The 68,257-nt window shown below is 37.2% G+C and overlaps 1 long non-coding RNA gene across 1 annotated transcript; it reads right to left on the bottom strand.

The window, feature by feature from the left end:
* Positions 1 to 7,739: 7,739 nt before the first annotated feature.
* On the bottom strand, positions 7,740 to 36,376 carry LOC118498550. The gene is made up of 3 exons (XR_004901040.1): positions 36,365 to 36,376; positions 21,316 to 21,322; positions 7,740 to 7,888 (listed from the first exon to the last, which is right to left on the bottom strand). It is a non-coding gene; the product is annotated as an uncharacterized LOC118498550 (long non-coding RNA).
* Positions 36,377 to 68,257: the final 31,881 nt, after the last annotated feature.

Raw genomic sequence — 68,257 nt, 5'->3', positions numbered from 1 at the left:
TGTTCTGTACACACTTCATAGCATTACTCCATGTATTTTTTTTTTCAGTAGAAGTTGAAATGTCTGGCGTCTCCAATAATACATACTGTTTTAACACTTCTGTACTAATGTTGCTCTTAAATGACACTTTTGTAGAAATTTTCAGAAAGAAAGAGCTTCTAGTACCAAGTTTGTGCTAGAATTGCATTAACATAGGCCTAACTCAGTGAATTCCTTAAGTAGAAAGAAACTCTAAGCTGGAAAATGCTGCAAACTATTCTTTCATGTCAAAAGTATGGAGAAGTGAATACATCATTGTACTGAGTAGTACAGACTGGCAGGAGACGGTTTTGTGAATGTGAAACTGAGTATGAATCTAACCATCCATTTTCTGTAAAAAGTGTATTTCTCTCAGAATGAACAGTAATGAACTCTTTCATCGCTAGTAATTCACACTGAAATGTGACTCCCTTGAACAAAACAGGTTGAATTAAACATGTTCCACAGAGTTTATAACATTACTCTATGTATTACTTTTTGTAGATGTTGAAATGTCTGGCATCTCCAGTAATATATACTGTTTTAACACTTCTGTAATAATATTGCTCTGAAATTCCACTTTTGTAGTAATTTTCACAAGGATATAGCTTCTCATATTAATTGGGTATGAATTTTGTGAACAGATGCCTAACTCATTGAATATCTCAAATAGAAAAACTCTAAGGTACAAAATGCTGTAAACTATCCTTTCATGTAAAAAGTATAGGTAAGTTAAGATGTACATGCACTGTGTAGTTAAGACTGGAACTGGGTTTTGTGACTATGAAACTCAGTATGAATCTAACCATCCAATTTCGGAAAAAAAAAGTGCATTTCTCTCAGAATGAACAGCAATGTACTCTTTCAACTCTAGTAAATCACGCTGAAATATGACTCTCTTGAACAAAACAAGTTTAATTATACATGTTGCAATGAATTTGCAACAATACTCAATGTATTTCCATCAGTAGAAGTTGAAATGTATGGTGTTTCCTGCAATACATACTGTTTTAACACTTCTGTAATTAAGTTATTCTGAAATCCCACTTTTGTAGTAATTTCCATGAAGAAATACCTTCTAAGGTCAACTTTCTATTTCATTTGTGGGAACGGCCTCCTACCTCATTGTCTTCTTTAAGTAAAAAATAAAATCTAAGGGAAAAATGCTGCAAAGTATTTTTTCATGTAAAAAGTATAGGGAAGTTAAGACATCTGTGTGTGGTGTAGTACAGACTAGCAGAAGACGGTTTTGTAAATATGAAACTGAGTTTGAATCTAACTGTCTATTCTCTTAGAAAAGTGCATTTCTCTGATATGAAGAGTAATTAACTCCTTCAATGGTAATAAACAACACTGTTATATGACTCTCTTAAAGAAAACAAGTTTAATTTAACATCTTGTATGGAGTTTATAACATTACTAAATATATTTCCTTCATTAGAAGTTGAAATGTATGGTGTCCACAGTAATACACACAGTTTTAACACTTCTGTAGTAATGTTCCTCTGATATGCCACTTTAATAGTAAGTTTCATACAGAAATACCTTCTAAGATCAACTTTATATTAGAATTTCGAGAACAGAGGCCAAACTCATTGAATTCCTTAAGTAGAAAGAAACTCTAAGCTGGAAAATGCTGCAAACTATTCTTTCATGTCAAAAGTATGGAGAAGTGAATACATCATTGTACTGAGTAGTACAGACTGGCAGGAGATGGTTTTGTGAATGTGAAACTGAGTATGAATCTAACCATCCATTTTCTGTAAAAAGTGCATTTCTCTCAGAGTGAACAGTAGTGAACTCTTTGAACACTACTAATGATGCTGAAATGCAACTCTAACAAAACAAGTTTAATTTAACATCTTATACAGATTTTATAACATTACTCTTGTATTTATTTCAGTAGAAGTTGAAATGCATTGTGTCTCCAGTAATACATACTATTTTAGCACTTCTGCAGTAATGTTGCTCTGAAATGCCACTTTTATTGTAATTTTTATAAAGCAATACCTTCTAAGATCAACTTTCTGTGTCAGTTGTGAGAACAGTGGCCTAACTCATTGAATTCCTTAAGTTGAAAGAAACTCTAAGGTACAAAATGCTGCAAACTACTCTCTCATGTAAAATGTATAAGGATGTTAAGACATTCTTGTATGTGTATTATGTAACTTGGATACAATGGGTTTGTGAATGTGAAAGTGAGTATGAATCCAACCTTCCATTTTCTGTAAAGGCTGCTTGTTTCTCAAAAAGAACAGTAATCAACTCTTTCAATGCTACTAATTCACCCTGAAATGCAACTCTCTTGAACAAAACTGGTTCAATTAAACCTTTTGTACACTGTATAACATTATCCCATGTATTTCTTTCAGTAGAAGTAAATGTATGGTGTCTCCAATAACACATACTCTTTAACACTTCTGTATTAATGTTGCTCTGAAATGCCACTTCTTCAGTAATTTTCATACAGAAATACCTTCTAAGATCAACTTTCTGTTACAATTGAGTGATCAGAGGCCTAACTCATTGTCTTCATTAAGTAGAAAGAACCTCTAAGGTACAAAATGCTGCAAAGTATTCTTTCATATAAAAAGCATACGGGAGTTAAGACATCTGTGTACATTGCAGTATAGATTGTCAGGAGACAGTTGTTTTAATATGAAAATGAGTATGAATGTACTTGTCCATTTTCTTTAAAAAGTGCATTTCTCTCAGAAAGAACAGTAATGAACTTTCTCAGCACTCCTAAATCACACTGAAATGAAACTCTCTTAAACAAAACAGGTTTAATTTAATATCTTTTTTATTTTATTTTAATTATTGTTCAAGTACAATTTTTTATTTTTTACTTCCATCTCAGACCACCCAACCAGCCCTCCTCACCTCCCTCCCATTTCCACCCTCCCCTAGATTTTGTCCGTATGTCCTTTATACTTGTTTCTGTAAGCTCTTTTCTTTTCCTCTGAATTTCCTTTGAAATTTCCTCCCCTCTCACCTCTGAACACTGTCAGCCTGATATCCATTTCATTGTCTTTGGTTATATTTTGCCTTTTTCTTTGTTTTGTCATTTGAGTTCCTAATAAAGGTGAGATCATATGGCATTTGTCTTTCTCTGCTTGGCTTATTTCCCTTAGCATACTGCTTTCCAGTTGCATCCATGCTATTGCAAAGGGTAAGAGCTCCTTCTTTTTTTGTGCTGCATAGAATTCCATTGTGTAAATGTACCATAGTTTTTTGATCCATTCATTTACTGAGGGGCACCTAGGTTGCTTTCAACACTTGGCTATTATAAATTGTGCTGCTATCAACTTTGGGGCACATAGGTTCTTTTGTATTGGTGTTGCAGGGTTCTTAGGATATAATCCCAGCAATGGAATTGCTGGGTCAAATGGCAGATCCGTTTTTAGTTTTCTGAGAAAATTCCATACTGTTTTCCATAGTAGTTGTACCAGTCTGCAGTCCCACCAACAGTGCACTAGGGTTCTCTTTTTTCTACAACCTCTCCAACATTTGTTGTTTGTTGCTTTGTTTATGATGGCCATTCTGACTGGTGTGAAGTGGTATCTCATTTTGGTTTTAATTTGCATCTCTCTGATAGCTAGCAATATTGAGCATCTTTCATGTGTCTCTGGATCCTCTGTATGTCCTCCTTGAAGAAGTGTCTGTTCAAGTCCCTTGCCCATTTTTTAAATTGGGTTGCTTGTCTTCTTAGAGTGGAGTCCTGTAAGTTCTTTGTATATTTTGGAGATTAAACCCTTGTCTGAGGTATCATTGGCAAATGTGTTTTCCCATACAGTTGGTTTACTTTTTATTTTAATACTGTTTTATTTTAGCCATGCAGGAGGTTTTTATTTTTATGAGATCCCATTTGTTTATTCTTTTCTTTATGTCCCTTGCTCTGGGGGACATATCAGTAAAAATGTTGCTGTGAGAAATATCTCAGATTTTCCTGCCTATGTTCTTCTCTTGGACTTAAATTTTGTCACTCTTTATATTTAAATATTTTATCCACCTTGAATTTATTTTTTTTGTATAATGTAAGTCTGTGCTCAAGTTTCATTTTTTTTGCTCATAGCTATCCAGTTCTCCTAACACCATTTGTTGAAGAGGCTATTGTTACTCCATTTTATATTGTCGCTCCCTTTGTCAAATATTAATTGACTGTAGAGGCTTGGGTTTTTTCCTGGGCTCTCTGTATAGTTCCATTGGTCAAAGTGCCTGTTTTTATGCTAATACCAGACTATTTGGATTATAGTGGCCTTTAAATAGAGTTTTTTATTCGGTATTGTGATTCCTCCTCTTTGGTCTTCTTTCTCAAAATTGCCACAGTTAATTGATGTCATTTATAGTTCCATATAAATTTTTGAAGTATTTGTTCTATGTCTGTGAAATATGCCATTGGTACTTTAATAGGTATCACATTGAATCTGTAAATTGCTCTGGGTAATATGGACATTTTGATGATGTTAATTCTTCCGATCCATGAACACTTTGTGTATTTCCATTTGTTGGTATTCCTTCATTTCTTTCTTCAGTGTTGTGTAGTTTTCTGTATTCAGGTATTTTATCTCCTTGGTTAGATTTATTTGAAGGTATTTTATTTTTCCTTTTTTATATTGAATGAAATTTTTTCTTGATTTCTGCTTCTGCTGTTTCATTGTTGGTATACAAAAATGTCTTTGATTTTGACTTTGTATCCTGCTATTTTGCCAGATTCATTTATTAATTGAGCAGGTTTTTTGTGGAGTGTATAGGATTTTCTATGCACACTGTCATGTCATCTGCAAACAATGACAGTTTTGTTTCCTCCTTTCCAATTTGGATGCCTTTTATTTCTTTTTCTTGTCTGATTACTGTGGCTAAAACTTCCAATCATACATTGAATAGAAGTGGTGAAAGTGGACACCCTTGTCTTGTTCCTGATCTTAGTGGGAAAGACTTTAGTTTTTACCCATTGAGTATGATGTTGGCTGTAGGTCTCTCATATAAGGCCTTTATTATGTTGAGGAATGCTCCCTTGATTCTCACTTTGCTGAGTGTTTTTATCATAAATGCGTGCTGTACCTTATCAAATGCTTTTGCCGCATCTATTGACATGATCTTGTGATTTTTGTCTTTGCTTTTGTTTATGTGATGTATTACATTTACTTATTTGTGAATATCAAAGCATTCTTCCATCCCTGGGATGAATCCCACTGGGATCATGGTGTATGATCTTTTTAATGTATTGTTGGGTGCAGTTTTCCAATATTTTGTTGGGGATTTTAGTGTCTATATTCATCAGCGATATTGGCCTGAAGTTTTCTTTCTTTGTTGTGTCTTCATCTGGTTTTGGGATTAGGATAATGTTGGCTTCATAAAAAGAATTTGGTAGTCTTCCATCATTTTGGATTTTTTGGAATAGCCTGTGAAGGAGAGGGGTTAGCTCTTCCTTAAATGTTTTGTAGAATTCTTCTGTGAAACCATCCAGTCCAGGGCTTTTGTGTGTTGGGGGTTGTTTTGATTACTGCTTCAATTTCATTTGCTGTTATTGGTTTGTTTAGGCCTTCTCCTTCTTCTTCATTGAGTTTTGGAAGATTATATTTTTTTTTAGAAATTTGTCCAGTTCACCTAGATTTTCAAATTTCTTGGCATACAGTTCTATGCAGTAATTTTTTACAATCCTTTGTATTTCTGTTGTATCAGTTGTAATCTCTCCTCTTTCATTTCTGATTGTGTTTATTTGGGTCTTCTCTCTTTTTTCTTGATAAGTCTGTTTAAAGGCTTGTCATTTTTTTTTCCTTTCAAAGAATCAGCTCCTGGATCCATTGATCCTTAGAATTGTACTTTTAGTTTGTATGTGCATTTAATTCTGCTCCGATCTTGATTATTTCCTCCCTTCTACTTGCTCTTGGCCTTCTTTGTTGTTGACCTTCGAGTTCTTGTAGACATAGGGTTAGGTTGTTTGTTTGAAATGTTTCTATCTTTTTTAGGTAGAAAAAAAGACCTGTATTGCTATGGACTTTTCTCTCAGAACTGCCTTCACTGTGTCCCATAAGTCTGGGGTTGTTGTGGGTTCCTATTGATTTGTTTCCAGAAACCTTTTGATTTCTTCCCTGATTTCAATCTTGACCCATTCATTGCTTAATAGCATGCTATTTAATCTCCATGATTTTGCGAGGGGGGGGGTTCCCCTTCAGGATGGTTTCTAGTTTCAGTCCCTTGCGATCCAAAAAAATGTTTGGTATGATTTCAATTTCATTGAATTTGTTGAGGCTTGTTTTGTGTCCAGTTGTGCAGTCTATCTTTGAAAATGTTCCATGTGCATTTGAAAATAATGTGTACTTAGCTTCTTTAGGATGAAGGGCTCTCACTCGCTCTCACTCTCTCTCTCAACTGATATATATATTATTTGGGTGCTCCTCTGTTGGGTGCATATATATTAACAATGTTTATGTCTCTTGGTGGATTCTTCCCTTTAAATGACCTTCTGGGTCTCTCTTTATGGCCCTTTTTTGGAAGTCTGTTTTGTCTGATATGAGTAGTGCTACCCCGGTTTTCTTTTTCTGTCCATTTTCTTGGAAAATTTGTTTCCAGCCCTTCACCTTCAGTCTGTGTAGGTTTTTCATCCTGAGGTGTGTCTCTTGTAGGCAGTATATGTGTGAGTCATGCTTTCTTATCCATTTGGCTATTCTATGTCTTTTGATTAGAGCACTTAATCTATTTATATGTAAGGTTATTGTTGATAGGTACTTATTCATTGCCATTTATGTACCTGTGTTCTTCTCTCTCTCTCTTTTCCTTTCTTTCCTTAAAGCAGTCCCTTTAGCATCTCTTGCAGAGCTGGTTTGGTGGGGGTGTATTCTTTTAGACTTATTTTGTCTGGGAAGCTTCTTATTTGGCCTTCTATCTTGATTGAGAGCCTTGCTGGGTAAAGTAGCCTTGGTTGCAGACCTCTGGCTCTCATCACTTGGAATATTTCTTGCCATTCTCTTCTGGCTTGGAGTTTCCATTGAGAAGTCAGCTGCTAACCTTATTGAGGCTCCCTTGTATGTTACTTCCTGTTTCTCCCTTGCTGCCTTTAAGATTCTCTCTTTTTCTTGAAATTTTGCCATTTTAATTATGATGTGTCTTGAGTTGGGCCTCTTTGTGTTCCTCATGATTGGCACTCTCTGTGCTTCCTGGATTTGTGTGACTTTTTCTCTCATCAAATTATGGAAGTTTTCTATCATTACTTTTTCAAATAGGTTTTCTATCCCTTGTTCTTCTTCTTCTCCTTCTGGTATCCCTATTATACAAATATTATTACATTTCACATTTTGTTGAACTTCTTTTAATCCCTCTTCATTCTTCCTGAGCCTCTTTCCCTTTGTTTGCTCCTTCTGGGTGGTTTTTTTTTTTTTTTTACTTTGTTCTCCAATTTGCTGATCCAGTCTTCTGTTTCATTGATCCTGGTTTTTATTCCTTCTACTGTGTTCTTCAGTTCAGAAATTGTATTCTTCATTTCCTCTTGGCCTTTGTTAATAGTTTCTATTTCCTTTTTCATGTTGATATAGTTTGCAGTGAGTTTATTGTAGCATCCCTGTAGTTTCTTGTAGCTCATTGTGAGCTTGTTGAGCTTCCTAATAATCATTGCTTTAACTGAGTATCTGATAGTTGAGTTGCTTTTATTTAATTTAGCATTTTTTCTGAGGCTTCCTCCTTTCCCTTCATTTGGGGTTTGTTTCTTTGTCTTCCCATTGTTCGTGAGACTCTTCTTGTTAGCCTCTGCTTCTTAAGTTGATGTGTTCTGTCTCACTGGGTTTATGGTGTGAACTTCTGTGGTAGAATACCTGTGAGATTCAGTGGTGCAGTCTCCATTGGGTCTCCTGGTGTTCATAGCTTCCACCGACTCTTTTTTGTGATCAGTTGGCTGGGTAAGGTAAAATGATTTAAGACAGCAAGAAAGTATTCTATGATATTTATAGTAGCAGCCAGTAGAGAAGATATAGGAGATCCTTTGGTGATGTATAATGTTAACTGTGCTCTTCCACCCAGCTAGCCACTTTTTAGAAAGGATGGAATGAAGATAAGACTCTTGCTGGAGAGGGAAAGATTGTGAGTTCGATATAGAAAGCTGTGAGGTTGAGGGAGGTCAGATTCTATGGTAGGGTGAGGGTAAAGAATAATAAATAGGTGTAGTGTGTGAGAGAATAGAGTTAACCACTACAGTAATAGAGTTCAGAAAACGGTGAAGTTTGCTAAGATCAGGGAGGGATGTTGTGTAGTATTTACAATTGTATGGAATAGGTATTATTTACAGTAATATGAGAACAGTCATATGACAGAATCTATGAGATCTAGATAAGAAGAATAGGGTGTATAGAACTTTGAGTAGTGTACTAATGGAATGCAAATGAAGGACAGTAAATTAGCAATACACTATGAATGAGATAACAGAGGAAACCTGTCAAACAATTGAATATAAGCAGTCAAGAAAAGCAGAGTATACAGAAAGGAGAATACCAAAATACTATAAAATAAAAAAATGTAAGAATAATGAAATACAAATATGCAATAACTTGTAGGTTTAAGAAAAAAAGAAGGAAAAAAGGAGAAGATGGAAGGAAGAAGAGATAAATGTGGAAAGAACGTAAGGGGGAATGACACTAGAAAGAAAGAAAGAGAAGCATAAAGAATTGAGAGATATAAAAATAATAAGAATTAAAAAAATAAAAAGTTGCTTAAAAAAGACAAAATCAAACAATCAAACAAACCATCAAAAAAACCTTCTGTTGGTTTCAAACTGGCCAAACCAGTTTTTCTGGTCTTGCTGGCTTCATCAGGCTGAGGAGCAATTGGTATTGCTTTTCTCCCTTGCTGTTCAGCACTCAGACAGCGTCTCCCATACTCTCCCCAGGGCTAGCCACACATCCTCCCCAGAGCCAATCTGGTGCCTCTCTGTAGGGGCCTGGGTGTGGGATCTAGACCCTCCTACGCACGCTCTCCTGAGCTCAAGGCTGTGTGCTCCAGGGACCTGCGTGTCATGTGTGCCTTCCCTGTGTTCAAAGCTGTGGGCTTTGGGGCTCCTGAGGTGTGCACACTTCCCCCCGAGTTGTCAGCCATGGACACCAGGGATGCTGCAGAGCACCCGTGCCTTTTCTGTGTTCATAGCTGTGGGCTCTGGGTCTTCCACAAAACCACACTCTCTCCAGTATGGGCGAGAGGCAGACCATGCTTGGTTGCACAGGCTGGGTTGTACACTTTTCCCAGGGGTATGTGTGGGTGCTCACAGCCCCTGTGTGGTTGCCTCTCAGTCCTCACTCTTCTCTCTGTGCCTTCCAGCAACCAGGCCTCCCCAAGAGTTGCTCAATCCTTGTTTGGCCAGGGAGGTAGCCATTGACCCAGTTCTCTTCCAAGTGCCCCAAGGCAGACCCCAGAGTGCCAGGCCTGGGGCTGCGTGCAACTTCCCTGGTCCCTGTGCTGATCCCTGGGCCCTTATTATCCTGAAGCACTCTCTTTACTGTCTAGTTTCCCAATGTCCACTACAATTTGTGATCTCCTATCTTCATATATGGTGGGGTACTCTTGGCTGTTTGCTCTGTTCCTCTATAGATCTGCTAGGTTTTTCTCCTGTGTGTAAGGAGAAGTGGAATCTTCTCCCTCCTACCACACTGCCATCTTCCCTTTCTTTTCATCTATATTCTCAGTGGTCAGGAGGCTTTTCCTTGGCCCCCTTTTAAGTATGTGTAGTAAAGGATTTTTAAATAGCTTCAAGGGTGAGGTTAAATTGGGGGGAAGAGTTTTCAGGAACAACCATAAAGGACACATGGACAAAAACAATGGGGGTGGAAGCAGGGGAGGGAGATGGGGATGGCTGGGGTGGATGGTGTGGTGGGGGGTAAATGCAGACAACTTTACTTGAACAACAATAACATAATTTAAAAAAACAGATCAGCAGGATATAGAACAGCATGAAGAAATTGTTATGATGTGTCCTTAAGTAGAAAAATAAAACAGGCTATATAAGAAAGTTAAAAAAAAAACCCTTAAAGGAGGTCTTTATTAAGTTAATATCTGAGGCTTGTTTATTCCAATTTTACAATATCATCTTGGGGTTTGATAATGCTTCTCTGTATTTAGTTTTTTTTTTTTTTTTTTTTTTTTTTTTTAATCAATGATGTCAGCCCACTAAATCTTCCAAAATCTGCAGGGAAACAGTCTCAATAATAGAGAAAGTGTTTCTGAGTTCTTCCTCCCCTTATATTACCAGTCACATTTCATCTACTTTTTTAAAAGTGTCTTTGAAATCACATATCCTTTTAGAAAAGAAGAGGGCTTTCTGTGAAGCCAGCTCCCACTTAGCAACAGATGACATGCACACACTTAGAAAGAAAAGCTACAAGATCTGTGCTCTCTGTGTTTCTCTTATATGATCAATGATGCTATACTTGGTTTCCCCTCACTTAACTAGGAAGTAGTTACTTTCTAACTACTAATTACCCAGAGACAGAATCCTTGTGTCACTCTGACTTACAGCTATTAAAATATGGTATAATTGTACCTAGTCTAATTGGCTTCAGTGGCAGAGCCTCATTAACCTGGAATAGCCATTCTTAAAGCAGCCTGTGATCTAGCTTATTAAATTTTAGTTTCAGTAATAAGGAGAGTTATGACCTTTGCTGTTATTGTCTTAATACATTTATGTGGACATATCACCTAGTATATCGAAACAGTGTCATTGAAATGCAGACAGGCCAAAATTATATACTCAGAGTGGCTAAGAATTAAGTTTTAATTGTGATGCAAATGAAGGACATTGCCCATACTTAGAGGGTTCTGAGAAGTTCTGTGAGGCAAAAGCATCCTGCTGGGAGAGCTACCTTCATAATCATGCACCCTGCCTCTGCCACAACAGTGACAGTTCTTGGCTGTGGAGCCAAGTGAAGGGGCATGGAAAGATTCTTCAGTATAATGACTGGAACAATGAAGCCATGGAATTTATCTGTTTTTTAGGTTCTCATCACAGATTAGATATAAACCATACAGATAAATATGAACAAGATACTTTTCCACTCTGGGCCCAGTTCACCTATAGGTAAAGTAAGAATATTAACTTAGGTACTATCTAAGATCTTTTCAAAGTAAAGATTTCAAAAACAGTCAAACGGGGGTCATTTTAAAAATACCTGAATAGAAATAAATTGTATCACATCATTTCTCCTTTTCACTCAGAGACAAGACCAATAATGGCTGCCTCACCAATCCTGTGTCTAAAAAAGGCAGCACAAGAAATTTTTAAGAAAAAAACACTTTTGTATGCAAAGAGCTTCAGGATGGGCTAGAATATAAGAAAGTTCTTAAACTGACAATTTAATTTTGTTTGTAATGGTCAGTCCTTCGTGTTAACTTGGCTAGGCTATACTACTCAGATATTTAATCAAACACTAATCTAGATATTGCTGTGAAAACATTTTGTAAATATGGGTAAAATCTACAATTAATTGACTTTAAATAAAGGAGATCACCTTTGATAGTGTGTATGGGCCTCCCCAAATCAACTGAAAGGCCTTAAGCGCAAAACTGAAGTTTCTCTGAGGAAGAAGCAATTCTTACTGTAGATTGCACTCTCAGCTCCTGCCCAAGATTTTCCAGCCTGAGGCCTGCCCTATATATTTCTGACTTGCTTAACGAAACGCTACAAAAAGATATGTTGAGGCAATAATCTCTAATTCCAGAATATGTGAATGTGACTTTATTTGGAAATAGGGAATTTGCAGATGTAATTAAATTAAGATGAGATCATATTAAGATCATCAGATTATCCTGAGATAGGATGGACCCTAAATACAAAGACTAGTATTCTTTTAAGTAAATGGAGATTTGAATACACAGAAGAAACACAGGGAAGATAGAGGGAATAAAGTCAAGTAATGTCAAAGATTATCAGCAAGCAGTAGATGCCAGAAGAGCCAAAGAAGGGTTATTCCCCCAGAGCCCTCAGAGAAAGAGCATAGCCTTGTTGACATCTTGATTTTAAATTTCTAGCCTCCAAAACTGTGAGATTTTTTGTTTTTAGGTCCATCGAATTTGTGATAACTCATTAAAACAAACCTAGGAAACAGATACTCCTACTTAACTTACTAATTATGTTTTCTGACTAATTCAATACTATTTTGGTAAAAATATGTCTTTGTAAATGAAATTATAAGACTCTTTTCACACGGGAACTACTTCTGACAAATGTTTACCGAAAAAAAAAATGTATGGAACAGAGCAGAGAGTCCAGAAATAAACCCAAGTGTCTACAGTCAATTAATATTTGACAAAGGGGACAGCAACATAAAATGGAGTGAAAACAGTCTCTTCAACAAATGGTGTTGGGAGAACTGGACAGCTACGTGCAAAAAAAATGAAACTCAAGCAACAAGTTACACCATACACCAAAATAAATTCAAGGTGGATAAAATATTTAAATATAAGTCATGTCATTATTAAAGTCCTAGAGAAGAACATAGGCAGGAAAATCTGAGATATTTCTCACAGCAACATTTTTACTGATATGTCCCCCAGAGCAAGGGACATAAAGAAAAGGATAAACAAATGGGATCTCATAAAAATAAAAACCTCCTGCATGGCTAAAATAAAACAGTATTAAAATAAAAAGTAAACCAACTGTATGGGAAAACACATTTGCCAATGATACCTCAGACAAGGGTTTAATCTCCAAAATATACAAAGAACTTACAGGACTCCACTCTAAGAAGACAAGCAACCCAATTTAAAAAATGGGCAAGGGACTTGAACAGACACTTCTTCAAGGAGGACATACAGAGGATCCAGAGACACATGAAAGATGCTCAATATTGCTAGCTATCAGAGAGATGCAAATTAAAACCAAAATGAGATACCACTTCACACCAGTCAGAATGGCCATCATAAACAAAGCAACAAACAACAAATGTTGGAGAGGTTGTAGAAAAAAGAGAACCCTAGTGCACTGTTGGTGGGACTGCAGACTGGTACAACTACTATGGAAAACAGTATGGAATTTTCTCAGAAAACTAAAAACGGATCTGCCATTTGACCCAGCAATTCCATTGCTGGGATTATATCCTAAGAACCCTGCAACACCAATACAAAAGAACCTATGTGCCCCAAAGTTGATAGCAGCACAATTTATAATAGCCAAGTGTTGAAAGCAACCTAGGTGCCCCTCAGTAAATGAATGGATCAAAAAACTATGGTACATTTACACAATGGAATTCTATGCAGCACAAAAAAAGAAGGAGCTCTTACCCTTTGCAATAGCATGGATGCAACTGGAAAGCAGTATGCTAAGGGAAATAAGCCAAGCAGAGAAAGACAAATACCATATGATCTCACCTTTATTAGGAACTTAAACGACAAACCAAAGAAACAAGAAAAATATAACCAAAGACACTGAAATAGAGAACAGACTGACAGTGTTCAGAGGGTAGAGGAGAGGGAATTTCAGGGAAATTTCAGGGGAAAGGGGAAGGATTTACAGGAACAAGTATAAAGGACAGATGGATAAAAAAACTATGGGTGGGTGGAAATGGGAGGGAGGAGGGGATGCCTGGGTGGGTGGGCTGGGATGGGAGTAAAAGATAGAAAATTGTACTGCAACAACAACTAAAATAAAAATTTAAAAAAAATAAAAAAGAGGTATAGTCAGACGGACGTAGAAAACACTTGGTACAAATTAACTTTGACTTTTTTTATTGCAGATCTGCTCAGACCCTTCAATATTATAACAATGTCAAGCATTTTTAATAGGGATCTACTGAATACAGCATTTTCCAAAATTATGTAGGCTTGGAAATTCTGTTTAGGTACACACATTGATATTTCCCACAATTAATGATTCTTGAAAAATGCTATGGGAAATGCTACTTTAGAATCAAATTAAATTACTTTCTATGACATTGTATTTTTAAAGATACAATCTATTGATGATCAACATAAAGAAATGCAGAGCTCAAAGTATGAGTAAAACAAGTTTACCTACAGAACATCAGAGACAACTATGTGATATAATTGTTCTTGAAGTTTTATGAAATCAGTGAGAAACTGATAAAACCCATTGGCAATATATATTAGTTAGGATAGACCAGAATGGTAAAGCCTATGCTGTGGGTATAAACCTAAATTCTCAGTGGCCTTACTCAGCAAAGGCTTGTAACTCTTGTCACAGTAACAAGCCATGACTGAAGATCTATAGCCCTTGCAACTTGGAATGATGCCATATACAAAACCATAACTTCCAGCCATATAGATTGAGAAAGAATGAATGTGAATAATGCACACAGACTGTGCCTTAGTCCACATTCTATTGGTCACATTATAATGGCCAAGATACAAGATATAATCTCAATTCATTGCAGAGTCACTCCTTCCATTTTAGTGGGAACTAGGAGGCAAAATATACAAGTACACATGTAAGAAAGTGGTAGATTTGGTAGTGGGAAATCAAAGTACTTCTTGTTTAGTTGTTTTTATTCCCATATTTATTTCACACTCCCAACTTAGCCTGGTGTCAGCATAGCATTTGTCCATTTGGACTGTCAAAGAATAGCCCCAAAAAGCACTTAAATATCATATATAAACACTGAGCACAACAAACTAGTTTCTTGATTTCTTCTCATACTGTTTTAGCAACTTGGTTATTTAGAAAAAGTAGTATAAAACTATCTCAAAGGCAAGGTTTGGATTTATATGCCATCTCTTTTCTATTATAAAATCAGCTTTAATAGGTATATCAAGACATCAATTTCAAGATCTACTCAATTTTTCAATAAAATAAATAATTTCACAAATGATTTACTCTTTTTTTCTATAAAATAAAATATTTAACACAATAGACTGATGGTGCCTAAGCAATGACTACTGTTAACTAATTTAGGAATTCAATGTATGTGATTTGCAGTTAATGAAAGATACAATTTTAAAGCAAGTAATTCCTAGGTATAAATTAAGTACCTTCCCAAACTTCAGTTGGAAACTATTTAATAACAGCTTTCCTTTGAGACTTGACTGTAAAATTCACTCAGGCTATTGTGCTGTGGATATACTCTGGGCTATATCACTACAGTGTGATTTGAATAGCAGTTATATAACCAAGTTTGCATGCTAAGTTATGTAGAACCACAAAAGTTTCAGGAAGGGGCACAGAGTTGGGTAGAGAAAGGGTAGGAATCTTATTACACTCCTCCTTCTACCAACAAACACATGAGTTCCTCTTTTATTTTTTAATATATTAGAATCCTGAGTAAGACTTCAGTAGAAAATTAGGCACTAATGCTTAAAAAAGGAAATAAGAAGCTCAGTTCTGACTTTTCACTACCTGCCTATACCTTATAAGAGTTATGGCACTCACAAAGATGTAAAGTACAGCCCGGGCAGTAACTATGTATGGTGAGAAATATATCAGCATGATCACTTTATACATTATATAACTGTCTAATCACAGGGTTGATAGGGTTGTACATCTGAAACTAATATACTATTGTATGTCAATTATAATTAGAAAATAAGAAATTTAAGTAAAAACATGCACTCATAGCAAATGAAGGCTGAAAGATGTCACAGCAGGAAATCCAAAGCAACTTTATCAATGGTTCTAATGTTCCAAGTCCAAGTAAAAAATAGAAGTTTATAAAGAAATAGAAATAAATAAAAGAGAGAGAGAAAGAGTGGTGGCACTGTTTTGGTCTTTGAGCACTTACCTTTCTCTTTCTCTCCTATACCTTCTCTTATACTCTGTGGGGTATTCTAATTTTGAATCTTTAAATCTTTTGGCATGTTTCCTTCATGGCTATTTCTGAAGAAATATAAATTAAGGTAGGAAATATACTACCTTTCCCTATAAGAAGGCCCTCCAATCATGTGACTGTATTTTTATAATCAATGTTTCCCTAACAACTTTAATAACCCCATAAATGGAGAGAAGTAGAACTAATATTTACAAAGTGTCTAGCCTGTGATTTTACATAGTATTTATTTTTACCCTCTCTTTTACACTTTCTTATTTACATGCACCACCTTACTCCCTGTAATAATAGGTGTACTAAAGGAGCTTTGCTTTTTAAAACATTTTTTTTTAGATTTTATTTATTTATTTTTAGAGAGGGAAGGGAGGGAGAAGGCGAGAGAGAGAGAGAGAAAAACATCAATGTGCAGTTGCTGGGGGTCATGGCCTGCAACCCAGGCATGTGTCCTGACTGGGAATCAAGCCTGCAGCACTTTGGTTCGTAGCCTGTGCTCAATCCACTGAGCTACGCCAGCCAGGGCTAGGAGCTCTGCTTTTTTCTTTGCTTCTTAGAATGTGGAAAATAATTGTGTCACTAACCAAATTATTTCACCAAAATTCTAAGGTGTTTCCCTCACATACCTTCTCTGTTGCTTGTGCAACAACAAGGCTGAACTCATGTCTCCCTAAACATAGCTAAGCCAATTACAAAAATATTCTGCAATTCAGAATGTCATAGACCACATAAAAATGTGGTTTATAATTATTTCTTGAGAATAGTCTCTTAGGAGGCATACAGCATTTCTTGTTACATAATAATTTTCCTCTCTAAAAGAACATTTAGTTTGAATACTTTTAAATATTATGATTTGTTTACAACTTTTTCTGACAACTGTATTCTTGTTCATGAAAATGTCAGTTTTACAGGAGAAAATGAAAGATAATAAAAGTTGTTTTTTAAATACAGCTTTTAGAGAACCTTATTTTTCATTTCTTAGAAAGAAACACAATTTTTATCAGGCAAAAGAAATGCTACAAATAATTTTTAGAGAAGTCATTTCAAGGATAAAACTTGAAAATACAATTATAAACACCTGAGGTTAAAGTTCCCTGCTAGAACCATGATAATCCAAAATGCAATTGAAATAATTGTTTTATAAAGACAGAAATCTGAAAGTATGGAAGGTTAAGATAGACCATAACCATAGAATGTGATATGTCCATATAAAAAGCGAAAGTCATGAAGTGAATTCCTACACTTTGAAGATGGAATTAGGTAGAAACTTAGCATTAGACAGCATGTACCAGGGACAGAATACCAGGCTGTCTGTGTTTCATAAGAATATGTAGATGATTGGGATCATCTAGAGGCAGCATATGTGGATAAATTCCCAGGTACCCACTTCCTTCTATACATATATTGGCCATGTAAATTGCCTCAGTTCATGCAATCAATTATCCCTTCTGATTGACATATGCCTGGCTGCCATGTGCAAATAGTCTTTTCACCCTGTACATAAGGAGGATGATAGTGGGTAAATTAAAAACTAGCTTCTCATATAGGCAATGATATAATATTAGAAACATAATGACCCTAGGTCAGCCATATAGGCAAAGAGTAACAAATGGACCAATTGTAGGAGTATAATGAGGAAACCGTGTGAATGATCTCAGAGGTCAATGTCTATGTGCACGCCATTCACATTGCTCAATGCCTTCATAAGTGAGTACATTTCTTTTCTAACTAATTGTATGTATATTATCTTGGCACACACATTCCCAAATAGTATACTAATTCTTTCTAAGATGTCAGTAATTACCTAGAGCAAGATGTAAACTGTTGATGAGAAAATGAACTGCTTTAATAATATATGCTCTATCTTGGCAATTCCCTTTGCTTGTCAACAGCTATACTATACCTCAATGGTAAACTGAGAACTCTAGACTGAAGTACTGATAAAAAAAAATCAATACATGTTGTTCTCAGCATTGAGTACAAAGCAATACATAATATTTGATGAAGATCTTACTCTCCATTTCACTACCAGTTGCCTCTGTATTTTCAGGAGTCTTGATTTCATGCAAAGAAAACTTTATAAAGTCTTTAAATTCACTGCTGAGCACTCAGAGACAATACAATGGTGACAATATCCTTGGGAATTATGAACCTCAGAAAAAGATTAGATTCAAATGGCTTACAAATCAACAAGCTATTGTTAAAGGTCATTATTCTTCCATGAGACAAATATATCAAAGGACAGTTCTTAAGATGAGTCTTCAACTGTGATGGTATATAAATACCATCCACTATACAGAGAATTTGCTAAGCCTCCTCCTACTTACAGGTTCTCTCTCTAGAAAAGAGTTCTCACTTTGGGAGAGTTGCTCATTTGATTTGGAGCTCGGTTATAGTAAATGGAGGCTGTATTGATTTTTATCTATTCATGGCCACAATGGCAGCATTTTATTTCTCAATATGTCATACAAATACATCATCTTCAAGGTGCAGAGGTTCCTTAAAATATATGTTATCTCATAGAAAGATTTACATACAATAAAAAATAACACATTCTGCCCCTGGCTGGTGTAGCTCAGTGGATTGAGCACAGGCTGCGAACCAAAGTGTCCCAGGTTCGATTCCCAGTCAGGGCACATGCCTGGGTTCCAGGCCATCCCCCCCCCAGCAACTGCACATTGATGTTTCTCTCTCTCTCTCTTTCTCCCTCCCTTCCCTCTCTAAAAATAAATAAATAAAATAAAAAAATTAAAAATAACACATTCTGAGTGTGGGTTGAGGAAAATGAGCATAATGCAGAAAGGGCCATTTAGTTCAGTCAGTTATTTGGCCACAACTTGAAATCACTGGCCCAGGCAAATAACTTACAATAGCATCTTGGTCAGAACAGGAACCAAGTGGGTTTAACTCATCTTCACCCACTGACAAACCCTAATAAGAAGCTGTCATTGTGTCATTTTTAAAGTAACACAAAAAAGCTTGTACTAAAGGAGGAATTTTAATTTTTAAAGTCTACTAAAATCCTTCTTATATCCTGAGTGGAAAAAAAGTATGGAACACGCCATGTCAGTGAGGAAGAGAAGGAGCCTTAGACTCATTAAGGCTCACTCTTAGGAAAAACATAGTCTGTGGGACCATAATCAGAGGGAAGGAATTGGGGACTGGCATAGGTGAGAGTCTAATATACAGTTTGGGAAAAAAAAATACATGATCCATAGATACAGGAAATAAACTGAAGGTTGCCAGAAGGGAAGTATAGAACAGTGAAAAAGATGAAGGGGAATAGAGGTATCAATTTCTTGTTATAAAATAAATAAGTCACAGAGATACAGTATAAACATGGAGCATATAGTCTAGAATATAAAAACAGCATGGTGACAGATGGTTGCTATACTTGTAGTGGTGATTGCATCATAAGTTATATAAATGTTGAATCACTATGTGGTACACCTAAAACTAATATGGTACGTTACCTATAATTTAATAAAATATTATCCCTATTTAATAAAAAAGCATGATGAAGAAAGAAACAAATCCATAACCACAGTTGGATATTGACTCCAGTGTGACTTATCAAACATGAAGACAAAAATGTAAAAAAAAATGTAATTATATAGAAGACTTGAACAGCCAATATGACATAATTGAGATTTATTGAACAGTAAATCCCCAAAATCCAATATGCATTCTAAGACATAAAATAAGGTCTATGATATTTTAGAGGATTGAGATAATCTCATATATATTCTCTGATACAATGAAATTAAATTATAAATCATTATTAACATTTTTAGAAATATGCAAACATTTGGAAAGTAAATAACATACTTCTGAATAACCATAGAACAGAGAAAAATCACAAGGGAAATTACAAAACATATAGACCAAAACAATAATAAGGTTGCAGCATATTAGAGTTTGTAGGATGCAGCCAAAGCAATAATTAAAGGAAAATTTAAATATGCAAAGGAATAAATATTATACAAAGGAATAAAATTTCAATTTCAGTGATCTAAGTTTCCACCATGGATAGCACAAATGAAGATAAAATTAATCCCAAAGTAAGTAGAAGGAAAGAAATTACAAAGTTAAGGAAAAATATTAAGCAAAAATGTGTAAAAAAATAAAAATAGATTTTAAAATAGAAGAAAGCAAAAAAAATAAAATTTTTTGAAAAGATCCACTTAAAAATAATAAACACCTAGCAAGGTTAATCCAGGACAAAAAAAGGGAGAACAAAAACCACAATTAGGAATGAAAGTGTAGAAAGTATTATAGATTACACAGATATTAAAATGAAAATAAAGAAATACTATAAACAACTTCATGGCACTAGATTCCAACAACTTAAATTAAAATGACAACATTCCTTTGTGAATACAACTTACCAAAACATAGTAAAGACTAAATAAAAATCTATATAGCAAGACAAGAAGATAGCAGCTTAGTAGGTGGAAGCTGAGCTCACTTGCTTGTGCCCCCAGCATGAACTTTAAGCTGACTTTCTCACAGGTGACCTGAACAATCAACAGAATCTCAGCTGATATGAATTTTTGAATCCAAGGAGCACAGAAGATGTTTTGCATCATCTGGTAAGATATTTTATAAATTAAAGAGGAAATATCCTGCACAAGGAGCCTGCAGCACAGGAGAGACCAGACAGTAAATGAAACTTAGAGGCTCCCTCCCCTCACAGAGAGGGGGTATTATGTCTCACATAGGGAACCACCTACCCTAATCAAGAGAGACTTGGGAGGATATACAGAGTCTGGGAGACTTGGTTGCACACATACACAGTGAGCAGCATGGCCATGGCTGCTGCACCAACTGGGAGAGTTCCAGAGAGAAATTCTCTCTTCTAAAACTGTAGGAGGCACTGGTAGGCAATGGCTACTCCTGACTGAGACAGATTTTTTGCTTTGGGAGGCAGTGGAGTGCTCAGAGAACTAGTTAGTGACTGCGCTGCAGTGTGGGTGTCAGAGACTTAAAAAGAGGAACTGAAGGGTGGTCAGGCAGGGACACCCACATGCATTTAGCTTCCCTGTGAACCAAGAAACCAGATTGAAAGTGCTGTTCATTCCCACTGAACCAGTTGGGGAGGAAGGTAAGAAAGCTTCATGGTAAAGGGATTGTAGGGCTCTCATGGGATGACTGGTGAATGGGGGGCTGTACAGAATTGAGAGTTTAGGTCTGAGTCTCTTATGAGAGCAGTGGGCTGGGAGCTAGGTAAGCAAGAGCTGAACACCTGAAATAATTTGCACCCAGGAGTGTCCTCTCACACCACAGTGTACAAACCTCTGGGGAGAGGAAAGTGTGTCCAACACCCACCCATAAGACTGCAAACCCTTCAGAACAGTAAGGCCAGTCTGAAGACCCCCCTGCCAGGTACATATCCACAGGGGAAAAGAAAAGAATCTCCAGAAGGGCCCTTTCTGAACTTTTAGAAGACACAATAAGATATGTGGGTACATTGAACTCAATATGGCTGAATCCAGTACAGCAGAGAAATTGGAAATTGGTATAACAGTGGGTATTCAGAGCCCTGCTCAACCTCAGCTCTTATACAGAGCTACCATCTACTGCAAACAGGAATTAACTGACCCTTTTACAAGGATTGCCCCTCTTGTGAAATGGACAGTTAATTCATCAGAAATTATACATTACTGAAAATAATCTGGGATGGGCCAAGACATGTGGTGCAAAGTTGGGAGAACACACCCACCATCTTCCTTGAAGACTGAACAACGCTTCCCAAAGGAGACCCAGGGACCAAACCCCCCAGGTTGCACTACAATCCCCCTATAGAGGCAGGTGGAGGTGATGCATGTAATGTTGTTGGAAGATAGATAAACCACTCCTGAGCCTTTGTGGATAAAAAGCCAGCAGGGCAGAAAAGCAAAGACTAGCCAAGCCTAAGGGATACAGCCACAAACTGTGGATCGCTTGTAGCTTTGAACAGGCTGCCCAAAGCTACACTGGGACACGACACCATCTAACATTGCCAGAGATGGATCCAGAAAGAGAAGACAATAGTTAAACATTCAGTTATGAAGAGATGAATTACACCTCATTGTTTGTCATTACTTGCATTATTTTTCTCCTGCATAGCTTTTTAACAATTTTTCTTCAAGTTTGTTTCTATTATTCATTATTGTTATTTTAGTTTTATTTCAAATTTCATATTTTACTCTTCCCATCTCTTACTCTAATTTACCTTTTTTGTTCCCTTTCTTGTATTCATTTTAAATTTTATTTTATCCCTTTTCATGCCTTGTTTCTATTCTTCACTCTTATTATTTCTCCTCCCTCCATTTAATCAAAGCATTTTTTCTTTCCATTGGTTATCTCATATTCTTTTTTTCCTTTCTTACACTATCTTTCTTCTTTCCACATTTATTAATCTTTGCTTGTTTGTCATCGATACTGTGGATGTTGCATTTCTTCAATTTTATACCCAGATGTTCACCATTATTATATTTCAAATAACTTATTTTGCTCTTCTGCTGTTTTACTGCACCTTGCCTCCTTCCTGCACTTTCTTTCTTTTATTTTTATTCAGGTATAGTTGTCTGTATTTTCCCACCACCAATGTTAACTACCACTCAAAACCCACTGCCTCCCATGCTTGCTCTTATCCCCTTTGGCTTTGTCCATATGTCCCTTACACATGATCCTTGATGACCCTTCCTCCTTTCCCCCTGTTACCCCCTCCACCCTCCTCTCTGGTTATCTTCAATCTATTCTTTATTTCAGCGTCCCTGATTATATTTTGCTTGCTTGTTTCTTTTGTTGATTAGGATCCACTTATAGGTGAGATCATATGGTATTTGGCTTTCACCACCTGGCTAACATCACTTAGCATAATGATCTCCAAATCCATCCATGCTGTCCTGAAGGATAAGAACTCCTATTTCTTTCTCTGTTTTTTTTTTGTTTGTTTCCATTTCATCTCCACCATACCCCCAACCCCAGCCATCTCCACTTCCCACCTTTGATCCTACCTCTTTTGGTTTTGTCCATGTGTCCTTTATAGATGTTCCTGAAAACCCTTCCCCCTTTCCCCTCATTATCCTCTCCAAACTCCCCTCTGGTTACTGTCAGTTTGTTCTCAATTTCAATGTCTCTGGTTATATTTTGCTTGCTTGTTTGTTTTCTTGATTAGTTTCCACTTATAGGTGAGATCATGTGGTATTTGTCTTTCATGACCTGGGTTATTTCACTTAGCATAATCCTCCCCAGTTCCATCCATGCTGTCGCAAAGGGTGGAACTCGTACTTTATTTCTGCTGCACATTATTCCATTGTGTAAATGTACCATAGTTTTCTGATTCATTAATTTACTGAAGGGCACTTAGGTTGCTTCCAACACTTAGGTACTGTACTTGCACTGCCATGAACATTGGGGAACATAGGTTCTTTTGAATTGGTATTTCAGGATTCTTAGAGTATAAACCCAGCAGTAGAATTCCTGGGTCAAAATGCAGTTCACTTTTTAGTTTTCTGAGAAAATCCCACACTTTTCCCACAGTGGTGTCAGCAGTCTGCATTCCCACCAACAGTGAACTAGGGTTCCCTTTTCTTCACAACCTTTCCAGAACTTGATGTTTGTTGATTCAGTTGTGATGGTCATTCTTAGCAGTGTGAAGTGGTAACTAATTATGGTTTTAATTTGCATCTATCTGATAGTTACTGATACTGAGTATCATTTTATATGTGTCTGGGCCTTCTGTATGTCCTCCTTGGAAAACTGACTGTTCAGTTCCTTTGCCTATTTTTTAATTGCATTGTTTGTCTTCCTGGGGTGGAGTAGTTTGATTTGTTATAGATTTTGGAAAACAAATCCTTGTCCAAGGTATCATTGTCAAATATGTTTTCCCATACGGTTGGTTACCTTTTCATTTTGTGGATGTTTCATTTAGCCATGCAGATTTTCATTTTGATGAAGTCCCATTTGTTTATTATTCCCTTTATGTCCTTTGCTCCAGGGGACCTATCTGTGAAAATATTGCTGCATGGAATATGTGAGATTTTCCTGCTTATGTTCTCCTCTAGGAATTTCATGGTGTTACCAATTATATTTAATTATTATATTCATCTTGAGTTCATTTCAGTGTATGGTGTAAGTTGGTAATCAAGTTTTATTTTTTGGCATGTAGCTGTCCAGCTCTCCCAACACCATTTGTTGAAGAGGCTATTTTCACTCCATTTTATGCTTCTGCCCCTCTGTCAAATATTAATTGACCTTAGAGATTTGGGTTTATTTCTGGGCCCTCTGTTTGTTCCACTGGTGTATGTGTCTGTTCTTATGCGAGTACCAGGCTGTTTTGATTTCTGTGGCTTTATGTTATGTTTGATATCAGGTATTGTGTTCCATCCTACTTTGTTCTTCTTTCTCAAAATAGTTACAGCTATTCAGAGTTGTTTATGGTTCTATAAAATTTTTTAGAATGTTTCCTCTGTGCCTAAAAAATATGTCACTGATATTTTAATGGGGATTGCAATGAAACTACAAATGCTTTGGGTAGTATGGGCATTTCCCCAATGTCTCCCAAGTCTCTATGGTCATTCTAGTTTCAGGCCCTTGTGATCTGAGAAAATACTTTATATGATTTCAACTTTCTTGAATTTGTTAAAAATTGTTTTATACACTATCATGTGGTCTATCTTTGAAAATGTTCCATGTGTATTTGAAAAGAGTGCATTTTTCTTCTTTGACATGAAATGTTTATATATATAAATCAGGTAAGTCCATTTGATCTACAGCATTGTTCAAGGCTGCAATATCCTTCATGATATTTTGTTTGGATGATCTATAGATTTTTGACAATGGGGTGTTAAAATCCCAGAATATTAGTGTGTTGTTGTCTATATCTTTCTTGAAGTTTTCCAAGATTTTCTCTATATATTTGGGTGCTCCTGTATGGTGTGAATATATGTTTATAATGTTTATGTCTTCTTGTTAAATTCTTTCCTTGAGTGTTATGAAGTGTTGTTATTCAGTGTCTCTTTTTTGTCCTTTCTTTTGAAGTCTCTTTTGTCTGATAAAGGTATGGCTACCCCATATTTTTCCCCTGACCTTTTGTTTAGAACATTTTTTTTTCCAACCCTTTGCTTTCAATCTACATAGCTCTTTTTTTTTTTTTTTTGAGGTGTGTCACTTGCAGGCACCATATATGCAGGTCAGGTTCTTATCCATTCAGCTACCTGTATCTTTTGATTGGAGTATTTAATCTATTAACATTTAAGGTTATTATTTATAGGTATTTATTCATTTTCCCCCTTTGTACCTATGTTCCTCTCTCTCTCTCTCCTTTTTAAAGCAGTCCCTTTAACATATCTTGCAATGCTGGCTTGGCGCAGGTGTATTCTTTCAGTCTACTTTTGTCTGAGAATCTCCTTATTTCATCTTGCATTTTAATTAAGAACCTTGCTGTGTACAATAGTATTTTTCAGGCCTTACTTTTCATTACTTGGGATATTTCTTGCAATTGCCTTCCTGCTTCTAGTGTTTCTTTTGATAAATCAGGTGATAGCCTTATCAGAGTTCCCTTGTATGTTACTTCTTGCTTCTTCATTCCTGCTTTTAAGATTCTCTCTTTGTCTTTAAAACTTGACATTTTAATTATGATGTATCTTGGAGTAGGTCTGTTTGGGTCCATCTTCACTGAGACTCTCTGTGCTTCCTAAAATAGCACGGGTTTTTCCCTCTCCAATTTTGTGGAGTTTTCTGTCATTATTTTTTCATACAGGGTTTCTATCCCTTGATCCTTTCCTTCTCCTTCTGATATTCCTATGATTTAAATGTTGTTGTGTTACATGTTGTTTTGCAGTTCTCTTTTGCTATATTCATAATTTTTAGTGTGTTTTCCATGTAACTGCTCTACCTGGGTGCTTCTATCTACCTTGTCTTCCAGCTTAATAATTCCTTCCTCTGCTTTGTCCAGCCTGACTATAATTCCTTCTAGTGTATTCTTTATTTCCAGTTTTGTATTCTTCATATCTACCTGGTTCTTGTTTATAGTTTTTTTTTTCACAGTGTTATAGTTACTAATGTGTTCCTTGTAGTTGTCTGTGACTTCCTTGAGTATGCTTTTCACTATTGTTTTTAATTGTATATCTGTTAGTTTGCTTGCTTCCATTTCACTGAACTTTCATTGAGAGTCTTCCATTCCTTTTGATTGCGGGTTCTTTTTTTTTTGTCTCCCCATTTGAGGTGACTCTTTTTATTTGTTTCTTTGACACCTAATACTCTGCTTTTCCAGCTTTCTTTGTAAGGTGACCTACTGTGGTAGGAGTTCTATGGGACTCAGTGGTACAGTCTCTTTGATAACTTTGTCTGGATGCTCTAGTGTTGCCCTTTCTTCTATTTGTGTGGGCTCTATTGTTGTATTTGAGCTTTATCAGTTGTATTTGGTGTCTCTTATGTTGGTGGGGTCTCTCCTCCAGCAGGTGTACTGGTATTCACAATCCCACTTTGTCTTGTATGCAATCAGGAGCAAGGTAAACGAGAAATGCAGTAAGATAATGGGAGAGTATTTATTGGGATTTGAAGTTTTCAATAAGAGAGAACACTGCATGTTGCTTTGGAGAAGTACTGAAATAACTGTGACAAGTCACCCAAGTAGCCACTTTTTATAAAAAGTGAAAAAGAGCTGAGACTCTTATTAGAAGGAAAAAAGAATGTGAGCTGACTTTAATAACAGAGTACTTATGTGAGGTTAGATTGTGAGGTGTAGTGAGAGTAAGGGATAGAAAATTGGTGTAGTGTGTGGGAGAATAAAGTTAACCACAACAGTAATGAGACTTGGGGAGGTGGCGAAATGCAGTAAGATCGGAAGGGTTCTGTGTGGTATTTGGAATAATAATAATGGTTTATGATTGTATATGATAACAAATATACAGTCATCCATTTTTTAATGTTCTCTGCAACTTTTGTTTCCCAAACTTTATATCAGCTGAGATTCTGTTGGCTGTTCACTCTGTTCTTTGGAAGATAGTTACATGCCCCAGTTGAGTGCTTGAGCAATTGGGTCCAGATATCACCTACCTGACCACCTTCTTCCAACTCCCTTTCTTGTCGCAAACCATCCTGCCTGTTTCCAGAAGCTGTTACACCCTATGGCTAAGGCTAAGTAAAAGACCATAAGACCATAAACCACTAAGGAGACAAAACTTATCTTCTCACCAGGGACACTACCTCTGGCCCTTTAACTTCACCCTACTTGGTTCTGGACTGATGACCAGTTAGCCAATGGCAGGTAAGATTCCTCAAGGGAGGGATGACCTAAAATAGGCATGGTCATAAAGGAGCCAATAGGGAAGGACTTAGGGGACTATAGAAAGGGGTGATGGGCCCTCCCCCTCAGCTTTCACATACCCTGAGTCCTCATTGTACCTATAAGAACTCTCCTAATCTCTTGGCTGCCTTATCCCCCCCCCACCTGACTTAATCCTGAAACAATGCCATAGGGTAATGCAGCCCTGGGCAGGAATGGGTGGTTCCCCAGTGCAATCAGGCCTAAGAAAGAATGCATAAAATCTTGAAATCATCACATGGCTGAATGAATAATTATATGCCAAGAAATTGGACAACATGAGTAAAATGAATACATTTCTATAAACATACAATCTTCCAAAATTGAATCAAGCAGCATAAATTTTGAATAGACAAGAACTAGCAAAATTGAAGCAGTAGTCAAAAATCTCCTAGCTCAAAACATCTCTGGACTAGATGACTTCACAGGTTAATTCTACCAAACATTCAAAGAACTAACATCTATCCTTCTCAAACTATACCAAAAAATTCAAGAAAAAAGAAGATTCCCTAACTCTCTTTATGAGGCCATTATTATTTTAATCCTCAAACCTGGTAAAGACACAACAAAGAAAGAAAATTACAGATAAATTTCTCTTATAAACTTAGATGCTAAATTCCTCAACAAAATACAGTCAATATGGATCCAGCAATACATTAAATAGATCATATACCATGGTAAGGTGGGATTCATCCCTGGGATGCAGGATGGTACAATGATTGCAAACTAATAAATGTAATACACGACATAATCAAAATGAAAAAGAGAAATAACAGAGAATTTGATAAAATCCAATATCCACTTATGATTAAAAAACTCAGCAGAATTGGAATAGAGGGAACATACCTCAACATAATAAAGGCAACACACGAGAAACCTACATCCAACATCATACTCAATGGGCAAAAACTAAAAACCTTTCCCATAAGATCAGGCACAAGATGAAGGTTTTCACTTTCACCACATTTATTCAACCTAGTACAGGAAGTTCTAGCACAGTGGTAAGTCAAGAAAAATAAATTAAGTGCATCCCAACTGGTAAAAAAAGAAGTAAAACAGTCATTATTTGCAGATGGCATTATAGCGTACATAAAAACCTTATAGTCTCCACCACAAAACTATTTGACCTAATAAGTGAATTTGGCAAAATAATGAGATAAAATGTCAATATTCAGATACCAATGGCCTTTCTGTACAGCAAAAATAAAATATCAAAAAAAAAACTAAAATTGATTTGGAAGAAAGTAAAAATTCGGTTATAAACAAAAAAAAGAGAAACTAAAAAAAATCGCATTTAGTTTAGTGCCAAGAAAATATAGTTCCTAAGAATAAATTTAACCAAAAAGGTAAAAAAAAAACCCCTGTGCTCAGCAAACTATAGAACACTGAAGATAGAAATTGAGGAAAATACAAATAAGTGGAAGCATATAGCATGTTCATGAATTGGAAGAATTAATGTCATGAAAATGGCTATACCACCCAAAGCAATCTATAGATTCAATACAATTCCTAATAAAACACCAAGACCATAGTTCATAGATATAGAACAAATATTCCTAATATCAATATGGAATAAAAAATACCACAAATAACCTTAGCAACCTTGAGAAAGAAAAACGAAGTTGGAGGGATCATAATACTTACTCTAAAACTATACTATGAGCCCACTGTAATCATAACAGTTCTTATTGTACTGGCATAAGAACAGACACATAGATCAGTGGAATAGAATAGAGAGCCCAGAAATAAACCCATGTCTCTATGGTCAGTATTTGACAAAGTGAGAATGAGCACACAAAGGCATAAAACTAGTCTCTTCAGTAAATGGTGTTAGGAAGACTGGACTGATACATGCATAAAAATGAAACTTGAACACCAACTAACACCAAATACCAGAATAAACTCAAAATTAATAAAAGACAAATATAAATCAAGATAAAAGTTGTAGGGGAAACTTTAGGAAGTAAAATTTCAGATATCCCACATTGTAATACCTTTGCTGATACATCTTAGGGCAAGGGAAATAAAGGGGGAAAAACAAAAGGGACTACATCAGATTAATCTGCAGATTAAAACTTCTGCATGGCTAAAGAAACCATCATCAAAATGAAAAGAGAACTAAATGTATGGGAAAATATATTTGTCAATAATGCATTAGACAAGGATTTAATTTCCAAAATATATGAAGAACTCATATATACAAACACTAGGAAAACAAACAATCCAATTTAAAAAGGACAAAGGACATGAATAGACACTTTCCCAAGGACATACAGTTGGCCCCTAGACATATGAAAAATGCACAACATCACCAACCACTAGAGAAATACAAATTAAAACCACAATGAGATATAGATATCACCTCACACCTTTCAGAATGGCTATCATTTACAAAACAGCAAAAAAAAAAAAGTGCTGGTAAGAAAGTGGAGAAAAGGGAACCTTATTGCACTGTTTGTGGGAATGCAGACTGGTGCAATCACTGTGTAAAACAGTATGGGATTTCCTGAAAAAAATAAAAATAGAATGGCCTTTTGACTCAGAGATTCCACTGCTCTGAATACACCAGAAGAATCTCAAAACACGAATTCAAAAGTACCTCCCTTTTAATTGGAACCTAATCAACAAAACAAGCAAGCAAGAAAAATTCAACCAGAAACACTGAATTAAACAATCTGACAGTAACCAGAGAGGAAAGGGTGGCGGGATAATAAGAAATAATAAGGGGGCATCAAGGAACATGTATGAAGGACTCATGGACAAAGCCAAAGGGAGTGGGTTTGAGGGCAGGAAGAAGGGATGGGAATGGCATGGGGTGTGGTGGGATAAAAATGGAGACAACTGTACTTGAAAAATAAAAAATGGTTAAAAAATTAACCTATTTTTCACCCCAATATTCATAGCAGTAGTATTTACAATAGCCAAGTGATAGAAACAGACTAAGTGCCCATCAGTAAATGAGTGGATCAAAAAACTATTGTATATTTACACAATGGAATATTATGCAGCAGAAAAAAAAGAAGGAATTCCTACCTTTGGTGACATCATGGATAGAACTGGAGAATATTATGCTAAATGAAATAAGCTAGTCAGTGAAAGACAAATACCATATGACCTCACTCACAAGAGGAATCTAATGAACAAACTACACTAATGAGTAAAATATAACCAGAGTGATGGAAACATGGAACAGAGTGAAAGCTGCCAGAGGGGAGGTGGAGGGAAAGGATTATTCTCAGAACATGTTATTGGTTCATATGACATATGTAATAACATGACCATGAACAATGGTGTGGGCATGGATTGTGGGTATGATGGATGGGCTGGGTGTAGGAATGCAAACAGGGATAAATTGGGACAACTGTAATAGAATATACAAGAAAAAAACAAAGTATCTGTTTAAAAAACAGTATGGTACATATGGCCAAGATGTAGTAACAGAGACTAAATCTACCTGGCCAGTTAAAAAATACAAATAAATAAAAAACAAAATACATAAAATAATGTCTAACAAGATGATGATTATCAATCACTGAAAGACAGTGATCTCTTAGAGACAGAAAAACAAGTGGTGTGAGTCCTATGATTGCCTCAACTTACTGACTTAAGAAATTCTCCAGGCCACAGTTAGGCAGAATGAACATGTACAGTACCTAAAGGGACCTCTGAGTTAAGGCACTACAACTGAGAGTGCAAATACACCACAATAAATACAAATACAAAGCTTTGTTACAGGGAACAAAGTAGCAGGGAAGACAGAGATACACAGAAAGAAAAAGCCAGATATCTGCAGACAATTCAGTAGAATAGTGGTCAGTGTATGGATGCAAGGGAACTACCAAGGACAGGGAAAATACCACCTTGAAAGGATTAATGGTAATAGTGCTCAGTGCTCAGGATCAGGTGTAGGTAAATTCCCATAACCAGCCTACAAAAAAGTTATAATGCACAGGACATTATGTAAAGTACTCAGAAAAGAATTGCTTCAGTAATGAGGGAAAATTAGCCATAGACTAAATGCTGCTCAAGTATTGCCTATAAAATATAAAATCAAAACCCCAGTGGAATAAACTATTTTCAAGAAACAAATAGTCCCAGAAAAAAAAAAAAAAAAAAGCATTCAGCACACAAGAAGGTATAAAGTTCACAATGTCTGACATCCATTTACTGATTACCAGGCGTGAAAAGAGTCAGGGAAGCATGAGTTATAACAAAGAACAATCAATTATTCAAAATCAACACAAAACTGACACTGATGTTAGAAATAGAAGGCAAAAGCCATCACCACAGTTGTAACTATATTGTGCATATTCTAAAATTTAAGTAGATACATGTAATATAAAAAGTTACAATGCTAAATATTACAGGAAAAATTGTACTGAGTTTGAGATAACCTTAAGGTTGATTTTTAAGAGATTTATCGAGGTGATATGGATAAAGTATGTAACACATGAAAATACTCAAGAGATGTATTATTGTTATTTTCACAGTGTTTGTATCCAAAAAATTGGGATGAATTTCATGACTGGTCTTGGTTTCAGTAGAGAAATAAGGTGCTACATGGTGAAACAGGAAAGAGCACAATACCATGAATTGAGTCAACATGGGATGGGTTGTTCCATTAAAACAATTTTTTATAGAAGAGGGTGTCAAAGATTTCCATTATTCAGGAGCAGATTCAGCTGTGAAGCACTGGAGAAATGACAGGATGACCGTAACTTTATTATTTTTTCAACTGAATTGTTTCTATTAACAAAAGTGATTAATTATTAACCAATAAATGATTGGTTTTTAGGAACTCACAGTCTCTGTATATGATGCAAAAGCTTTGTAACTGTTACAGGGTGCAGCCAAGAGGGGGGGTCCCAAATAGGCATTTGAAATGGGGTCCAGAACTTAAGGTGTCCAGGAGATTTTGGGATGTCTCCATCCCCCCCCCACCCAGGGTGTGGGTTGGGGGAAGGGACAAATGGAGCAGGGCCATTGAGAGCTGTTTAGCATAGCAAAAGCCTTGCAGCTAAGCTCTGGCGTGGTCGTTTAACATATCTATAGCCTTTGGCTGGTTGCATAGATATGTTAAGTAGCTGTGATCAGCTCTAAGACAGGGGAACAGAAGTAACTTCCCCACCCAGAAGTAACTTCCCCACCTGGATGTAACTGGGCGGGGGGGGGGGGGGGGGGGCAGGTCCCCTGCGTTACAGCGCCTGCGTGGGAGCTCAGAGAGGATTGGCTCCAGGACATGGGGCCACACCTGCCCAGACTCATGATGGCAGCCCAGTAAGGCTGGAAGGATACGAGTTCCGGCATGTGAAGCCGAGTGTGGGAGGAGAGAGAAGGAGAGAACCATGCTGCTTTAGGAGGAGAACCAGGCTGCTTTAGGAAGGAAAAAAGAACCATGCGGCCTTGATGGAGTGGAGACTCCTGCAGCCCTGAGAGGAGAACCATGTGGCTGCGGAGGTGCAGAGAAGATCACGGCCATTGGAGGAGGAGAGCCATGCACAGCCCTGAGGAGGAACCATGCGGGCTTGACGGAGTGGAGACTCCCGAATCCCAGAGAGAGGGAACCACACGGCCTGGCAGAGTGGGGACCCCCACCTTGGCTTTAGAAGGGGGAACCACCACCTGGTTTTAGCACAGATCCCGGTGACTCAGCGGAGGGTGCCAGGAACCCAGGGAGGTCTCCCAGTGGAGAGGGAGTACTAACTGAGAAGAACCAGAAGACTACCTAAGCCGTGGACTTCTATTTCCTTTCCTGAGATACGGTACTCTGGACTGGGCAAAGGGGGAAGGAAGGAAGGACTGTGTCTGTTTGTGGGTGTTTTAAGGGACTTTGGGATTTTGGTAAAGACATTAGGTCATTACTTTAAGTTCGTATAGCATTAAATAAACGTTTCCTTTCCTTTTCAAGAATCTCTGGCATTGAGAGACGTCTTTCCTCTGGCGGCGGACATAACGGACCCGGGGCCTTCTTTCAATAATAGTATATCATCCCAGGCCCCCCTTGTTGTGTTCTGTAACATAACCATCTGAAGTGATGTTACAGAAGATTAAGTGGTATCAGTAAATACCATATTTTTTGGACCATAGGATGCACCCCTCCCCCCAGTTTGGGAGGAATGATGGTTATGCTGCTGTTGAGTTCCGTTTACATTTGCATTGGTGAAATATTATGTTATTAAATATTTTACCACATTTTTTGCTTCAACATTTTTTTCCTATTTTCCTCCTCTATATCCTAGGTGCATTTTATGGTCCAAAAATATGGTAATATTTGTATTACTTTTAAAAATTAAAGCTTATAGGTGGAGATTTGAGGGGCCAAAATTTATTTCAGTGCCAGGAAAATCTGTTTAAAAATTAACACTGCTACAGAATTCAATGGGCAACATTTTGAGGAAGCACTTAATCAGTTGCTGAAGATATGGCATGGAGGAAGGTGTTTTATGGGATGAAACTTTTAAATTACATAGGCCATAAAATCTGTTACAAAACTGATGTCATCTAGGCATATAATGAGAAAGACACTTACTTGTCACATCCATAATAGAGTCTGTCATCTACATTACCAATTTTCTCTCTGACTGGTCACTTATTTAAACAATTCAATAAAATACTAAATTTTTGCAAGCTGGGATTAGAAATATCTTCACAAAGATAATAGGAATTTTTATTGATATCTGGGTGACATAACATTTTGTAAATTTAAAGTGTACCATGTGCTGACTTGATACATTTATATGTTGTAATATGATCACCATAGCATTAGTTACCTCCATCACATCACACAATTATAGTTTAATTTTGTGTTGAAACATTTAAGATCTAGCCACTTAGGCACTTTGAAGTACAAAATACAGTATTGTTGAATATAATCATGCTGCACATTTAATCTCCAGAATTTACTCATCTTCTAACTGCAAGTTCATATCCTTTGACCAACATTACCCCAAATTCCCCATTCCCTACCCTAGGCCCTGGTAACCACCATTCTACTTTGTTTCAAGGAGTTTGCCTTTTTAAATTCCACGTATAAATGAGATCATATAGTATTTTTCTTTATCTCTCTGACTATCTCACTTAGCATAATGACCACAAGGTCCATCCATGTTGTCAAAAGTGGCAAAATTTTCTTCTTTTTTCTGGCTTAATAGCATTTCATTTTATATATGCATATCACCTCTTTTTTTATTGTTGACACTATTACAAATGTATCTGTCCCCTCCACTACTACTTGCCTCTTCCCAGCCCATTTCCCCTTCCCTCTGGCTATCACCACACTATCATCTCTGTCTAAGGGTTATGCATGTATGTTCTTTGACTAATTCTATTCATCTTCTTTCATCCAGTCTCCCTTCTCCTCCTCCCCTTTGACAACTATCAGTCCATTCCATGTGTCCATGCCTCTGTTTCTATTTTGTTTGTCAGTTTATTTTGTTCATTAGATTCCACATACAAATTAGATCATATGGTATTTGTCTTTCTCTGTCTTATTACACCACATCTTTATTTGTCAATTCATGGACACAGGCTGTTTACATATCTTGGCTATTGTGAATAATGTTGCAATAAACATAGTAGTGTATATATCTTTTTGGTATCCTGTTTCCATTTTTTTTGACATATACAGAAGTGGCATTACTGGATCATATAGTAATTTTAATTTGAAATTTATGAGGAGTCTCCATATTGTTGCCAATAGTGGCCATACCAATTTACATTCCCGCCATCAGTGTATAAATGTTCTCTTTTCTCCACATCCTCACCAACATGTTATCTCTTGTTTTATTGATTATAGCCATTATAACAGGTATAAAGTAATGTCTCATCATGGTTTTGATTTACATTTCCTGATGATTATTATGTTGTGTATCTTTTCATGTTGGCCATTGTATGTCTTCCTTGGAGAAATGTTTATTCAATCCCTTTGCCCATTTTTAAATTAAAAAAATTCATTATTGAATTTGATGAGGCTTTTTTGCATTTTGGATACTAATGCCTTATCAGATATATGGTATGTATGGTATTTATTGCAAATATTTTCTCCCATTCTGTAGACTGCATTTTTGTTTTGTTAATATTCCTTTTGCCATGCAGAAGCTTTTTGGTTTTCTGCAGTCTGACTTGTTTTATTTTTTCTCTGTTTTGCTTGTTTTGGGTGTCATAGCCAAAAATCCATTGCTGAGACCAATGTCAAGTAGATTTTTTCCCTGTATTTTCTTGTAGAAGCTTCAAAATCTCAGGTCATATAGTTAAATCTTTAATCCACTTTGAGTTAATGTTTGTGAGTGATGTAATATGAATCCAATTTCATTTTTTCTGAATATAGTTATCCAGTTTTCTCAGCACCATTTATTAAAGAGACTATCCTTTCCTCATTGAGTGTTCTTGGCTCCCCTGTCAAATACTAGTTAACCATACATGTGGGGGTTGTTTCTAGGCTCTTTATTCTCTTCTATTGGTCTATGTGTTTCTATGACAGTACCATACTCGTGATTACTATAACATTGCAGTATAATTTTAAATCAGGACGTGTGATGTTCTAGCTTTGTTCTTTCTCATAATTGTTTTGGCCATACAAATTTTAGGATTGGTTTTCCTATGTCTGTGAAAAATGCCATTGACATTTGATAGGGATTGCATTGAATATACAGACAATTTAGGGGAGTATGGACATTTGAACAATATTAAGTCTTCTGAGTCATGAATGCGGGGTACTTTTCTCCATAGTCCATGTCTTCTTCAATTTCCCACATCATACAGAAATTTCACTTCCTTGGTTAAGTATATTCCTAAATATTTTATTATTTTTGATGCTATTATGAGTGAAATCATTTTTTTTATTTTTTTCTTATATGTTGTTAGTGTATAAAAATGCAACTGATTTCTGTATGTTGATTTTATACTTTTCAGCCTTACTGAATTTGATGATGATAATTTAGTTATAGTTATTCTTGTGCTTACCTTTGCTTCAATAATTATACTTAGCCCAAGTTCGTTTGTTCATTTCTTTAAGGCAAGCTAATTTAGGTAATTCTTAAGTGGAATGCCATTAGTATTATGTTGGGAACTGCCCTGACTGGTATCAGAAGCTGAAATCCCCGCCTAGGCTAAGGCTAAGGGAACGCCCTTGGAACCCTAAGCCAGCAAGGAGACAAAAGTTTATCTCCCTGGCAGGAATGCTGTTTCTGCTGCTTTATTCATAACTGAACCCCAAAACGCTTGGTCGGTTAGCCTAAGACAGGTAAGATTCCCCAAGGGGGGAATGACCTAAGACAGGCACGATCACTTTGGGAGGCCCCCCAAAAGAAGGACTTGGGGGGCTGCAGCAAAAGGGGGTGATGGACCCTCGCTCTTTCGGCTTTGACATAGCCTGAGTTCTCATTGTCTGGGAGAAAATCTCCTTATCTCTTGGTTGCCTTAGTTCCCATGCTCCACCCTAGCCTGAAACAATGACAGGGTGGTGCAGCTCTGTGCTGAAAAGGGCAGATTCCCCGGGTGATCAGGCCTAAGAAAGAATATGTAAAGTACTGTGAAACCTTCTTTGTTTAGAATGCTCTCATTTGAATGAGAGGGGACCAAGGAGGAAGTTAGTTTGTTCCTCAAAGTCTTACAGCTCTTTGACCCCGACTCAAAATAGACCGTTAGAGTTACTTGTTTTCTATAGTTCCTTACTTCCCCCTGATAAGTACTGTACTTTACCTGAATTATTATGCAAAATGAGCCCAAAAAAAGCAGGTATGGACAGTAAATCAGCACACTCCCCACTGGGGGGGGGGTGGCCATTTCGACCCTACTTCCCCACAGAAACTAGTTTGTCTCTGTGCATGTTTTTTCTCGCGTGTTTTTCGGCAAGCCATCCTCAGCATTCCATGGTCACTGCTGGCCGGCGACCCACGCAACAGTATTAAGTATATTAAATATGAAAATTCTATTTGTTGGTTAATGGGAGACATAGTCTGAGTATATTGAGCATATGCAAATTCATAGCAAGAGGGCATGGCATACCTTTAGATAAAGGGTAGCCAATGTTTGATTTCTTCTTACTCTAAAATTGAAGAGGAAATTCTCATGTTTGTCTGTGTATAAAATTTAAACGCCATAATGGATAATGTTTCAGCAGTAGTTTTTTTTTTTAATGAAAATATTAGAGATGTTCTATATATATGTTTATTTCTTATATCAGCCTAACTTGTTCTTTATTTTTTAAATATTTTATTTATTTATTTTCAGAGGAAGGGAGGGAGAAAGAGAGGGAGAGAAACATCAATGTTTGGTTGACTTTCATGTGCCCCCAACTGAGGACTTGGCCTGAAACCCAGGTATATACCCTGACTGGGAATCGAACTGGTGACTCTTTGGTTCACAAGCCAGTGCTCAATCCACTGAGCCACACCATCTAGGGCCTGAGATGCTTTTTATATGATTATTTCTTATATCATCCTTTACCAAAAGTCAAGGACATAATGCTAAATTATACTCTGTGAATTACTTATGTGGAATCTTTAATACACACAACAATATGAAAATACTTTCCTTTGTTGTAGAAATTGTTCATGAGATACTGGGCTATGTTTAGATGGACCTTACACAGTAATTAAACACATTTCTTTGGATTGTCCACTCTTTATATCTTACTTGGAACCTATAGAAGCATTAGGCTATTGGATGAAGATTCAGATAACCCAACTCAGTCCACATTCATCTAAGATTGTGCCTCTTGCCTGATTTCAAGTCATATGTCCACTTACAGAATACAGAACAATTATTATGGGCAACCACAGTAACACTATTAAATACTGTAAACTTGAATGTCAAACTACCACAGTTAAAATCCCATCTCAGTCACTTTTTATTTTTGAGACTTTATGAAAGTTACTACTTTAAGTTTCAATTTCCTAATTTGTAAAACAGGAAAATACTGTTCTCTATCTTGTAAGACAGTAGTGAGGACTAAATGAAATAATTCCTGTAAAGCTCTTAGTACAATGCCTGACACGCAGTGTGAGTACAATAAATTGCAACCTTTACTATTATTATTCCCTCTGGGAGACATTTCAATAAGCAAATAGTCAGGTTACATGAGCCTTCATGGCATTTATGCTCTTTTTTTTTTTTTTTTTTTTTTTTTTTTTTTGCTCATGTATTAATTTATTCTTTTTTTTTTTTTTATTTCAATCATTGTTCAAGTACAGTTTTCTGCCCCCTACTCCCGTTTCAGCCCCTCCACCCAACCCTCCCCCCTTCCCCCCATTACCCCCCACCCTTAGTTTTTGTCCATGTGTCCTCCAAATTTGTTCCTGTAATCCCTACCCATTCCCCCCTGAAATTCCCTCTTCTCTCCCCTCTGGCCACTGTCAGACTATCCCCTATTTCAGTGTCTTTGGTTATATTTTGCTAGTTTTTTGTTTTGTTTTGTTTTGTTGTTTAGATTCCTGTTAAAGGTGATATCATGTGGTATTTGTCTTTCACTGCCTGGCTTGTTTCACTTAGCATAATGCTTTCCAGCTCCATCCATGCTGTTGCAAAGGGTATGAGCTCCTTCTTTCTTTCTGCTGTATAGAATTCCATTGTGTAAATGTACCATAGTTTTTTGATCCATTCATTTACTGATGGGCATCTAGGTTGCTTCCAGCACCTAGCTATTGTAAATTGTGCTGCTATGAACATCGGGGTGCAAAGGTTCTTTTGTATTGGTGTTTTAGTGTTCTTAGGATAGAGTCCCAGCAATGGAATTGCTGGGTCAAAAGGCAGATCCATTTTTAGTTTTCTGAGGAAGTTCCAGACTGCTTTCCATAATGGTTGTACCAGTCTGCAGTCCCACCAACAGTGCACTAGGGACCCCGTTTCTCCACATCCTCTCCAACACTTGTTATTTGTTGCTTTGTTTATGATGGCCATTCTGACTGGTGTGAAGTGGTATCTCATTGTGGTTTTAATCTGCATCTCTCTGATGGCTAGCGATATTGAACATCGCTTCATGTGTCTTTGGATTTTCTGTATGTCCTCCTTGGAGAATTGTCTGTTCAAGTCCTTTGCCCATTTTTTAATTGGGTTACTTGTCTTCTTAGAGTGGAGTCGCATAAGTTCTTTATATATTTTGGAGATTAAACCCTTGTCTGAGGTATCATTAGCAAATATGTTTTCCCATACAGTTGGTTCTCTTTTTATTTTGATACTGTTTTCCTTAGCTGTGCAAAAGCTTTTAATTTTGATGAGGTCCCATTTGATTATTCTTTCCTTTATGTCCCTTGCTCTAGGAGACAAGTCAGTAAAAAAGTTTCTGCGTGAAATATCTGAGATTTTCCTACCTACGTTCTCTTCTAGGACTTTAATGGTGTCACGCTTTATATTTAAGTCTTTTATCCACCTTGAATCTATTTTTGTATAAGGTGTAAGTTGGTGCTCGAGTTTCATTTTTTTGCACGTAGCTGTCCAGTTCTCCCAACACCATTTGTTGAAGAGGCTATTTTTATTCCATTTTATGTTGCTGCTTCCTTTGTCAAATATTAATTGACCGTAGAGGCTTGGGTTTATTTCTGGGCTCTCTGTTCTGTTCCATTGGTCCATGTGCCTGTTTTTATGCCAGTACCAGGCTGTTTTGATTACAGTGGCCTTGTAGTATAGTTTAATGTCAGGTATTGTGATTCCTCCTACTTTACTCTTCTTTCTCAAAATTGCAGCAGCTATTCGGGGTCGTTTATGGTTCCATATAAATTGTTGAAGTGTTTGTTCTATGTCTGTGAAATATGCCATTGGTACTTTAATCGGCATTGCATTGAATGTGTAGATTGCTTTTGGTAGTATGGACATTTTAATGATATTAATTCTTCCAATCCATGAACACGGTATATGTTTCCATTTGTTTGTGTCCTCCTTGATTTCTCTCCTCAGTGTTATGTAGTTTTCTGCATACAGGTCTTTTACCTCTTTGGTTAGGTTTATTCCTAGGTATTTTATTTTCCTTTTTGCTATTTCAAATGGGATTTTTTTCTTGATTTCTGCTTCTGCTGTTTCATTGTTGGTGTACAGAAATGCCTTTGATTTCTGGATATTGACTTTGTATCCCGCTGTTTTACCAAATTCATTTATTAGGTCAAGCAGTTTTTTGGTGGAGTCTATAGGATTTTCTATGTACACTATCATGTCATCTGCAAACAGTGACAGTTTTGTTTCCTCCTTTCCGATTTGGATTCCTTTTATTTCTTTTTCTTGTCTGATTGCTGTGGCTAGAACCTCCAGTACTATATTGAATAGAAGTGGTGAAAGTGGACATCCTTGTCTTGTTCCTGTTCTTAGTGGAAAAGATTTTAATTTTTGCCCATTGAGTATAATGTTGGCTGTAGGTTTCTCATATATGGCCTTTATTATGTTGAGGAATGCTCCCTCTATTCCCACTTTACTGAGTGTTTTTATCATAAATGGGTGCTGTACCTTATCAAATGCTTTTTCTGCATCTATCGATATGATCATGTGGTTTTTGTCTTTGCTTTTGTTTATGTGATGTATTACATTTACTGATTTGCGTATATTGTACCATCCTTGCATACCTGGAATGAATCCAACTTGGTCATGGTGTATGATCTTCTTAATGTACTGTTGGATGCGGTTTGCCAGTATCTTGTTGAGGATTTTAGCGTCAATGTTCATCAGCGATATTGGCCTGTAGTTTTCTTTCTTTGTTGTGTCTTTATCTGGTTTTGGGATTAAGATGATGTTGGCCTCATAAAAAGAGTTTGGTAGTCTTCCATCTTTTTGGATTTTTTGAAATAGTCTGTGAAGGATAGGTGTTAGTTCTTCCTTAAATGCTTTGTAGAATTCTCCTGTGAAACCATCTGGTCCAGGGCTTTTGTGTGTTGGGAGTTTTTGGATTACTGCTTCGATTTCTTTTGCTGTTATTGGTTTGTTGAGGCTTTCTGCTTCCATTTTATTGAGTTTTGGAAGGTTATATTTTTCTAGAAATTTGTCCATTTCATCTAGGTTTTCAAATTTCTTGGCATATAGCTCTTTGTAGTAATTTGTTACAATCCTTTGTATTTCTGTGGTATCTGTTGTAATCTCTCCTCTTTCATTTCTGATTGTGTTTATTTGGGTTTTCTCTCTTTTTTTCTTGATGAGTCTGCTTAAAGGCTTGTCGATTTTGTTTATCTTTTCAAAGAACCAACTCTTGGATTCATTGATCTTTAGAATTGTGCTTTTAGCCTCTATGTCATTTAATTCTGCTCTGATCTTGGTTATTTCCTTCCTTCTGCTTGCTCTGGGCTGTCTTTGTTGTTGTTCCTCGAGTTCTTGTAGACGTAGGGTTAGGTTGTTTGTTTGAAATGTTTCTAACTTTTTTAGGTGGGCCTGTATCGCTATGATCTTCCCTCTCAGGACTGCCTTGGCTGTGTCCCATAAGTTTTGGGTTGTTGTGAGTTCGTTTTCATTTGTTTCCAAAAACCGTTTGATTTCTTCCCTAATATCATTCTTGACCCATTCATTGTTTAATAGCATGCTGTTTAATCTCCACGAATTTGAGTGTTTTGGGTTTTTTTCCTTGTGGTTGGTTTCTAGTTTCAGTCCCTTGTGATCCGAGAAATTGCTTGGTATGATTTCAATTTTTTTGAAATTGTTGAGGCTTGTTTTGTGTCCTATCATGTGGTCAATCTTTGAAAATATTCCATGCACATTTGAAAAAAATGTGTATTTAGCTTCTTTGGGATGGAGGGTTCTGTAAATATCAGTAAAGCCCAGCTCGTCTAGGGTATTGTTCAATGCCACAATATCTTTGTTGATGTTTTGTTTGGAAGATCTGTCCATTTTTGATAGAGGGGTGTTAAAATCCCCCACAATAATTGTGTTGCTGTCCATATCTTTCTTGAAGTCCTCTAAGATTTTCTTTATGTATTTAGGTGCTCCTATGTTGGGTGCATATATATTTACTATGTTTATGTCTTCTTGGTGAATTCTTCCCTTCAGTATTATGAAATGACCTTCTGGGTCTCTCTTTATGGATCTTCTTTGGAAGTCTATTTTGTCAGATATGAGTATTGCTACCCCGGCTTTTTTCTCCTGTCCATTTGCTTGGAAAATTTGTTTCCAGCCCTTCACTTTCAACCTGTGCAGATCTTTTATCCTGAGGTGGGTCTCTTGTAGACAGCATATGTGTGGGTCATGTTTTCTTATCCAATCAGCTATTCTATGTCTTTTGATTGGAGCGTTTAGTCCATTTACGTTTAAGGTTATTATTGATAGGTACTTATTCATTGCCTTTTATGTACGTGTGATCCTCTCACTCTCTCTTTTCCTTTCTTTCCTTAAAGCAGTCCCTTCAGCATCTCTTGCAGAGTTGGTTTAGTGGAGGTGTATTCTTTTAGACTTCTTTTGTCTGAGAAGCTTCTTATTTGGCCTTCTATCTTAATTGAGAGCCTTGCTGGGTAAAGTAGTCGTGGTTGCAGGCCTCTGGTTCTCATTACTTGGATTATTTCTTGCCATTCTCTTCTGGCTTGGAGTGTTTCCATTGAGAAGTCAGCTGTTAGCCTTATTGGAGCCCCCTTGTATGTTACTTCCTTCTTCTCCCTTGCTGCCTTTAAGATTCTCTCTTTGTCTTGAAATTTTGCCATTTTAATTATGATGTGTCTTGAGGTGGGCCTCCTTGGGTTCCTCTTGATTGGGACTCTCTGTGTTTCCTGTATTTGTGTGACTTTTTGTCTCATCAAATTAGGGAAGTTTTCCATCATCACTTGTTCAACTAGGTTTTCTATCCCTTGTTCTTCTTCTTCTCCTTCTGGTATCCCTATTATACGGATATTATTACGTTTCATATTGTCTTGCATTTCTCTTAATCCCTCTTCATTCTTTCTGAGCCTCTTTTCCCTTTCTTGCTCTTTCTGGGTGTTTTCTTCTATTTTGTCCTCTAGCTCGCTGATCCGATCTTCTGCTTCATCGATCCTGCTTTTCATTCCTTCTACTGTGTTCTTCATTTCAGAGATTGTATTCTTCATTTCCTCTTGGCCCTTGTTGAGAGTTTCTATTTCCTTTTTTATGCTGATGTAGTTTTCATTGAGTTCATTGTAGCTTCCCTGTAGCTTCTCGTAGCTCATTGTGAGCTCATTGAGCTTCCTGACAATCACTGCTTTGAATTCAATATCTGATAGTTGAATTGCCTCTGTTTCATTTAGCATTCTTTTTGAGGCTTCCTCCTTTCCTTTCATTTGGGGAGTATTTCTTTGTCTTCCCATTGTTTGTGAGACTCTTCTTGTTCACCTCAGCTTCTTATATTGATCTGTTCTGGCTCCCTCGGTTTATGATGTGAACTTCTTTAGTAGAGTAGCAGTGAGTTTCAGTGGTACTGTTTCCTTGACCCCCCAAGCTCGCTGGTCTTGGGCTGTTGTTTAAGTTGGCTTTGTGTTTGCCTTTGGGTTCTGATTGTTGTTGAGTCTTTCTTTGATGGTTCCTTCCCTCCAGCTGGTTAAATGTGGGTCACTCTGTCCACCACCTTCTATATTTTGTTGTGCTGGTGAGGGCAGGTTGTGTTGAGGCTGGTTCTTCTGTGTGTACAAGGTTTAAAGAAATCTTGTTCAGTTGTTTGTATTGGGTACTGTCTCTACTGTTTAGTTGTATTTCCAAATAAGCCCTGGATTGAGGTTTGTGTGGTTACTACTCCCTCCTTCACCTTCTTCTGCTGTTATCTGTTAGTGGTTCCTTAGTTGTTGGGTTTCCTCTTCCAGTGGGTATCCTGGTGTTCACCTCCTCCACCTATTCTTTTTTGTCATCAGATGGAGGGGAGGGCAAAATGGTTTAAGACAGCTACCGAGAATTCTATGCTATTTACAGTAGTAGCAAGTAGGGAAGATATAGGAGATCCTTTCACTATGTATAGTGTTAACCGTGGTCTTCCACCCAGCTAGCTGATTTTTAGAAAGGATGGAAAGAAGATAAGACTCTTGTTGGGGGAGGAAGGATTGTGCGTTGGATCTATAAAGCAGAGAGGTTGTGGGCGGTCAGATTCTGGGGTAAGGTGACAGTAAAGGGTAGTAAATAGGTGTAGTGTGTGAGAGAATAGAGTTAACCACTACAGTAATAGAGTTCAGGAAACTTTGAAATGGGCTACGATCTGGGGGGGGGGGTGTTGTGAAGTAATTACACTTGCATGGAACAGCAGTTATTTACAATAATATTATGGCAACATTCATATGGCAGAGTCTATGAAATTTAGGTAATAAGGATATGAAGTACCAAACATTGAGTAGTATGCTTATAGGACACAGGTGAGTTAATGGACAGTAGATTAGTAATACGGTATAGAAAGAGATATCAGGGGAAAGCTGTGAGGTCATACAATAAAACCAGCCTAGCAAAGCAGGCTATACAAAAATAAGAGGGATATAAAAATATTGTTTAAAAAAAAAAAAAAAAAAAAAGGATGTAGGAACACTGGAGAAATAATAATAATACAAATTTGCAATAACTTGCAGGTTCTTTGTAATAGCAGAGTGACATTTATCTCACTGTCCCAGCTGTTGTGATGCCCCTTCTTTGGGTTCAACTTTGGTCTTTTCACCGTTCCAGGCTTTTGTCTCACTTGTAGGTATTTAGGAAAAAATTTAAAAAAGAAAAAAAAAATAGAAAAGGCAGACGAAGGCAGGAAGAAGAGATAAAATTGGAGGACAGGAAGGAGGAAGGAATAAAACAAGAAATCAGGTAAGAGAGGAAAAAGAAATCAAAAGAGAATAAAAACAATAAAACTTAAAAAATTAAAAATTGTTAAAAAAATAGAATCAAATTAAAAAGTCTCTTGATTTCAAAGTGGCCAAACCGGTTTTTCTGCTCTTGCTGGCTGAGGCAGTCTGAAGGTTGACTTGTTTGGCTTTTCTTCCTAGGCCCGTGGGGTTCGCACTGGCTCCGCGGCCCGGCCGCCGCCCGGCGTGACCAGCGCGACCCTCGCTCCCCGCGCTCCGGTGAGCGGGCGCCTGCACGGCCGTCTGCCGCACGCCGGTGCCCCCTCGGGCGGGCGGGTGCGGCCTGTCCGCAGCCTGCGCGCTCACAGCTTGATGCAGCAATCTGTTCTTTGTTCTTTCGGTTCTGCCACAATCCTTGGTCCTCCGTTCTCAAAAATGCTGAAATATGTTGGTTGCTTGCCTTCCCACTCCAAAGATCGGTCAGGACTCTCTCCCCTGAGCAGAGGAAAGCCAAATCTGCTCCTTCCTACTCCGACGCCATCTTAGATCCCCCGCATTTATGCTCTTATAACTGGTGGTTGTTCATGTAGAGGCTCAATTTTGATTAGGAAGCCTGATTTAACTCTACAATTTGGCCTTGGTGTTAGCACAATGACAGTAATGACATTTTATGCCTAAGTCATAGCAACTTGCAATAATACTTTTCTTCTTGATATATTCTAACTGCTGTTTGGAGCATATGAAGCTGTGGATGCTACAATAAGAAACCCTTAAGATCTATTTTGAAACAAAACTTAGGGGGCAGCGTGGCTTTTCATTTGACAATATAACTTTTATTTCATTTGTTGCTTTATGTGTGAACCATTCCATACAGATATAATGGAGTAGGAAAGTAATTATATCAGTAGCTTTAAATAAAGCAACATATATTTGCAAAACATGTACTATATACTAGGTGACTTTGAGAATGCATAGATGTATAAGATATGCCTAAGGGAGTTAATGATCTGGTTGGAGAGATAAGAGATATAAGTATGCACATAAACTTTGGTAAAAAATATTAAAGTTACAGTGTCAGTCAGCAACAAGATAAACTGTCAGGATGGGCAGGGTAGGACAAGTGGGCATCTAGTTACAATTAGCATTTTGGACTACAAATATGGCCACCATTTGGACTACAAGTAATATGGCAACTGAACTCTGACCCAGAGGAGGTGACTGACATCAGACCAGGAGCCACCAATGCTAAGTTGCTTCTTTGTTCACCAGGACCCAATCCTTGGCTCCCGCGCGAAGTCCAGCCATATAAAACTCCCAGCCTTTCCCTTCTCCCACGCGGTCTTTTCTTAGCCCCTTCTCCAGGCGGGGAAAACGTCGCCCGGGAGCACAAACTTCCACAATAAAGCTCACCTGCCTGTTTCCATGGCTGATTGGCTGCTTATTTCCTCGGCGGGGTCTAAGAAAACCTTACATAAACAATTTCAGCATAAAGGGAAACCTGGTGTTGGCCCTTAAAAAGAACTATGGCCCTACAGTGCTTAAACCTAACTGCTGAGTGCAGAGTGATTAGATTCACAACTGAAGTAGTCGGCCACAGAGAGTAGTTTTCTGGCATTCTAGAAGTGGCTGCCTAAGGTCACATGGGGCAAATATCTGATATCACCAGGGGCTCATACAGAAAGAAAGAAAATGACAGTGGTAAATACTAGAGGCTACTGAACTGAAATACCCTGTTGTCTTCTCCATATAAATACCTGTCTAAAATACCTGTATTCTTAAAATACCTGTATTCTCTCTCCACCTTTATCAATCTTTGCTTGTTATTTGTGGGTAGGGTAGTTGTTCTTGCATTTTTTAAATTTTATCTCTAGATCTTTTTTGGGGACCGCCCTGCCTGGTCTCAAGAAGCTGTAACCCCCCATGCCTTAGGCTGAGTGAAAGACCTCCAGACCAGGAGCCACTAAGGAGACAAAACTTATTTCCCTGGCATGATCAGCAGTCAATGATGGGTAACAATTCTCTAAGAAAGAGAATGAATCTAAGACAGACGTGACCACGTGGGAATGCCCTAAGAAAAGAGACTCACAGGGCTGTGGAACTGAAGGGGTGATCGACATCAACCCCTGCCCCCTCGGCTTTGTCAAAGCCTGAGTCCTTGTGAGAAATCCAAGTCTCCTGGCTGCCTTTGTCTTCTCTGTTAACTCAGGTCTGCAGGGGAGGTGCAGCCCAGACCAGGAATGGCAGACCCCTGGGGTAATCAGGCCTGGGACATAGAATATGCAAGATCCTGTGAGATCTGTTTGCTGGAGGATGTTATTAGATTAGAATTTGAAGGCACAGACAGGAAACCTTTGGAACCTGTAGTCCTTTCATATAATAAAACTCCAATCTCTGCCCAGAATCACAGCAAGAGTTCTGTCTGCACCTTTGTAAGTCACCTACTTCTTTTGATCTTTTCTGCCAGACTGTGAATCCACAAACTAAGTCTGTATTCTCAATAAAAAACTGCTTGGGAATGAAGACGGAGCACCCTCCAGGAGAGAGGGTGGCCAAGCATACTCCCCAGTAGAGGGAGTGGCCATGGTGCTCTCCATGAGAGAGAGTGGCCCTTCTGTCCCTATTTCCCCATAGGACCTGGTTGTGTCTGTGTATGTCTTTCTCATGTTTCCACAAGCCATCCACAGCATTTCACACTCACTGCAGACAGGTGAGCACGTGTCAGTTGACAGTGCTATAGTGTATTTTTTGTCACCAATTTGGCTGCAATATTTTGTATTATTTATTTAATTTTCCCCCTCCATTTTCTTTCTCTCCTTATTTTATTTTCTTTTAATTTTATCAGTTTAAAAGTAATATATGAGAGTTTTTTTAAAGATTTTATTTATTTCTTTTTAGGGTGGGAAGGGAGGGAGATAGAGAGAGAGAGAGAAACATCAATGTGCGGTTGCTAGGGGTTATAGCCTGCAACCCAGGCATGTACCCTGGCTGGGAATCAAACCTGCAACACTTTGGTTCACAGCCCGCACTCAATCCACTGAGCTATGCCAGCCAGGGCTTGAGAGTTTTTGAAGATAGTGGCAAGATAGGTGGAAGCAGATGCCACTTCCCCCTGTGCATGGGTGAAACACCTAGTCGATCATCTGAGGAACAGAGTGAACAGCCAATGGCATCCCAGTATATATGAAGATTAGAGGCCAAACAGTGTAGAGGACATTTTAAAATCAGATGGGAAGGATAGTGCTTCAGGATGATAAGGTCCCTGGGACCAGCGTGGGGACCTGGGCAGCAGCAGCCCTGGGCCCGTTGCCCGCCAGGTCTATCTCAGGGTCCTTAGGAGAGAGCAAGGTCAATGGCTCCCTCCTTTCCAAACAAGGTTTGAGCAGCACCAGGAGGGACCTGAATACTTGAAGTCATGGGGGGGGTGGAATAACTGAATTGCCAAATACACAGGGGTGATATGCACCCACTGAGACTGTGGATGCCAGCTGGGAAGAGTTGGGCCATGACAGACTCTGACCCAGTCAGTCCCCAGTTTGGTTGAAGAGTTGGGCTATATGAGAGGACAGGCAGTTGTTTGGAGTGACAGGCTTGAACAGGAGGAATTTTTCATAAAGAAAAAGGAAAAGAGGAGGCACTCAGCGGCTGTTTGGGGAATTCTCCCATAGCAGCTGACCCTGCCTTCTGCACACCCACCCTCCCCAGCTGCAGTGGCTTCTCTCCCTCAGCAGTGGAGGTTGAGCCCTCATGCCCCCAGCCCTGGGGACAGAATGTGCTTGACCCTGCCACCCAGACACCCACAGGCAGCTTTGGGGATGGCACACAGCAGACCCTGCAGCCCAGCAGCTGCACATCCCACCTGAGCAGTGGAGGCCATGCACCTGTATCTGCAGGCAGCCCAGGGAATGGCACATACCCGACCCTGTGGCCCAGCGGGTGCTCATCCCACCTTATCAGCAGAGGCAGACCACTTATGCCTGCAGCCTTGGATTGGAGTTCACTTGACCCTGCCACCCAGAGGCACTGCACCTAACCCAGCACCCTGGGTGCAGCAGCAGGGAAGGCATGTACTCACATCTGCCATGGCAGCCAAGGGGGTGCCCCTGCCTTGTAGGGCCAACTGGCTCTCTAGGAGGAAGGTAGAGATGCCCCATGAAGAGGAGAGATACGGGGCTCAAGGAGTCAGCAATCCCCAGAAAGACTTAACTAAGTGTGGGGGCTGAACTACCCTAAAGAGGCTCTGAGAACCCCTGACATCTAGGAGAGCAAAGAGAGAGAAGGTGGTGTGTGAGTTGCCCATAATGGTGTGCCTCAAGGACAGCACAGCTGCTGGACTGAAGGTGTATAGGCTGGGCTCAGAAGGGCACTGTGGGCCTGGCAGCAAACTAAGGAACTGGGCTGGAGGCTGGGCACCTACAAAGAGTTCGGCTCAGGAAGAAGAAAAGGGAAACTAATCCCCTCTCTTCCTGCTGCATCCAGGAACACCAGAAGAACTGTCTTGGCTTGTTTAAAGCCAGCAGGAAGTCCTTTTTAAAAATTCCTTCTTCCTTTCTTTCCTTCTTTAGTTTTTATTCTTTCCTCCTTTCTTCCTTTCTTTCTTTTTTTATTCCTTCTTCCTTACTTTATTATTGTTGTTGTTGTTGTTGTTGTTATTTTCCACAAATGAGACAATGAACCTGGATCTGTGAAAGGACCAGAGTTAGACCCAAAGAGGGGTCATCCCAACAACTGAGACTGAGACAAATTTTACTTTGCAACTCTAGAGAACTTGCAAGTTATTGTATATTTGTATTATTATTTTTAATTATTCTTACATCTTTTATTTTATTAGTACTTTTGTATTTCTCTTCTTTCTGTTTAGTCTTAATCACTTGGCTTATTAAATTACATTGTTTGACTGGTTTCCCTTGTTCTTCTTTCACAGTTTATTTTTAATTTTCTGTCTTTCACTTCACTTAGGTTCCAATAGCACATTACACTAAGTCCTGTACACCTTGCTCTTGTTATTCAGATCACATGGATTTTTCTATGTGATTTTTGCTTCATAACTACTGTAAATAATTGCTGTTCCATACAATTTTAAATACTACACAGCACCCCTCCCAGATCTTAGCTCACTTCACAGTTTCCCGAACTTTATTACTGTTGTGGTTAACTCTCTTCTCTCACACACTACACCTATTTTCTATCCTTTACTGTCACTTAAAATTTAATCTGACCTCCTAAAATCTCACTGCTTTCTAAATCCAACTCACAATCAGCAAACCCACAACAAAAGTCTCATCTTTTTTCCACCCTTTTAAAAATGTGGCTGGTTGGGTGAAATATCACAGTTAACATTATGCATATCCAAAGGATCTCCTATCTCTTCTCTACAGGTTGGTAGTGTAAATATCATAGAATACACTCTTGCTGTCCTAAACCACTTTGCCTTCCCCCTCCAACTAATCACAAAAAAAGAGTAGGTGGGAGCATGAACACCAGTATACCTGCTGGAAAAGGAAACCCACCAACAGACAACAACATAAGAAGGTGAAGGAGGGAGTGAAAGCCACACTAACTTCAACCCAGGACCAACCTGGAAATACAACTAAATGGTGGAGAAATAACCTAGAAAAAACAACTGAACAAGAGAGAGAGAGAAGCCTCAAAACAATGTACAGAGAGAAGAACCAGCTTCAACACAACCTGTCCACACCTTCACAATAGAATACAAGATGTGATGGAAAGAATGACCCTCAGTTGACCAGCTGGAGGGAAGGGCCTACCAAGGAAAGATCCAACAACTATCAACACCTGAAGACATGCAGAGAGCCAACATAAATGACAGCCCAAAACCAGTGATCTCAGGAGACTGAGGAGACTTCACCACTGAATCTCACAGGCCTGCTACCATAGAAGTTCACACCATAAATCCAGGGAGTCAGAAGAGATCACTTTAAAAAGCACAGGCTAAGAAGAAGAGTCTCACAAACAATGGGAAGACAAAGACACAATCCCCAAATGAAAGGAAAAGAGGAAGCCTCAGAAAAATGTTAAATGAAATAGAGGCAACTCAACTATCAGATATTGAGTTCAAAGCAATGATTATCAGGAAGCTCAATGAGCTCACAGAGAATTACCAGAAACTATAGGAAAACTACAATGAACTCACTGCAAATTACATCAACATGAAAAAGGAAATAGAAACTATCAACAAGGGGCAAGAGGAAATGAAAAATAAAATTTCTGAATTGAAGAATACAGTAGAAGGGATCAAAAGCAGGCTCGATGAAGCAGAGGGTCAAATCAGTGAGCTGGAGGACAAGGCAGAAAAAAACACCCAGAAACAGCAAGAAAATGAAAATAGGCTCAGAAAGAACAAAGAAGGATTAAGGAAAATGCAGAACAGCATGAAATGTAATAATATTCATACAATAAGGATGCTAGAAGGTAGACAAGAAGAGCAAGATATAGAAAACCTGTTTCAAAAAGTAATGATGGAAACCTTCCTTAATTTGATGAGAGAAAAAGTCACACAAATCTAGGAAACACAGAGAGTCCCAATCAAAAGGAACCCAAAGAGGCCCACTTCAAGACATATCATAATTAAAATGGCAAATTTCAAAGACAATGAGACAATCTTAAAGGCAGCAAGGGACAAACAGGAAGTAATATTCAGTGGAGCCCCAATAAGACAAGCAGCTGACTTCTCAAGGGAAATGTTCTAAGCCAGAAGGGAATGGCAAGAAATATTCCAAGTAATGAGAACCAGAGGCACACAACCAAGACCACTTTATCCAGCAAGGCTCTCAATTAAAATGGAAGGCCAAAGAACTTATAAGTATGACACACAGACATGAACTAAAGGTGGGGAGTGTGAGTGGGAGGGGGTGTGCAGGGTGGAGGGGAGCAAAGAGGGAATAATGGGAGAACTGTAATAGCACAATCAATAAAATATATTAAAAAATAAAATGGAAGGCCAAATATGGAGTTTACCAGAAAAAAAAAAAAAAAGAAGCCTCAAAGTATATACCACCTCCAAACCAGCTGTGCAAGAGATGCTAAAGGGTCTGCTTTAAGAATAGGAATAAAAAGAGTAAGAGAGAGAGGAACATGCAGGTAAGAAAAATGGAAATGAATAAGTACCTATCAGTAATAACTTTCAACGTAAATAGATTAAGTGCCCCAATAACAAAACAGAATAGCTGAATGGATGAGAAATCATGAATCACCACCTGTCTTGGATGAAGTTATCTTCCTTGCAGGCCTGGTGAGGGACAAATACCATATGATCTCACCTTTAACTTGAGCATAATCAACAAAAGAAAAAACAACAAGCAAAATATAACCAGAGCCATTGAAATTAAGAACAATCTAACAATAACCAGAGGGGAGGTGGGAGGGGACAGTGGGGAGAAGTATTTTCAGGAACTACTATCAAGGACACATGTACACAACCAAGGGGGAGGGTGGAAGCAAGGGAGGGAGGTGATTTTTGAGGGAGTGGGAGGACGGGTGGGGATACAGGCAACTGTAATTGAACATCAATAAAATAATTTAAATTAAAAAAGTTAAAAAAGGCTTTTAAATGAAAAAAAAATAGGAAATCATGAATCACACATATACTGCTTACAAGAGACCCACCTCAGAATAAAAGACCTACACAGAACTGAAAGTGAAGCCCTGGAAACAAACATTCCAAGCAAATGGACAGGCAAATAAAGCCAGGATAGCAATACTCATATCAGACAAAGTAGAGTTGAAAAAAGGAGTCATGAAAAGAGACATAGAAGGTCACTTCATAATACTCAAGAGAAGAATCCATCAGGAAGACATAAACATTGTAAATATGCATACACCCAACAGAGAAGCATCCAAATACATAAAGAAAATCTTGGAGGACTTCAAGAAAGACATTGACAGCAACACAATTATAGTAGGGGATTTCAACACCCCACTGTCAAAAATGGACAGATCTTCCAAGCAAAACATCAACTTGTTATTGTGGCATAGAATAATGCCTAGATCAAATGGACTTAACTGATTTTATAACAGAGAGAGAGAGAGAGAGAGAGAGAGAGAGAGAGAGAGAGGGAGCCTTTCATCACAAAGAAGTAAAATACACATACTTTTCAAGTGTATATGGCACATTTTCAAACATAGATGACAGGATAGGACACAAAACAAGATTCGAGAAATTCAAGACACTTGAAATCATAGCAAGCATTTTCTCTGACCACAAGGGACTGAAACTAGAAACCAACCCCAAGGGGAAAAAAAAAACCCTCAAAAACACTCAAACTCATGGAGATTGAATAGCATGATATTGAACAATGAATGGGTCAGAATCAAATTAGGGAAGACATCAAAACATTTCTGGAAACAAATGAAAATGGACTCACAGCAATCCAAAATGTATGGGATACAATGAAGGTAGTCCTGAGAGGGAAGTTCACAGTGATACAGGCCTACCTAAAAAAAGATAGAAACATTTCAAACAAACAACCTAACCCTACACCTACAAGAACTCAAGGAACAGCAACAAAGTCAGCCCAGAGCAAGTAGAAGGAAGGAAATAACCAAGATCAGAGCAGAATTAAATGACAGAGACATTAAAAGCACACTTTTAGGATCAATGAATCCCAATCTGATTCTTTGAAAAGATAAAATTGATAAGCCTTTAAGCAGACTCATCAAGATAAAAAGAGAGAAGACCTACATAAACACAATCAGAACAGAAAGAGGAGAGATTACAACTGATACCACAGAAATACAAAGGATTGTAGGAAATTACTATGAAGAACTATATGCCAGGAAATTTGAAAACCTAGGTGAAATGGATAAATATCTAGAAAAATATAATCTTACAAACTGAATGAAGAAGAAGAAGCAGAAAGCCTGAAAAGACCAAAACAACTGATGAAATTGAAGCAGTATTCTTTGTAATCTTAGCATTGTTTGCATCTGGAGGCATTTTACAAATGTGGAATTGAGTGAAGTATCACAAGACAATAGATATATGTTAAGTGATACTTGCATCCAGAGGAAGCACTTCTCATTTTTATAGTACATGTGCTGTAGAAGAGAGAATGGAATATGGGTCAGAAGGTCCAGGAAGTACCTTGGATTTGGTCCAACACCTTTCTTAACTTGTTGTCACATTATTTTTTTTACACTTTAACTGCTGGCTTCTATCGTATGTCTTTGCATGATCAACTGTATCATCCTCATCCTGTGCCATATAGACAACCTGTGGCTAGACTCTGTGAACTTCAGACCTACAGAATCAGTTGTAAAAATACAGCTAAGGGCCCCTTGCTATAGCCACCTAATTCTTTTTCCATTTGTCTTGCTAATGTATTTAAACTTCCTTACATTATTACTACATGACATGGATGGCTGGGGAAACACTTCCTGGATGAAAAATTGGAAGTTTTGAATTTAAAGAATCTAAAATACCTTTTACTTTCCTCATCTGTAATGCTGAGTTAAGAAAGCATTCATTTCAAAGGTTCCTTTTGAAATGTTAATTCATTTAACATTGAATTAAATGTTGTATGGGATGATTAAAAAAGAATACACTTATTTTAAAACACCGTGTTTTAGACAATGAAAAATAATATTAGACTAATTGCAAAACAGGATTCCTTAATAGATATTTATAGACTGTTGTGTTTAAACTAAAAGGGTTCACATTTTTCTCTATTTTATATGGAAAAAATTTCCAAGATACACCATGTACTAGTAGAAAAAAAAAACCCTCAATTAAATTAAAAGTTCAAAGTTATATTAACCATAATTTTGTTTTTATTTTAAACATATTGTATTCATTTATTTTTAGAGAGGGTGCAAGGGAAGGAAAAAGAGAGGGAGAGAAACATCAATGTGAAGCTATATTTCATGCGCCCCCAACAGGGGACTTGGCCTGCATTCTATGCATGTGCCCTGGCAGAGAATCTAACTGGTGATACTTCATTAGCAAGCTGGTTCTCAATCCATGGAGGCATGCCATGTAGGAATACATTAACCATATTTTCTGACCACAGTGGTAAGAAACTGGAAATCAAATACAGGAAAAAAACAAATACAAACAGTACATTTAGAAATTAATCAACATACTATGAAACACTCAATAAATCAAAAATTAACATAAAAAGACCTTGCTGGTGTGCTTTAGTGGACTGAGAAGAGACCTGTGAACCAAATGGCTACTGGTTTGATTCCTAGTGAGTGCACATGCTTGGGTTGCAGGTCTATCCCCATAGAGGGCATGTGAAGGCAACCACACATTGATGATTCTCTCCTTCTCCTTCTCTCTCCCTTCCTTTGGTCTAAAACAAACAAACAAACAAACAAATAAATAAATCTATTAAAAATTAAAAGAAACTGAAAACCCACAACTACACTCAGACAAATAAAAATTCAAATATAGTCTTTGAATATGGTCTTCAAATTCAAATATGATCAAATATGGCTGCTACTTAGAACATTTATCAGAAGCTCTAATCAAAGGAAGCTATAGCAATACAGTTCAAACTAAAGAGCAAAAACATTGCAATAAAATCATTTGAGTTTCTAAATACATTAGAAAAATAAGTAACAAACAAAAAAGTAAGTTGAAGTAAAAATAAAACAAAGATCAGTCCCATAATAAAAAATATATGAGAAACAATGTAAAGGCTAATAAAACTCATCGTTCCTTTTTTGTAATGGTAAATAAGTTTGAAAAGACTCTAATAAGAGAAATCAAGCAGTAAAAAGACAAAACAAAATAAATAAAACCAAAAAATGAGAAAAAACAATCAACACTACAAAAACACAAAGCATTTTTAAAGAATAGCATCAACAATCATATACAACAAATTTGACCATTTAATAAAATAGAAAATTTTTAAATCGTACTCCCTTTGAAGGCTAAATCATGACAAATCACACTATCTGATCAAACCTATTACTAGCAATGTATTTGAATCAGTAATTAGAAAACCCTCAAAGAAAAGCACAGGCCCATATAGATTTACATGGGAATTCTAACAAATATTTAAAAATTTATTAGTACATATCCTTCTAGACTAATCGATAAATTCTGAAAGTTCACTTACAAATTTGTTTTACAAGGCCAGCATCACTGTGATATCCAAACTAATGCAAGAGACTGCCCACCCATGAAAAAAAAAAAAAAAAGATGTGCTGGCCTTTATTTTTGATAAATGTACACGCTGAAGTTCTCAACAAAATATACCAAACCAAATTGAGTGATATGTTAAAGTGATTATACATACTGATGAAGTGTGAATTATACCAGTGATGCAAGAAAGGTTCAACATCCAGGAGACAATTGATGTGATACAGCACATCAAAAATAATCATATGAATATTCAAGACATGCATGAAAAGAAATAGAATGCCATATGCATTTCTGAGAGGCCAACAACCTGAATTCTGGTGCTAAGTCAACTCCCATACTGCAGCAGCCATCCTTCTCAGGAAGACTACTCCCTCCAGGTAGCAGCAGCCTGAAGGGAAACAATAGGCATAACCCCCAAGAGGAATTCTTCCCTGCCCTATGTGGCCTAAGCCTGACTGCTGAGTTCAAAGTGACTAATTGGCAACTGCAACAGACAACTATAAGCAGCAGATCTCTGGTAGTCTCAGAGCAGGCTGTCTAAGGTCAGACAGGGTCAACATCTGACACCACTAGAGACAGACACAGAAGGAAAATGTGCTAAATACTGAAGGCTACTGAGACAAAGTTGAATGTGGTCTTCTTGATGATTAGTGATATTTTCTTTCCTTCATACCTTTTCAACTTTCTTTTCTTGTCCAGCAAGTTAGTGCATAATAAGTCACTAGAATTGATACTACAGTTAATTCTTTCTTTTTGTATAATGGTCATAATCTCTGTAAATGCTTATTGATACCTGTTCACTTGCCCTTGATCTGAGATTGTAGGGGTGAGATATTTTTGCAGAGGGGGGTGTGTTCTTTGGGTGAAAGCAATTGATAGATTCAACACAATCCCTATTGAAATAACAATGACATGCCCTGGCTGGCATAGCTCAGTGGATTGAGTGCAGGCTGCGAACCAAAGTGTCACAGGTTCGATTCCCAGTCAGGGTACATGCCTGGGTTGCAGGCCATGACCTCCAGCAACTGCACATTGATGTTTCTCTCTCTCTTTCTCCCTCCCTTCCCTCTCTGAAAATAAATAAACAAAATCTTAAAAAATAACAATGACATATTTCACAGATCTAGAATAAGCACTTTGGAAATTTATGTGGAAATTTATGTGGTCATTTATGAATGACCCTGAATAGCTGTAAAAATTTTGAGAAGAATAACAAAGTAGTAGGTATCAAAATACATGATATAAACAGAATTACAAGTCCACTTTAATCAAAACACTCTGGTAGGAGTGTAAGAACAGACACATAGACCAATGGAATAGAATAGAACACCCAGAAATAAGCCCAAATCTCTATGGCCAATTAATATTTGATAAAGAAAGCAGAAGCATAAAAAGGAGTAAAAAGAGCATCTTCAACAAATGGTTTTCAGAAAACAAGAAAGCTACATGCCAAAAAAACCAAAAATGTAACTCAATCATCTACCTACAATGTACACAAAAACAAATTCAATGTGGGGAAAAGACTTAAATATAAGTCCTGACACCATAAAAGTCCTAGAGGAGAACATAGGCAAGAAAATCTCAGATATTTCATGCATCAGAATCTTCTCCAATATGTCCCCTAGAACAAGGGACAAAAAGCAAAGTATAAACACACAGGATCTTATCAAAATAAGCATCTTCTGCTTGGCTAAAGAGAACAACATTAAAATTAAAAGAGAACCAACTATATGGGAAAACATACTTGCCAATAATACCTCAGAGAAGGGTTTGATTTCTAAAATATGTAGAGAACTCATACAACTCAATTCCAGGCAGACAAACAACCTGATCAAAAAATGGGAAAGGACATGAACAGACACTAATCTAAGGAACACATACAGAGAGACCAGAGACATATGAAAAGATGCTCAGCCTCACTAACCATCAGAGAGATGCAAATTAAAAACCCAATGAGATACCAGTTCACACCAGTTAAAATGGCCATCATAAACAGATCAACACACAGCAAGTGTTGGAGAGGATACAAAGTAAAGGGAATCCTAGTGCACTGTTGGTGGGAATGAAGACGGGTGCTGCCACTGTGGAAAACAGTATGGAATTTCCTCAGAAAACTAAAAATGTAACTGCCTTTTGACCCAGCAATTCCACCACTGGGATTGAACCTTAAGAACACTGTAACACCAATTGATAAGAACCTATGCACCCCAAAATTCATAGCAGCATAATTCACAAAGCCAAATACTGGAAGCAAACTAAGCGCCTGTCAATTAATGAATGGATGAAAAATCCATGGTACATTTACATGATGGAATACTATGCAGCAGAAAGAAATAAGGAGCTCCTACCCTTTGCAAAAGTGTGGATGGAACTGGAGAGCATAATGCTAAGTGAAATAAGCCAGGTAGTGAAAGACAAATATCAAAGGTAATCTCACCTTTAACAGGAACCTAATATAAGAAAAACCAACAAAGAAGCAAAATATAACCAGAGATACTGAAATTAAGAACAATGTGACAATAACCAAAGGGGAGTTGGGAGGGGATAACAGGTGGGAGAAGGGAAAAGGGTTTTCAGGAAAATATATAAAGGACACATGGACAAAAGCAAAGGGGTGTAGGATCGAGGATTGGAGGTAGATTCCATTGAGCTGAGGGGACTGGTGGAGGGAAAATGGAGACAACTGAACTTGAACAACAACAAGAAAAAAACAAAGAAAGAAAAAAAAAGAAATTCTGTATAGAGTATCATGTCATCTACAAATGCTGAGTTTTCTTTCTTCTTTGTTTAGATGCATTTTATTTATTTTTATGTTTTGATTTCTATGTCTAAATATTCCATTATATTTTTAGTAATAGTAATGAGAGTAATAGAAATTCTTGACATGTTTTTGATCTTTAAAATGTTTTCGATCTTTAAAATGTTTTCATTATTTGACAATTCAGTATTATGTGATCTGTGAGGTTGTGATATGCAGGCTTTTTCAAGCTGAGATCTTTCCTTCTAATAGCACTCTTTGAAATATTTTTATCAGTAATGCATATTTAGTTCCTCAAAGGCTTTTCTTGTATCTCTCAAATAATCATATGATTTTTAGTTTTGGTTTTAAGTGTGTTGGATCACATTGATTGTTTGTTGGATGTTGAGCCATTCTAGCATCAGTGGTAAAATTCACACTTGATCAGGGTATATAATCTTGTGAAAATACTATTAAATTTGGTTTGCTATTGTTTTTTGAGAATTTTGGCCTGGGCATTTATCAATAATATAGGCCTATAAATCTCTCTGGTGACCCTTCATTTGCAGGCCTGAATTCAATCCACAGAGCCATAAAATCTAGGGCTATATTAACCATATTTACCACAGTGGTAAAAAACTGGAAATCAAATATAGGTAAGAAAACAAAAACAAATAATAAATTCGGAATTAATTCAAAGTACTCCCAAACACTCAAGAAATCAAACATTAAAACAAGTAGCTCTGGCTAGTATGGCTCAGTGGATTTAGCACCAGCCTGTGAGCCAAAGTTTTGCTGGTTCAGTTCTCAATCAGAATACATGCCTGGGCTGCAGGCCAGGTCTGCATAGGGGGCACAAGAGAGGCAACCATCCAATTATGTTTTTCTATCTCTCTTTCTGACTAACTGCACCAGTCTAAAAAAATTAAATGAATGAAACATTTAAAATTTTAAAAGAAACAGAAAACCCACAACTATTCTCAGACAAAAATTGAAATATGGTCTTAGAAAATCTTAATTTATCAAAAGCTCTTATAACAGGAGACTATAACAATATAGTTCTAACTAAAGAGCAGAAACATTGCAATAAAATCACTTGAGTTTCTAAATAAAATAGAAAAGGAAGTGACAAAACAAAAAAGTAAGTTGATTTAAATAAGGAATCAAAAGCAGGCTTGATGAAGCAAAGGATCAGATCATCAGCTGGAGGACAAGATAGAAAAAACACACAGAAAGAGCAAGAAAAAGAAAAGAGGGTCGGAAAGAATGAAGAGGGGTTAAAGGAAATTCAGGACAACATGAAACATCAAAATATCAGAAGGAGAAGAAGAAGAACAAGGAATAGAAAACTTGTTTGAAAAAGTAATGATGGAAAACTTCCTTAAATTGATGACAGAAAAAGTCAAACTGATACAGAACATGCAGAGTTACCTGATCAAGAGGAGCCCAAAGAGGCCCACTTCAAGACACATCATAATTAAAATGGCAAAATTCCAAAATAAAGAGAGAATCTTAGCAGCGGCAAGGGGAAAACAGGAAGTAACATGCAAGGAAGCCCTGATAAGACTAGCAGCTGACTTCTCAATGGAAACACTCCAAGCCAGAAGCAAATGACAAGAAATATTCAAGTAATGAGAACCAGAGGCCTTCCACCAAGACTACCTTAACCAGCATGGCTGTCAATTAAAATGGAAGGTCAAATAAGGAGTTTCCTGGACAAAAGAAGCCTCAAACAATGTATCTCCTCCAAGCCAGCTCTGCAAGAGATGCGGAAGTGTCTGCTTTAAAAACACCAAGAACCCTGGCTGGTGTAGCTCAGTGGATTGAGCGCGGGCTGGGAACCAAAGTGTCCCAGGTTCGATTCCCAGCCAGGGCACATGCCTGGGTTGCAGGCCATAACCCCCAGCAACCTCACATTGATGTTTCTCTCTCTCTGTCTCTCTCTCTCTCTCCCCCACTTCCCTCTCTAAAAATAAATAAATAAAATCTTAAAAAAAAACAAATAAAAAAAAATAAAAACACCAAGAAAAAAAAGTGAAAGAGAGAAAAAACACACTTATGAAAAAATGTCAATGAATAAGTACCTATCAATAATTACCTTGAATGTAAATGGGTTAAACATCACAATCAAAAGACATAGAATAGCTGAATAGATAAGAAATCATGAATCACACATATGCTACCTAAAAGAGACCAACCTTAGAATAAAAGACCTATACAGACTGAATGTTAATGGCTGGAAACAAATAATCCAAGTAAATGGACAGGGGGAAAAAAGCCAGGGCAGCAATACTCATATTGGACAAAGAGACTTAAAAAAAAAAAAAGAGCCATAAAAAGAGACACAGAAGGTCACTTCATAATACTCAAGAGAAGAATCCATCAAGGAGACATAAGCATTGTAAATATTCATGAACCCAACATAGGAGCACCCAAATACATAAAGAATATCTTGGAGGACTTTAAGAAAGACATTGGAACCAACACAATTATAGTAGGGGATTTCAACACCCCACTGTCAAAAATGGACAGATCTTCCACATAAAATATCAACAATGTTATTGTGGCATTGAACTATGCCCTAGATTAAATGGACTTATCTGATATATAGAGAGCCTTTCATCCCAAAGGAGCAAAACACACATTCCTTCCAAATTCACATGGAACATTTTCAAAGATAGACCATATGATAGAACATAAAACAAGCCTTGAGAAATTCAAGAAAACTGAAATCATATCGAGCATTTTCTTTGACCACAAGGGACTTAAACTAGACACCAACCTCAAGGAAAAAAACTCAAAAACACTCAAGCTCATGGAGATTGAATAGCATGATATTGAACAATGAATGGGTTAAGAATGAGTTTAGGGAAGAAATCAAAACGTTTCTGGAAATAAATGAAAATCAACTCACAACAATACAAAACTTAACGGACACAGCCAAGGAAGTCCTGAGAGAGAAGTTCACAGTGATACAGGCCTACGTAAAAAAGATAGAAACATTTCAAATAATCAACATAACCCTACACCTACAAGAACCCAAGGAACAACAGCAAAGACAGCCCAGAGCAAGTAGAATGAAAGAAATAACCAAGATCAGAGTAGAATTAAATTAAATGACATAGAAACTAATTGCACAATCCTAAGGATCAGTAAATCCAGGAGCTGGTTCTTTGAAAGAATAAACAAAACCTAGAAAGCTTTAAGCAGGCTCATCAAGAAAAAAAAAAGAGAGAGAGGATTGAAATAAACTTAATCAGAAAAGAAAGAAGAGAGATTACAATTGATACCATAGAAATGCAAAGGATTGCAAGGAGTTACTTTGAAGAACTACATGACAGGCAATTTGAAAACCTAGGTAAAATGCTCAAATTTCTAGAAAAACATAATCTTCCAAAACTGAATGAAAAAGAAGCAGAAAGCTGAACACACCAAGAACAGGTGATGAAATTGGAACAGTAATCAAATAGCTTCTGACACACAAAAGCCCTGGAAGAGATGGTTTCACAGGAGAATTTTACACAGCTTTTAAGGGTGAGCTTTCTCCCAACCTCCACAGATTGTTTCAAGAAATTCAAGAAGATGGAAGATTCCCAATCTCTTCTTATGAAGCCTGCATCATGCTGAAAAATAATTTGATAAGGTAGAGTACTCAGTTATTACAAAAACTATTAGTGTCCTGGCAATAGAAGGAGCATTCCTCAATACAATGAAAGCCACACATGAGAGAATTACAGCCAACATCATACTCAATGTGCAAAAACTTAGAAGTTTCCCACTAAGATCAGGAACAAGACAAGGATGCCCAATTCCACAATTCCTATTCAACATAGTATTGGAGGTCCTAGCCACAACAATCCAAGAAGAAAAAGAAATAAAATGCATCCAAATTGGAAAGGAGGAAGTAAAACTGTCATTGCTTGCAGATGACATGATAGTGTACATGGAAAATACTGTGCACTGCACCAAAAAATCACTTAATCTAATAAATGAATTTAGCAAAACAGAGGGATACAAAGTCAATACTCAGAAACCAAAGGCATTTTTGAACACCAACAATGAATTATCAGAAAAAGAAATCAAGAAAAATATCACATTTGATACAGCAACAAGAAAAATAAAAGACCTAAGAATAAACCTAACCAAGGAAGTAAAAGGCTTGTATTCAGAAAACTTTACAACACTAAAGAAATAAATTAAGGAAGACACAGACAAATGGAAACACATACCATGTTCATGGATGGGAAAAATTAACATCATCAAAAGGTCCATACTACCCAAACCAATTTACAGATTCAATACAATACTTATTAAAGTACCAATGGCATATTTCAGATATAAAACAAACACTTCAAAAATTTATATAGAGCCGTAAACATCCCCAGATAGCTGCTGCAATTTTGAGAAAGAAGAGCAAAATGGGAGGGATCACAATACCTAATACCAAACTGTATTACAAAGCCACTGTAATCAAAACAGTCTAGTAATGGCATAAAAACAGAGAGATAGACCAATGGAACAGAACAGAGAGCCCAGAAATAAACCCAAGTCTATACAGTCAATTAATATTTGACAAAGGGGGCAGCAACATAAAATCAAATAAAAATAGCCTCTTCAACAAATGGTGTTGGGAGATCTGGACAGCTACATGCAAATGAATGAAACATGAGCACCAACTTACACCATACACAAAAATAAAGTCCAGGCAGATAAAAGATTTAAATATGAGTTGTGACACCACTAAAGTCCTAGGGAGAATATAGGCAGACAAATCTCAGACATTTCATGCAGCAATATTTTCAGTGATATGTCCCCTAAAGCAAGGGACATAAAGGAAAGAATAAACAAATGGGATCTCATCAAAATAAAAAGTTTCTGCATGACTAAAGTAAACAGCATAATAAAGAAAATAAAACCAAATATATGGGAAAACATATTTGCTAATGATACCTCAGACAAGGGTTTTATCTCCAAAACATATAAAGAACTCACAGGACTCCACTCTAAGAAGACAAGCGACCCAATTAAAAAGTGGGCAAAGGACTTTAACAGACACTTCTCCAAGAAGGACATACAGAGGGTCCAGAGACATATGAAAGGATGCTCAGTATCATTACCTATCAGAGAGAAACAATTTAAAACCACAATGAGATACCACCTCACACCGGTCAGAATGGCCATCATAAAGAAAGCAACAAACAACAAAGTGTTGCAGAGGTTGTGGAGAAAACTGAGCCCTAGTGCACTGTTGGTGGGAATGCAGACTGTTGCAGCCACTGTGGAAAACAGTAGGAATTTCCTCAGAAAACTAAAAATGGAACTGCCTTTTGACCTAGCAATTCCACTGCTGGGATTATACCCTAAGAGCCCTGAAACATCAATCCAAAAAAGTCTATCCCCCCCAATATTCATAGCAGCACAATTTACAATATTGAAGTCTTTGAAGCAACCTAAGTTCCCATAAGCAAATGAGTGGATCAAAAAACTATGGTACATGTACATAATGTAATTCTACACCACAGAGAGAAAGTAGGAGCGTATACCCTTTGCAACAGCATGGATGGAACTGGAGAGCTTTATGCTAAGTGAAATAAGCCAGGAGGGGAGGGACAAATACCATATGATCTCACCTTTAACTGAAACATATTCAACAAAAGAAAAAAAGGAAACAGAATATAACCAGAGACATTGAAATTAAGAACAGTCTAACAATAGCCATAGTAGAGGGGGAGTGGACAGTTGTGGGAAGGGTTTTCAGGGACTAGTATCAAGGACACTTGGACAAAACCAAGGGGAAGGGCAGAAGCTAGGGAGAGAGGTGGGTTTGTCTGTGGTGAGGGGGAATGGTTGGGAGAAAATTCAGACAATTGTTCTTGAAAAACTATAAGATAGTTAGTAAAAATGCTTCTAATATTAATAAAAAATAAAAAGTAATGGTGGAAAATTTTACTAACTTGATGAGAGAAAAAGTCACACAAATCCAGGAAGAAGAGTGGGTCCCAATCAAGAGGAACCCAAAAGGGCCCCCTCAAAAAAATATAATAATTAAAATGGCAAAATTCGAAGACAAAGAGAGAGTCTTTTTTTTAAGTGTTATATTTATTCATTTATTTTTATAGAGAGAGGAATGATGAACCACATCAATGTGTGGTTGTCTCCCACATGCCCCCTCTGGGGACTTGGCACACAATCCAGGCATGTGCCTTGACTGGAAATATAACTGGTGAACTTTTGGTTCACAAGTTGACACTCAATCCATTGAGATACACCAGGCAGGCCCACAGAGATGATCTTAAAGGCAGCAAGTGAGAAGTGAAGTAATATAGAAGGGGCCCTGATAATGCTAGCAGCTTACTTTTCAATGGAAACAAACAAGCAAGAATGGAGGGGCAAGAAATATTCCAAGTAATGAAAAGCAAAATCCTCCAACCAAGGCTTTGCTATCCAACAAGGCTCTAAATTTAAATGGTAGGTTAAATAAGGAGTTTCCAAGACAAAAGAAGGCTGAAAGTATACACCTCCACTAAACCAGCATTGCAAAATATGAAAAAGGGACTGCTTTGAGAAAAGGAGGAAAAAAGTGAGAGATAAGGGAACACAGGTACAAAGGGAGTAAAATGGTAAAGAATAAGTACCTATCAATAATAACCTTAAATGTAAATGAATTAAATCCTCCAATCAAAAGTTATAGGGGAGCTGTATGGATAAGGAAACAGGACCCACATATATGCTGCCCTAAAGAGACCTACCTCAGAACAAAAGACCTGCATAGACTGAGAGTGAAGAGCTGGAAAAAAAATTCCAAGCAAATAGGAAAAAAAAAAGGTGGGGTATCAATTTTTATATAAGACAAAATAAACTTGAAAACAAGGGCCATAAAAAGAGACTCAGAAGGATACTTCAGAATAGTCAAGGGAAGAATCCATCAAGAAGACATAAACATTTAAAACATATACACCAGACATAGGAGTATCCAGATATATAATGAAAATCTTGGAGGATTTCAAGGATGAAAATAACAACAAAATTATAGTAGGAGATTTTAGCAACCCACTTTCAAAAATGGATATATCTACCAAACAAAATGTCAACAAAGATGTGACATTGAACAATGTCTTAGATCAAACGGACTTAATTGATGTGTGTGTGTGTGTGTGTGTGTGTGTGTGTGTGTACACCTTTCATTCCAAAGAAGCTAAATGCACATTGTTTTCAAATGCACATGGGACATTTTCAAAGATAGAACACATGATAACACACAAAAAATGCCTTAAGAAATTCAAGAAAATTGAAATTATATCAAGCATTTTCTCTGACCACACGGGACTAAAACTAGAAACCAATCTCAAGGAAAAAACTTAAAAACATTCTAACTCATGGAGAGTGAATAGCATGCTATTAAACAATGAATGGATTAATAAAGGTATCAAGGAAGAAATCAAAAAGTTTCTGGAAACTAATGAAAATAAACTCACAAGATCCAAAACTTATGGGACATAGTACAGGCAGTCTTGAGACTGGATGGTTTCAAAGGAGAATTTTACAAAACTTATAAGGAAGAGTTAACACCTATCCTTCTGACACTATTACAAAAAATTCAAAAAGAGGGAAGACTCCCAAACTCCCAAACTTTTTTTATGAGTCTAGTATCATCCTAATTCCAAAAGCAGACAACAAAACAACAAAAAACAGAAAACTACAGGCCAATATAGCTCATGAAGATAGATGTTAAAATCCTCAAAAAATTATCAAACCACATCCAGCAATACATGCAAAAGATCAAACACCATAATCAAGAGGGATTAATCCCGGGGATGCATGGATGGTATAATATTTGAAAATCAATAAACATAATACATCACATAAACAGAAGGAAAGACAAAAATCACAGGATCACATCAATAGATGCAGAAGAACATTTGATAAAGTACAACCACCATTGATGATAAAAACCCTCAGCAAAGTGGGAATAGAGGGAGCATACCTCAACATAATAAAGGCCATATAAAAAAAAAAAAAACCTATAGCCAACATCATACTCAATGGACAAAATCTAAAATTTTATCCACTGAAATCAAGAACAAGGCAAGGATTTCTGCTTCCAGTACTTCTGTTTAATGTAGAATTGTAAGTTCTAGCCACAATGATCAGACAAGATAATAAATAAAAGTCATCAAAATTGGAAAGGAAGAAGTGAAACTTTACTGTTTGAAGATGACATGATAGAGTACATAGAAAAGCCTATAAACTCTACCAAAAAAAATTCTTGACATAATAAATGAACTTGGCAAAACAGAGGGATAAAAAAACAATATTCAAGAATTGAAGGCATTTTTGTACACCAACAATGAAATATCAGAAACAGAAATCAGGAAAAATATCCCTTTTGATATAGCATCAAGAAAAATAATGTACCTAGGAATAAACCTAACCAATGAAGTAAAAGATCTGGACTCAGAAAACTACACAACTCTGAAGAAAGAAATTAAGGGAAACACAAATAAAAGGAAGCATAGATTGGAACAATTAACATCATCAAAATATCCAGACTATCCAAAGCAATTTATAGATTCAATGGAATCCCTATTAAAATATCAGTGACATATTTCACAGATATAGAACAAACATTTCAAAAAATTATAATGGAACCATAAATGATCCTGAATATCCATAGCAATTTTATAAAAGAATAACAAATTATGAAGGATCACTATACCTGACATCAAACTATCACAAGGCCACTGTAGTGAAAACAATTTGTTACTGGCATAAGAACAGACACATAGATCAACGGAACAGAATAGAGAGCCTAGAAATAAACTCATGTCTCTTTGGTCAATTAATATTTGACAAAGGGGGAAGAAACACCAAATGGAGTAAAAATAACCTCTTCCACAAATGGTATTAAGAGATCTGGACAGCTACATGCATTATCTCTTTATTGCTCCTTTGCTTGCCTGCTCTATACACTTGAATTACCTGCCTGGCCTCTGTAAGCATCTAAGTTTGAGAGATCTTTGTATAGTGATTGCCAGAGTGAAGCAGGGGTGGGAAGAGTTAAAAGAAATTAAAGGGGTGATGATTGATGATGTAAGGAGACTTGACTTGGGGTGATAAACACACAGTACAATATACAGATGATGTAGTGTAGAATTGTACATCTGAAACCTGTATAATTTTATTAATCAATGTCACCCCAATAAATTCAATAAAAATAAAATCATATATATAATCATATATATAAATAAATCATATATATATATATATATATGATTTTACACATCACAATATCTCCAACACCTAATATTAACCTAAAGCAGCACATAATAAATATTAGTTATGTGGCAGTTACCATATATAGTTGTACTGGTTGTGTGCTGTGCACCAGCACTTACCATAAAACCCATGGAGTAATTCCATGCACAAACTACATAACTGTGGCAGCTCTGCCAGTTTAGAAACAATTTATTATTCCAGGCAGGAGATCTGTGGATTATATTAGAGTAAGATTTACAGGATAGAAGTAAGTCATCATATCCAACATATGTATTGGAATTAGAACCAAGTACACTTGCTAATAGACAAATAATGATAATAGTGAGTGTTAGTGGGATCACTTATTTTTTATTCCCTCTGCTTCCATTAGAGTAACATTCTTGGCTTTTTTTCAACCACCCC

This window comes from Phyllostomus discolor, chromosome X (assembly GCF_004126475.2).
Source record: "Phyllostomus discolor isolate MPI-MPIP mPhyDis1 chromosome X, mPhyDis1.pri.v3, whole genome shotgun sequence".
NCBI classification, from domain to species: Eukaryota; Metazoa; Chordata; class Mammalia; order Chiroptera; family Phyllostomidae; genus Phyllostomus; species Phyllostomus discolor.
This window is presented reverse-complemented; position numbering and strand designations above follow the sequence as displayed.